The sequence below is a fragment of the Sinocyclocheilus grahami genome, unplaced genomic scaffold, assembly GCF_001515645.1.
Source record: "Sinocyclocheilus grahami isolate Dianchi unplaced genomic scaffold, SAMN03320097.WGS_v1.1 scaffold145.1, whole genome shotgun sequence".
NCBI classification, from domain to species: Eukaryota; Metazoa; Chordata; class Actinopteri; order Cypriniformes; family Cyprinidae; genus Sinocyclocheilus; species Sinocyclocheilus grahami.
The window spans coordinates 551,281-617,999 of NW_015505324.1; the positions used below are offsets into that span (position 1 = coordinate 551,281).

General features: G+C 36.5%; 6 protein-coding genes and 2 long non-coding RNA genes across 10 annotated transcripts; 2 read left to right on the top strand and 6 right to left on the bottom strand.

The window, feature by feature from the left end:
* Window positions 1-16,451: 16,451 nt before the first annotated feature.
* LOC107591741 (intracellular hyaluronan-binding protein 4-like) lies at window positions 16,452-29,643 on the bottom strand. Its single transcript, XM_016280975.1, has 5 exons — window positions 29,551-29,643; window positions 29,385-29,468; window positions 29,069-29,234; window positions 28,805-28,993; window positions 16,452-16,619 (listed from the first exon to the last, which is right to left on the bottom strand). Exons 1-5 carry the CDS (start codon window positions 29,565-29,567, stop codon window positions 16,575-16,577), a joined length of 501 nt encoding a protein of 166 aa, XP_016136461.1. The 5' UTR covers window positions 29,568-29,643; the 3' UTR covers window positions 16,452-16,574.
* Window positions 29,644-30,032: 389 nt separating this feature from the next.
* Window positions 30,033-31,053, bottom strand: LOC107591742 (intracellular hyaluronan-binding protein 4-like). 2 transcript variants are annotated; one of them, XM_016280977.1, is made up of 5 exons: window positions 30,961-31,053; window positions 30,795-30,878; window positions 30,479-30,644; window positions 30,215-30,403; window positions 30,033-30,053 (listed from the first exon to the last, which is right to left on the bottom strand). In XM_016280977.1, exons 1-5 carry the CDS (start codon window positions 30,975-30,977, stop codon window positions 30,048-30,050), a joined length of 462 nt encoding a protein of 153 aa, XP_016136463.1. In that variant the 5' UTR covers window positions 30,978-31,053; the 3' UTR covers window positions 30,033-30,047. The 2 variants fall into 2 exon arrangements, with proteins under 2 accessions (XP_016136463.1, XP_016136462.1); XM_016280976.1 differs by lacking the exon at window positions 30,033-30,053 and having other exon boundaries at window positions 30,088-30,403.
* A 2,065-nt stretch (window positions 31,054-33,118) lies between these two features.
* On the bottom strand, window positions 33,119-34,145 carry LOC107591743 (plasminogen activator inhibitor 1 RNA-binding protein-like). Its single transcript, XM_016280979.1, has 2 exons — window positions 33,715-34,145; window positions 33,119-33,231 (listed from the first exon to the last, which is right to left on the bottom strand). Exons 1-2 carry the CDS (start codon window positions 33,956-33,958, stop codon window positions 33,119-33,121), a joined length of 357 nt encoding a protein of 118 aa, XP_016136465.1. The 5' UTR covers window positions 33,959-34,145.
* Window positions 34,146-34,618: 473 nt separating this feature from the next.
* LOC107591696 (zinc finger protein 708-like) lies at window positions 34,619-45,951 on the bottom strand. Of its 2 annotated transcripts, none has more exons than XM_016280926.1 (4): window positions 45,650-45,951; window positions 44,463-44,598; window positions 40,827-41,324; window positions 34,619-36,369 (listed from the first exon to the last, which is right to left on the bottom strand). In XM_016280926.1, the coding sequence occupies exons 1-4, from the start codon at window positions 45,827-45,829 to the stop codon at window positions 34,913-34,915; spliced, it is 2,271 nt and encodes a 756-aa protein (XP_016136412.1). In that variant the 5' UTR covers window positions 45,830-45,951; the 3' UTR covers window positions 34,619-34,912. The 2 variants fall into 2 exon arrangements, with proteins under 2 accessions (XP_016136412.1, XP_016136411.1); XM_016280925.1 differs by having other exon boundaries at window positions 44,463-44,601.
* LOC107591700 (uncharacterized) lies at window positions 45,466-50,067 on the top strand. The gene is made up of 3 exons (XR_001609897.1): window positions 45,466-45,476; window positions 47,697-47,700; window positions 49,976-50,067. It is a non-coding gene; the product is annotated as an uncharacterized lncRNA (long non-coding RNA).
* Window positions 47,370-48,706, bottom strand: LOC107591699 (heat shock protein beta-11-like). The gene is made up of 2 exons (XM_016280928.1): window positions 48,578-48,706; window positions 47,370-48,332 (listed from the first exon to the last, which is right to left on the bottom strand). The coding sequence occupies exon 2, from the start codon at window positions 48,286-48,288 to the stop codon at window positions 47,494-47,496; it is 795 nt and encodes a 264-aa protein (XP_016136414.1). The 5' UTR covers window positions 48,289-48,332; window positions 48,578-48,706; the 3' UTR covers window positions 47,370-47,493.
* A 925-nt stretch (window positions 50,068-50,992) lies between the features above and the next one.
* Window positions 50,993-52,099, top strand: LOC107591701 (uncharacterized). The gene is made up of 2 exons (XR_001609898.1): window positions 50,993-51,763; window positions 51,881-52,099. It is a non-coding gene; the product is annotated as an uncharacterized lncRNA (long non-coding RNA).
* A 408-nt stretch (window positions 52,100-52,507) lies between these two features.
* LOC107591729 (rod cGMP-specific 3',5'-cyclic phosphodiesterase subunit beta-like) lies at window positions 52,508-59,675 on the bottom strand. Its single transcript, XM_016280964.1, has 17 exons — window positions 58,684-59,675; window positions 57,565-57,621; window positions 57,413-57,460; window positions 56,971-57,120; window positions 56,736-56,879; window positions 56,591-56,656; window positions 56,153-56,299; window positions 55,953-56,060; window positions 55,584-55,693; window positions 55,402-55,489; window positions 55,227-55,327; window positions 54,545-54,652; window positions 54,374-54,437; window positions 54,224-54,298; window positions 54,029-54,112; window positions 53,746-53,899; window positions 52,508-52,916 (listed from the first exon to the last, which is right to left on the bottom strand). The coding sequence occupies exons 1-17, from the start codon at window positions 59,203-59,205 to the stop codon at window positions 52,855-52,857; spliced, it is 2,088 nt and encodes a 695-aa protein (XP_016136450.1). The 5' UTR covers window positions 59,206-59,675; the 3' UTR covers window positions 52,508-52,854.
* Window positions 59,676-66,719: the final 7,044 nt, after the last annotated feature.

A 66,719-nucleotide genomic window follows, 5' to 3' on the forward strand; every position in this document is an offset into this window, starting at 1 on the left:
TACTCATCTCATGACCTGCATACTGCTTGCTTATTAAAGTACCGTCAGTGCAGCCACTCAGCAGGCAGAGCTGATGAATCACCAGTTAATCACCTCCTTTTGCCCTGCTCCTTCATCTTCATACAGACTCCATCTCCTTCCCTAAACAATCCAGCTGTTTCTGTCTTTTACCCTCAAGCATCCTGTTCTCCACACGATACTGTGCAGCATCAGGCGGAAAACAGCTCTACAACATACGACAAACCATTGTTTCTCCACAGGTCTAATGACCACCAATGGCAGTTTCTTTGCAAACTGAAATCTACTCACTTTAATATTTAAAAATGTCATTCAAATTCAAAATGTACCTATGGCTTGCAAGTATTCTGATTGGTTTTGTTGGAAAACAACCCAATATTTAAACCAATTTACAGTAAATCATGGAGGCGGTTATTGCTCTCATGTGTGCCATCACAGTCCAATCCAGCAGGTAGAAAAAAATGTGCAATTACTTCTTCTGGCGTTGTAATAGCAATTGCCAAACCAATTTAAAAGGTTTGATTTGCCATCTATTGGACTAAAGTGTCAAACACCAGATGGTTTCTGCAAATTTACAGTAAAATTGTTTAAATAATGGGTTGTTGTTCTTCGAAAAGCTTTAGAAAAATGATCAACAGCATTTACTTCTTTGTTGATAGTCTTGGGTGCGTTTTTGAAGTTGCGATGAAATAGAAGCAACAGATATTTTCTTCCATATTGCAATGTACATCTGAGTGCAACAGATTAACGAAAAAGAAAAAAAGTAGAGCGGGACTTGGTTCTACCCATTGGGTGTTAAGCTGTGGATGTTGCACTCAAAAAGTAATGCACCAGAGAATCGGAGTTGACATCTTGATTAAACATTAATAGGTTAAAAAACATGTACATGGATTAACTGTTCCCAACAAGAACTATAAATTGCATTTACAAATTAGATAGGGTGATAAAGTGAGCCACTGTGTGCTTGTATTGTATTAAATTCACCAAAAACGACATTCAATAAAGTATCAACTTTTGTGTTCATGCAGAAAAAAAAAACTATAAATCAAAGTGAATAAACGGTAACAGAATTTACATTTTAAGTGAACTATTCCTTTAGAAACACTCCAAAAATAATCCATTACTAGTGGAAAAAGATCTACTATAGTAAAATATAAGAAATATATGCTACTTACAAAGAGAAAAAGACATTCAGAAGACATGGCTATTTTTAATGGCTGTCAATGGAGAAAAATGCTTGTTTGGAACCAACATCTGGTGTAGTTCCAACATCTGCCAGCAGGGGCAACTGGAAGCAGCGCTAACCAGCCAAATCTTGAGCCCTGGTGACAGCAACTTATTCCGAGTACAATGTTGAGTTACATTGTATCTTGTGACATATAATACTTCTAATCCAGTACTAAGGGATCAACCAAATGGCGTCCCCACAAGGGGGCGTGTGCACGAGAAACCCAGTCTGAACAGTGACTCATAACTTTATGAAAATAGGCAGCAGGGAGACCTGGGGAGAGGAAATGAGATTTCCTCAATCTGTCACCGGATAGACAGGGTCGCTCAGAGGAGAGCGGGGTTATGTTTTATGAGGCTTACTTTTTCTCCAGCTTTCATCGCTCATGTGTCACTGTTGAAAGAGTTCATAAGAGCTGCGGCTTCGGAGTCTAATGTCCCATATACTGCCCTCCACTTCCAGTAATCCTTGGGTCATCTGTTCAAATCCAACCAAATGCAGAATCAATCATGGGTTTGTTTAACGTCTTTTTGAGCGATATAAACAATGGTACTGAAAGTCCCCTCCTTCTCTCGCTGTTTTGTTTGTGCTGGCACAATTCAGTGCAACAATGTGTTATTCATATTGAGAGATTGAATAAGTGCACGGGGGAAAAGCAAAATTCATCCCCCACAAAAACTGCCTGAATTCCCACCATATAAAACTGAGCTTTCATTTTGATTTCCATCCTGTCAGAGGAAAGAGCTATGATGTTATTTCTACAGTCAACTTTTCCTTTGGATTTCTATTTTGGATGAATGGAAAACTTTTTTTCCGGTGAAATTATCTCAACGTGCAATGGCTGCAGGTGCTGGCACCCGCTGACAATGACAGACCATTTCATCTTACGCACTCCCGCACGTTCCTTGCAGTGGATGAAAGCATCATTTTTGACCACCATCCATTTGCTCCAAGCCCTGCATGGTAAGCACAGCACTAAAAGGCTCTTGAAAACATGGGAGCAAATCTGAATCAATCTGTTAGTTTACCCTGGGTATGGCAAACATAAATTCTCGTTTCCAAGCAGTGGGATATTTTTAGGTGTATTTGTCCTCAACAAATAACAATGTCAAGGTTACCTGGAGGGAAGATTTCCCCAAAAACATTATGAATAACCAAACTAAATTTCATATGGCAATTAACTACACTGGCTTGACTATGAAGCCGAAATGAATATAAAATGACATATAGGCTACTCTTCGAAATTAAAAATGTGTCTAGACGCTATAAGGTCACAGATATGTTTTTATAATCATATAACACTCTAAAAATACAGGGTTAAATACAACCCAGATTGGGTTGTTTTGACCCAGCAGTTGGGTTACTACCCAGAAGGTTGGGTTAAACATTTAACCCAACTGCTGGGTCAAAAGAACCCAATCGCTGGGTTGGTCCATATTTTACCCAATGCTGGGTTGTATTTAACCCAGCATTTTTTTTAGAGTGAAATAATAAGGTAATTACATAATACATAATCCACCCACTACCTAAGCAAAATATTTTTATATAATGTTTACTTACAGAAAAGGTCAAAAATAGCATTTAAGAAAATAAATGCATGGTCTTTTACAATCTAAGTGCCATATCTGTTACTATGGAATTGAACACTGAAATATGAAATTGGATTGAAAAAGAGCCATACTGTTTATACAGGCATATAAAGTGACCATAAGCTTGCAAACACGCGATTAAGAACATTCTTTACACATTTTAGATCTTGATCTTGCATTTGACCTTGTGTGAACATGCCACATGCCAATAAAGCAGTACATAACAAAATGTAGACATAATTAGTCATGTCTACTTTAATGAACCTACAGTTTATAGTTTGTGCACAGTAATGTCAAACAAAAGAAAAAAATTTATTTGACATAGATTACTACAGGATTTAACAAAAATCAACCACAGCATAAACAGACCTACATCTGTTTTGCTTTGCTAAATACTATAATTGACAGGCTGAAGTTACATAAAATCATCAGTCATTAAAAGAAAATGACCAATTATGGGACCGCATAGCTTCACACACAGACATTAACGAAACGATTCATGCGAAAGTTCATCTCTTCCTCATTATTGAGTCGAACCTGTCCTGTGATTTTTCTCATTTCAGCAAATGAATCATTTGTGCAGATGTTTCATGCCTATATTAATCTGCAGAATCTTTCTTCACAACAACAATGCAAGACAACAGACCTGAAACATCACTTTCAAACATATACATTTGTTATGTAAATTGAAACAAGCTGTTTCTGATGGTCTCATAAGAGAAGTTGTCTTCACTATGCACATATTCTCCATTCGGCAGTTAAGTGTCTCATAAATACTCTCATTCGCTCTAAAAATTGACAACTACAGGTCTCCAATCAAATACTGATTCAAATATTGATTGTTCAAAGATTTTGCTAATAGAAAGACGCATATTGTAGCTAGTAGTTAACTATACTCTTTTCACTCCTTTGTTTACAATGTCCTTATTTCAGGTTAAATATGAATAGCCCAGATTAGCATTTAATCAGTTTCTCTGATTCATTCTACAAAACCACTTTATTCAGACAATTTAATTTACTGAACCGATTCAGAACAATGACCGAATCAACCACCATCTGAAACTAAATAGCTTTTTTTTTTCTTTATGCAGCTTTTCATTACCATTTTTGACTTTGTAACATAAATTAAGTTAACATTTAATGATATCTAATAACTGAATACATTAAAAACTCACAAATATGGTTCAGATAATTAAATATTTTAAAATATACTTCCAATGTATTTAGCAACTTTTCAAACCTGGCTCATTGGAAAAACATGCTTGTGGTCATTTTTCTGTCATATTACATTACTCATTACAACAAATGAACTTCTGGGAACAGTATATTACATTGGTTGTTGACATATCATGACAGTTCAGAAATGAAATATCTGGTGAATGGCATAGATTAATGGTGTTTGAAAATAACTTGCCAGCTACACTAAACCTAACCGATAGTGTTAGCAAAAGCAAATGTGAGATTAAAAACAAATTTGCTGAAGCAACCATGTAATTTTAGCTTGACTTTGAGCTCTTTTATTGTGACTCGTGTGACTCGAAACAGGTGAGCTACCAAGCAGGTTTACTATGTCAGAAAAGCCATACATTTGGAGCTAGTTACCGGTATGTGATGTGAACACCAAAAATGTATTAGTTTAATAGAAAATATGTGAACCTGGACCACAAAACCAGTCCTAAGGGTCAATTTTTTGAAATTGAGATTTATACACCATCTCAAAGCTGAATAAATAAGCGTTCCATTGATGTATGGTAGGACAATATTTAGCCGAGATACAACTATTTGAAAATCTGGAATCTGAGGTTGCAAAAATAAAAAATCTAAATATTGAGAAAATCACCTTTAAAGTTGTCCAAATTAAGTTCTTAGCAATGGATATTACTAATCAAAAATTAAGTTTTCATACATTTACCGTAGGAAATTTACAAAATATCTTTATGGAACATGATCTTTACTTAATGTCCTAATGATTTTTGGCATAAAAGAAAAATCTGTAATTTTGACCCATACAGTGTATTTTTGGCTATTGCTACAAATATACCCCAGCAACTTAAGACTGGATTTGTGGTCCGGTGTCACATATTTTGAGGTCATAACATAGCATTGTGCAAGGAACCACAAAAAAATAAGTCTCTCTTAATCAATAATCTGCCAGTATAATAATTTATGTGAAAACAAAAGTTGCTGGTGTTTTACTGCCACTAGCTGAATTGTATGCATATGTACATTTTTTTAATTTTGCAAAAATGTAGGTAGAGGCACATTTTTCCTCTAAGCCTAGGGTTGCAACTTTTGATTTGTAACTTGTAGTGTAGCTAACTACTTTTTTTTTTTTTTTTTTTTTTTTTTTAAAGAGTAGCTTGACTGTATTGAACTACTTTAAATTAGCATGGATAGCTTCAACACAGAAATATTCTGACTGATATTAAAATTAGTATCAACGTCTTTTTTTTAAATTCCTTCTGCCCTGAATTGAATCATTAATCACAAACAGAATTCACATCCTGAGACAGTAGCTCTTTTTCTTATTCATTGTATTACAACTTCATGATTAAGTCAAATAACTTTCAAAATGGTGAAAAAACTAGTTTTGCTGCATAAATGCTGGAACAAATTCTCTGTGCATGTGTACCATTGTAAAACGGGCAAATTATTTCCACCGCAACTCAAACACTAAAGGCTCAACTGAAAGAAATCAATGAATATAATTTTCATAGTTCCCTGTTAAAATGTTTGTGGCGATGCCAAGCATGCATGTGCAAATAGCCTCTGAGCCTCCATTTGATGGGGAATAATGATGGTGTTAAGCAGCTGTGATTTTGCATAGGCTTGTTTGACTTGAAAACTTCCCAAGGAGTCAAAGACGGTCATCAAAAGCAGCAGTGAAACGCTCTTTCCCCTCGGACTGAACGGTAATTACTATTTCAGCCCAAGCCACATCCCAGACAGAAAAGAGAGAGAGAAGGAGGTGAGGAGAGAGGCCGGGAGCTGTAATACGAACTGCTGTCTTTTTACTAATTTCAATTAAACGGTCATCATTAGCATGAGCCACACTCTCCTGTGGATTCCCATTTAAGACATGCACATAAAGGTACACACGCTCACAGAGACACTGTACGCATCAGTATCAACATTTCATGTTATCTTTTAACTAGTCAGTGTCCAAGCATAAGCATGATCATTGCCAAGCTTTCATGTTCCTCAGCATCTCTACCCTATTTTCAGGTCAACAGGCTCATATAAGTCAATAGGTGGCACGTCTTTTTTTTGTGAGGCGAAAACATGTTACATCTTTCATTTTGCAAACACTATAGGGAGATACAAAATACAAATCTCCAAAGTCATTGTGGCCCACTGCGATGTGGAGATCTGCGTGACCACCCTTGATGGTCAGCACATCAAACATTCCCAGCTGGACAAATCGTTCTCACCACTAGCCATTCACCATGTCAATAACCAACATAAAAAACAGTGATCATATGAGATTCATACCATTTAAAGGGGTATTGGTGGGGTTGCTGATGAATGCGGTGTACATATGGATACACAACATTTTATCAGAGCGGACAGACAAATATATAATTATACATTCCCTGTAGAGTTGACATTTCAAATGATCCATGGACAACAAACTTTCAGCTTCAAGCTGCCCACAGCTGGAACTACTTTTTTGCAATTTTCATCTAAGCAGCTCTAAAACACAGTATAAATCATTTTTATAGGTTTATAAAAGTGTATTTGGGTAAAGTAAAAAGAAGGTTTGGAAGGTGAATTTTTGCACTCTGAACACTGTCACTTATTTTTATAAAAAAAAAAAAAGAAGTGCCGCTTTAAAGGAATAGTTCATCTGATGAGAAGTTTCAGTCTGTTCCTGACACATCAAATATGATAATCCAATTTGCAAGAGATCTTTACAATATTAAGGCGGCATTTTTACAGTTTTACTGTGTGAGAAAAAAAACATGATATTATGCAAAATTAAATAAACAATATTAAATAAACAATGAAAATTGTTACTGTAAAATTTTACTTGTCACTCTGAAACTTGGGTAAGACTTCATTATTAGTTAATGTTAGCTCAAGACCATTAAATAATATATCGAAAAAAAACGTGTTAACAAGTGGAACCTTACTGTAAAGTGTTATCGAAACTTGTATGTAAAACGCTACACAAAGATTGTACAAAAAATTACTGTAGTGTTACTTTGGAGAAAAAAAAAGAGTGTATATGTTAAAATTGAGTAAAATCCTTTAAAAAGACGACAGAAATCTAAAAAAAAAACTAGCTTTCCTATTCATATGCATGTGATAATTTGCTACAATATTAGGCTGATCCATTGCAATTTAACAACACAAGATTGAATTCTACTACATGCAACCTAAATGCTTGGTAATGGTCCACTAAGAGAACTTACATCCACAGCTTCCACAACTTATGTCCACAACAAGACCTATTGAACCCCCACAGGTCTTATGTTTTCAGTTACTAAAGTTTAGCAGTGCTTTCCTCAGCCAGAAACATTCTCCACATTGGAGAACCAAATTCCGGTATCGCACACCCGAGCTCTAACAGTTTTCACAAACAATTGAAATCCCAGGAGGGGTTCACAGGGCAGGTGCCCCCCTCACTAGAACTAGCGGTCAACCGATATGGGTTTTTTGACAGCCGATGCCGATATCTTGGAAAGCAGGGTGGCTGATGGTCGATATAATTTTATTTTAATTTATATTTAAGAAATTTGAAATCATTTGAAAATGGATAAAAAATTATTGTGTAAAATAAACATACTTATACTTTAGAAGACAAAGCATTTTTCACAAATAAATAAATAATAAAAATCTAATTAAAAAGGAAGTAAACTAACACTGTAACCAACAGGGCACTCAGTATTCCGTTTGTGAGCATTGGGAATAATTTTATATGATATTTTCGTCAAATAAAGCCAAGGTAACACTCATTTTACATACAGCATGCAATGAAAATGACATGAATATGACAGTGGGCAAATGCATAAAGTGCAGCATAATTTGAAATCACTAGTTTAAAGTTTGTCGATCGTGCATCTCCAGTCAAACAGAACTCTCCTCCTGTCAGCATTCAATTTGCACGGACCAACCGTCACCCAGAGAACACGCACGATCATGCAGGATACAAATGCACATTTCATCTCAACTAGATTCGACTAAGTCTGCAAAGTTTGTGAAATTAAATGTTCATTAGTCATTTAAAGATTTGTTTAAATTATATAAATGCGTATTTGCTGAATGCTGACGGCAAACGAGAAAGTATTATAATGTTTGCCTTTAAATTACTAATATTATTAAAGCAATCGTTATAATACTTTTTTGTATACAATTTAATTCCTTTGTTTAACAGTTCTATTTGATTATTAGATAGACTTCCATCCATATTAGACAGAACTGAACGACGACAGCGAACAAGAGGGAGAATGTGAGCGGTGTGCGCTCAGGCGCTGTCGCTTTCAGTACTGTCAAAATAAAGGTCCCGCCTCGAACACATCGGCCAAACAGAAAAACTTATTGGCCGATATTTGAAAAAAATCCAATTATCGGCCGATATATCGGTCGACCACTAACTAGCACCATTACAATGACCTTAACATGGTCATGGAAAGTTCTGGCATAGTCTCAGGATGTTAATAACAACACAATTTAAGGCAGATATTCTCATCCCTCAGGCCACAGCGGTCATACATATGCATGCAAAACAAATAGTCCTTGACCTACAGCTCACAGATTGTTGGTTGCTAAAAATCACATCTCAAATGAAATATTCATAGCTGTCACATGCCTACACATCTTATTATTTCACAACACCTCTTATGCATAGTTAAATAAAGTAAAGATGTATGCGGTTGCAAAAAGAGCCACTGGAGTTGCAGCTTGGTGAAGATCAAGCTCCATGCCAGTAAGAACAACCATCTCAACTCTCAAAGGAACAGAGAGGTCGGTGTCTGGTGATAAATGTGGCATAGGTTATTTCTGACAGTAAACACATTAAGATAAAGCAAGCATGCTAAAGGGCCTTCTGGTTGTCTACCGTGGAGAATGTGAACTAATTAAACAGCTCTATAGTGCTGTGTTTGGACTGCGCTTCCATAACCTGTCATGTTGTATCACACCACAGGGAGATCAGAAGTGGACTAAAAGAGAATCACCTGAGGGCATTTATCCACATTCAGTAGGCTGGATGACATGGTTGGGCTAGGGTAGGTCAGACCACACACTGTCTGTGCCCTAAAAAGACAGAAACCGAATGGAATACAGACAATCTCCAGCGACCTGCCTGTGTTTTAATGAAAAAGAATACATAATTAGCGCATTTCAAACAGTCCTGAGCTGGTGGCCAGCTTTGTGGTGCTGGAATATTAATATTTTGATTAGTCATCTCTGGAAATGCTCCAGACAAAGTTAGTCATTTTCATCAGAATGACAGAGAAATGATAAGAATAATATATATATATATATATATATATTGTAGCGAATCAGCTCATGGGGAACAAAATATATATTGTGTGTTGGAGTGGTCCAGACGCTACATATGTATTTCACATTTAAATGCAGAAATAAATAAAAACAGGAATATTTAAGACTAGAAAAAAAAAGAACTCTTGCGGTCATAAACATCCTGATTTATATACAGTATCTCACAGAAGTGAGTACACCCCTCCCATTTTTGTAAATATTTTATTATATCTTTTCATCTGACAACACTGAAGAAATTACACTTTGCTACACTGTAAAGTAGTGAGTGTACAGCTTGTATAACAGTGTAAAATTGCTGTCCCCTCAAAATAACTCAACACACAGCCATTAATGTCTAAACCACTGGCCACAAAGGTAAGTACACCCCTAAATGAAAATGTCCAAATTGGGCCCAAAGTGTCAATATTTTGTGGCCACCATTATTTTCTAGCACTGCCTTAACCCTCTTGGGCATGGAGTTCACCAGAGCTTCTTACGTCACAGTACATGTTGGCATTCATGGTTCCATCAATGAATTGTAGCTCCCCAGTGCCAGCAGCACTCATGCAGCCCCAGACCATGACACTCCCACCACCATGCTTGACTGTAGGCAAGACACACTTGTCTTTGGCCTCCTCACCTGGTTGCCGCCACACACGCTTGACACCATCTGAATCAAATGAGTTTACTTTGATTTCATCAGACCACAGGACATGGTTCCAGTAATCCATGTCCATAGCCTGCTTGTCTTCAGCAAACTGTTTGCAGGCTTTCTTGTGCATCATCTTTAGAAGAGGCTTCCTTCTGGGATGACAGCCATGGAGACCAATTTGATGCAATGTGCGGCGTATGGTCTGAGCACTGACAGGCTGACCCCCCACCCCTTCAACCTCTGCAGCAATGCTGGCAGCACTCATACGTCTATTTCCCAAACACAACCTCTGGATATGATGCAGAGCACATGCACTCAACTTCTTTGGTCGACCATGGCGAGGCTGGTTCTGAGTGGAACCTGTCCTTTTAAACCGCTGTATGGTCTTGGCCTGTAGTCACATGACACCAGGGAGAGAAAATGTCTAATTGGGTCCAATTTGGACATTTTCACTTAGGGGTGTACTCACTTTTGTGGCCAGCTGTTTAGACATTAATGGCTGTGTGTGGAGTTATTTTGAGGGGACAGCAAATTTACACTGTTATACAAGCTGTACACTCACTACTTTACATTGTAGCAAAGTGTCATTTCTTCAGTGTTGTCACATGAAAAGATATAAAAATATTTACAAAAATGTGAGGGGTGTACTCACTTCTGTGAGATACTGTATATGTATTGCTTGAAGATGACCGCTAATTCAAGCGCAACGTCTTGTTTTCATTGTTCTTTTTTCATGTATTTTCACATATGCTGGTAAGACACTACCGGTGAACATCGGGTAAAAACCAAATAAAAATTCCTGTGAAAATTCCTATGAAAAAAATTCACAATAATTTTCTATTACAAATCACTTATATTTGAGCAATATCACACAAGCAAAAATATGTTCACAGCCTTACTTATAATTGGAAAACAGCACAATCGCAACTACTGTATGTTGAATGAATGATTTAATGAATCACTCATAAAGACAGTCACACGTTTAGTTTCTGAATGAATCAGTGTTTTGAACAAATTGGTTGAATGAATGATTTACTAACTCACTGACAAGGTTGGTTTCTGTATGAATCAGGCTTCAAATAAATAGGTTTAATTGTTTAATGGACTGTAACATGTAACTCTGTTACTTGCAGAAAGAGTCACTTAAAAAAAAAATCCCACCACTGATGCACAGACTGACAAAAATCTAAATGTACCTTTGCTGTCATAAACATCTTAATTTTTCATATTTCCTAATTATAAGTTTGCTTAATGACAGTTGATTCAACCACTAGTTTTATACATCACTGCCTGTGACTTCACCATTCAACTCTAAACCAGAAAAAAAAATAAACCAGCACTTAAACTGAATTTAACGCCTATAATTCTATATACCTATATCTCATGCATGTTAATTACCCACAGTGATGATGACATATTGTTTCTTGAATATATTTAACATAGTAGACCAAATCAATACCAAAAAGGCCAAACTGTGATGGATGCACTTTGTGCTGACACAGAGCTCTAAACTCAGGGGGATAGAGAGCCAAGAGCTCCCATAGCTACTGAATTAATAATGAGCATGGGTATTGCTGATTGGCCCCCTTTTCCTGCAGGCCAAAAGCAGCCCGCGTCTCTAAAGACCTGATTGATTAGCTGCTTATTATTATTATATGGGTTAAGACTTTGATATGACCGGCCTATTTGAAAACACACAACAATTGTGCATTAAAAAAAAATAGTACAAGTATATTACAATATGCATAATCAATTCAGAGCAAACAGTGTCAAGAATAGAGTTCGTGCAGTTTGCCTCATAGTAAACAATTGTTCTGTGAAGTAGAATATATTTGTGTGAGATGAATGAAATTAAGTCCCAAAAGTAGCATGTAGTTTATCAGACTCCATTTCCTTAGTCAAAAAGTCTCTGCAGTACATGCTTTTCAGGATTCAAGGTTGCTAAAGGCTCTAGCCTTCAAGCCCTAATCAATTTTGGGTTTGACTCTTTGAGCTCCACACTTACTTACCACAACCTTGAGGCACCACAAAGAAGAGAGTGAGAGGGGAATTAAGGCTTCTAGTACAGCTGTCCAATCACAGCGTAGGACCCAAGGGAGGATATGAATTGTAATGAGCTAGAGAGAGAGAGAGAGAGAGAGAGAGAGAGAGAGAGAGAGGGATGAAGGCAAATCTTGGTGAATGTGATTTTGTACCCTTCTGATGTTTTATCAACATATAAGGGCCATTATTATTATTATATATATCAGGCCTTCCGGCATGTACTATCAAGCCTCTGCAACTGATCCAGAATGCTGCGCCAAGAGTGGTCTTCAATAAGCCGAAGAGAGCACACGTCACACCTCTCTTCATCAGTTTGCACTGGCGATAGCCACTCGCATCAAATTCAAGGCACTGATGCTTGCCTATTAAACAACCACTGGCTCTGCACCAAAGAACCTAAACTCAATAGTTCAGACTTATGCGCCCTCCAGAAGCTTGCGTTCTGCCTCGTGGTACCATCCCAAAAGAGGCACGAAATCACTCTCACGGACCTTCACCTGGACTGTTCCAAGCTGGTGGAACGACCTGCCTATCTCAATTCGAGATGGTCTTTGGCCATCTTCAAAAAACATCTAAAGACACATCTTTTTCGTCAGCACTGGACTAACTAATGCTAACATTTTCTTATTCTATTTGTCTCTTTTTTTGAAAGAAAAAAAAACTGGTATGTGTACTGTGCTAGACTAACTGAGACTTGTTACAGCACTTGTATACTGTTGCCTTCCTATTGGTCTGAATTGCTTCTATTTGCTCTTCTCACTTGTAAGTTGCTTTGGATAAAAACATCTGCTAAATGATTAAATGTAAATGTAAAAATATATACACATAAATAGGAGACTGAACTGAAGATTCGAGCGAGACTGTGATATATTAACTATTATTTACAGTGGTGTGAAAAAGTGTTGGCCCCCTTCCTGTTTTTTAAATTTTTTTGCAACACCAGACTCTCTTCAAAGACTAAAACAGGGTGTATCATATGACTACACTCTTAGAAGACTCTTATAGCTCAAAGATAAGAGTGTCAGAGCAATCAGGAGGGACAGCCATGCTGAAAAAAATAAGTGACTTCAGCAGATGTGAAGTTCTCTCACTACTGTTCTCATTGAGGAATCTGATTCCAGAGTTCACTGCTGCCAGGCTTGCAGGACAGAGCTCTGTGGTTCTCCTTCTAAATGAGACACAGCTATAGTAGAAGTACAATGGACATCCTACTGGCAGCCACAATAATCCGATTTCACTTATTCTCTGGGGTATTACGCACCCTGGTGGTGAAGAGAAGCACTGCACTAAAAAAAAGCTGAGATCAAATGGTTTAGAGTAGACAACAGCGAAGAGTTTTTTTTTTTAATTCTATTTATGACCTATATTCATTAACTCTATTTGAGGAATTCAAAATGACCAATGTTCTCTCAGAGGATGCGACCTCCGGAGGACGCAGCCTTCTAAATGAGACACAGCTATAGTAGAAGTACAATGGACATCCTACTGGCAGCCACAATAATCCGATTTCACTTATTCTCTGGGGTATTACGCACCCTGGTGGTGAAGAGAAGCACTGCACTAAAAAAAAAGCTGAGATCAAATGGTTTAGAGTAGACAACAGCGAAGAGTTTTTTTTTTTTAATTCTATTTATGACCTATATTCATTAACTCTATTTGAGGAATTCAAAATGACCAATGTTCTCTCTCAAAATTATTTTTACCATTCAGTTCATATATATATATATATACACACACACACACCCAACCACTCAGAAGTTTGGGGTATGTAAGTTTTTTTTTATATATATATATATATATATTTTGAAAGTTTTAGGCTCACCAAGTCTGCATTTATTTTGCTCAATATGGTAAAAACACCACAATTGTGAAATACTACTATTTGAAATAATATATTTGATTTTAACATCTTAAAAATATTTTGATGCAAGTTTATATTTGATATAATTTATTTTCATGGCAAAGCTGAATTTCCAGCAGCCATTACTCACATTTTCAGTGTCACAAGATCCTTCCAAAAATCATTCTAATATGACTTGCTGCACAAGAAACGTGTACAGTTGTGTTGCTTCAGATTTGTGTACATTTATTTTAATATGCTTAAATGCTTAACATAGTGTTCACTCAGCATTAATATGCCTTTAACAGAACATACAAACTGATTTGGGATTTACAATTATGTACACGTATAATTATTTAATTGACAAGCATATAGTGGTGAACTACAGTTCATTTGAGTTATTGCAATAAGTTGACTTTGTTTTATTTTATTTGTATTTTGCAAAGTTAATATAACCCAAAGCATTGTGTTGTATGAAAAACTCAAATATAACAATTTTGGAAGATTTACCATGCTAATAACTGTAATGACAGGTTTTCACTATCTATAAAAAGATTTTTGTGGAAACTGGTACCTTCAGGATTCTTAGATAAAATGTTCAAAAGAACAGCTTTTTTTCCCCTCCCAGAAACCAAACCTTGTAACAGTGTTAAAGGGTTAGTTCACCCAAAAGTGAAAACAGGCTTGTTTTACACTCACCCTCAAATCATCCAGTTATATTAAACATTCCGGGGGGTGAATAAAGACCTTCTGTAGTGAATCCACGCGTTTTTGTAAGAAAAATATCCATATTTCAAATGTAATAAACACTTTTATATCACTTCCGCCAACTGTCATACTCTGAAGCAGTTCCGGCGGATGATGTAGGACGTCGGCGGTGCGTGATTAGTGTCGAATGCGGAGAGACAACAAAAAGGTCACGAATTAGAAGTACAAACCGAAGATTTGCAAAGAAAAATGTCGGAGGATTTCAATATAAGCCAAGAGGAGACTGGTTTTCCTTTGCTAAAGTAAGGAAATGTTGCTTCCTTTGCTCCTATAAACAAACTCGCGAGACTAGCATCTCTCTTATCATATGCCTTCCGCTTATGAAAGATAACAGAAGTGAGAGAAAGTGTTTATTACGTTTGAAAACGTAACGTTTTCTTACAAAAACACATGGATTCACTTCAGAAGGCCTTTATTCAGCCCCCCGCGTGAAGCACATTTTATAATGATTGCACGCTTTTTGACGACTTGTGGGCTGTTCAACTGCAACACCCACTGACTGCAATGATAGAGTTTGGAATAGCCAGGACAAGTTTTAAGATAACTCCGACTGGATTCGTCTGAAAGTGGTCAGTAATTTACACCTAGGACGCTTCGAGGGCAAGTAAAACACAAGCCAATTTTCATCTTTGGGTAAACTAACCCTTTAAGTGCTCCGTTAATGTGTCCTTTGCAGAACATTTACTGACCCCTAACTTTCAAAGGAGAGTGTACCTTTTTTTTTTTTTTTTTAAATTGCCTCAAATCTAAGCAAATTGTGAGATACACCCAGCCCAGAGTTTGATTCTTTCTAAGTCACTGTCACCTTGCTTAAAGGGTTAGTTCACCCAAAAATGAAAATTTGTCAATTACTCACCCTCATGTCGTTTCAAACCCGCAAGACCTGCGTTGATGAAATCTGAGGGCTGTCTGACCCTGCACAGACAGCAATACAACTGAAATGTTCCCAAGTCAAGAAACGTAGCAAGGAGATCTGTAAAATAATCCATGTGACATCAGGGGTTCAACCTTAATTTTACACAGCTACGAGAATACTTTGTGCGCAAAAGAAAAAAAATAATAATTTACGACTTGAACAATTCATCTCCTCCGCATCACCCTGGTGCCATTTTGGAGAATATCTGCTGGACGTAAAACAACACATGCTGTTCTGTGTCATGCCGGATCGGTTTCCTACATAATGATTTTATCTGAACGAAAACCGTGTATCCGTGTGACACAGCTGACACAGAACAGCATACACCTTTTAAGTCCAACTGATATTCTCCAAAATGGCGCTACAGGGTGATGCAGAGAAGACAAATTGTTGAATAAACAATTTTTTTTCTTTTTCTTTTGCACACAAAAAGTATTCTCATAGCTTCGTAAAATTACGGTTGAACCCCTGATGTCACATGGATTATTTTACCGATCTCCTTGCCACGTTTCTGGACTTGGGAACATTTCAGTTGTATTGCGGTCTATGCAGGGTCAGACAGCTCTCAGATTCCATCAAAAATATCTTAATTTGTGTTCCGAAGATGAACAAAGGTCTTACGGGTTTGAAATTGACATGAGGGTGAGTAATTGACAGAATTTTCAGTTTTGGGTGAACTATCCCTTTAATACACCTTAACTCTTCTGGTTAATCAAGTAATTGAAGAAACGCAAGTCTACATTGATTTTACATATGCTTAACAGTGTTCTCTCAGCATCAATATGCCTGTAACAGCATGCTTTATTTTAGATCAAACTATTGCTCCATCCTCTTAAAAATAGTACATCCAAACAAGTGCAGAAGTTTCAGAATTATACACAAGATGACAATTACAGTAACTGCAAAGAAACAACTTTGTGCATTCTTTATTTTTGATCACTTGTTATTTTTGATATATTTGATGCACATTGCCCATTTCAGAGTTACCAACATGGGTTGCAGAAGAGTTTTCACACTCTACCTCCAGAGGAGCTCTAGGCCAGTGCAGGGAAATCTTCTGGATCATCTGGGTTTGGAGCCTTAGGAAACACCAAGACATGATTTAGCCCCAAACCAGCACAGGTACACAAAGTGCGCTTTTCCACTGCATGGTACAGCTCAGTACGGTTCACTTTTGGGGGTTTTCCTCTGGGTACAGTACCTGGTACTTTTTTTTAGCACCACCTCGGTTGAGGTTCCAAGTGAACCGTACCGTTACCAAAACGTGACGTGTAAACTCTGCAGATCATGGATTGGCCGGAGAGAATAGTCACTACCTGCGTCACTGAACTTGCTACACAAACACAACAGAACCACTAGATTTAAATCAGCACAGACAGCAAAGGATCGAATGCAACTGTTTTGAACAAGCGCACCTTTAACAACCAAAAGGTGGCTGTTTTGTTGTCTGTTGCGGAAGTACAGACGTTCCTCTCGTTGATAGCAGAGGAGCGGATCTAGCGAGAGCTTCATGGGGCGACGCAGAATAAAACAGTTTTTCAGGAGTCGCAGCAATAGAGGCGGCGCAACTATAACGACATGTGAATAATCCCGCCCACTCTGAAGCAGTACTGAACTGCAGTGGAAACGCAAACCGAGACGTACCGAGTCGTGCCGAGCCGTACCACGCAGTGGAAATACAGCATGAACACCTATCAGGCTTGTTAAGTGCCTTACTATGCTGGCAAATCAATGCCAAAAAGAACCGAGTGCACCAGTTATGTTTACGTGCACGGTAAATTGCTTCTGCGAGAGGATAACCGATCCACGCATGAGGAAACGGGAGCCTGCAAGCTCTTTTTAAACACTCAAGCGCACATCAACTGTGCACACAATACAAGCCCTCGTGAGCGAGGATGTCTCATCGCGCACGCGTGATCATTCCCCTTTTTTTTTCACCTGCTGCTTTTGTCAGTCGTGGGGCGGGACTTGCTGTTTTAATTGTAATCTCAAACGCCATTGGTTATTTCACCTTTTCCGGAAGTCAGCTGTGATTGGACGCCTGTGAAAAGGCGATCCATAATTCACATGTGACCTGAGACATGGCTATCATCAATGGACAAGACGCACGTAAGGTGTAATTTATTTTTGTAAATATAACATGGCTGTTTTAATGAAAATTAATTGCATGCTTTGTCTATAGAACAGATCTTAAGCAGAAAGTTTAACAAAACACGACAAACCCTTTTTATGGATTGTAATGACACATTTCCACGGTTATTAGCATGGTAAATCTTCCAAAATTGTTATATTTGAATTTCATACAAAATGCTTTGGGTTATTATCTTTGCAAAATACAAACTTCTTGCTATAACTCAAATTAACTTTAGTTCACCACTATATGCTTGTCCATTAAATAATTGTAAGTGTACATAATTGTAAATCCCAAATTGGTTTTTCAGGTCATGTACTTGAATGCAGCAAATAACACTCCTTGGTCTCCCCTCACCCTTACGTTAAAAATAAAAAAAATAAATTTAATATATTTACAAGCATACAATTTGTGTTTTTAGTTTCTTTCTTGTTACTATGCACACCTTGACAGTAAACCAAATGTTTTAACTGCTTCTGAAAAGAAATGGTAAGTTGTGGATGCCTGTTTGTTATTTGCTGCATTCAAGTTCATGGCCAAAAGTATTGGCAGTGACATAAATTTTGTGTTTTGCAAAGTTTGCTGCTTCAGTATTTGTAGATTATTTTTCCACATGTTATATATACTGAAAAACAATGATTAGCATATCATAAGTTTTAAAGGCTTTTCTTAAAGGCTTTAGTTCTTACTAACCTCTGCGATTCGCTCTGGCATGCTGGATATTAGCTACTGGGCCAAATCTTTACTGATGGTGATCCATTCTCGCCTTATTAGTTCTCGGAGTTGATCACAATTTGTGGGCTTCGGCTTGTCCACTTGCCTTTTGAGGACTGACCACAGGTTCTCTGTGGGATTGAGATCTACTGAACTGCAGTGGAAACGCAAACCGAGACGTACCGAGTCGTGCCGAGCCGTACCACGCAGTGGAAATACAGCATGAACACCTATCAGGCTTGTTAAGTGCCTTACTATGCTGGCAAATCAATGCCAAAAAGAACCGAGTGCACCAGTTATGTTTACGTGCACGGTAAATTGCTTCTGCGAGAGGATAACCGATCCACGCATGAGGAAACGGGAGCCTGCAAGCTCTTTTTAAACACTCAAGCGCACATCAACTGTGCACACAATACAAGCCCTCGTGAGCGAGGATGTCTCATCGCGCACGCGTGATCATTCCCCTTTTTTTTTCACCTGCTGCTTTTGTCAGTCGTGGGGCGGGACTTGCTGTTTTAATTGTAATCTCAAACGCCATTGGTTATTTCACCTTTTCCGGAAGTCAGCTGTGATTGGACGCCTGTGAAAAGGCGATCCATAATTCACATGTGACCTGAGACATGGCTATCATCAATGGACAAGACGCACGTAAGGTGTAATTTATTTTTGTAAATATAACATGGCTGTTTTAATGAAAATTAATTGCATGCTTTGTCTATAGAACAGATCTTAAGCAGAAAGTTTAACAAAACACGACAAACCCTTTTTATGGATTGTAATGACACATTTCCACGGTTATTAGCATGGTAAATCTTCCAAAATTGTTATATTTGAATTTCATACAAAATGCTTTGGGTTATTATCTTTGCAAAATACAAACTTCTTGCTATAACTCAAATTAACTTTAGTTCACCACTATATGCTTGTCCATTAAATAATTGTAAGTGTACATAACTGTAAATCCCAAATTGGTTTGTATGTTCGTTGTATTTTCAGGTTATGTACTTGAATCAGGGTTTCTGCAGGATTTTTAGGGTGCTTTTACACCTGTAGATCGATTGCTTTGTTCCGAAACCGGGATTAAAATTACTACAACGTTGATTTTTATTCTTTGTGCAGTTCGCTTTCACACAGCAAAGTTTCTAAACAGACCAAATTTGTTAATACAAGTCACGCGCGAGTAAACTGTCCTCTCATTGGTCAGTTCCAGTTTATTTTCCGGGATTCCACTTAGCAGTCACGGCTCTCATCCGTCAGGAAGGAACAACAACAGGTTTTTTTGGTAGCTGTCCTTATTTATTATTTTGAGCAGGAGTCCAGGATTCATCGGGAAAACATTTTTAAAATGCACCTACTAAGAAGAGCAATAAGACGGTATTATAAAATGAAAGTGCACTTTTTTATTTTGAATGGCGAAGACGTGCTCACCCACAGCCATTCACAGGTTCATTTTGAAGTATTAGCAAAACAACAAAGCTAATGCTTTTCACAGAATTTACGTAATTACCCATTATACAATGTGATATAGCCTGGTTCATTGGTCTGTTAGATCGGATTGCTTTCTCACTACAACCGAACCACTCCAGATTATTTTTTTTGGCGTGGATCCGAGCGCGATTGTAGAGTTCACATATGCCCAAACGAACCTAGCTATGGGGGGGGATCCGAAACAGGATCCGAAACAACGAGCCAGGTGTGAAAGCACCCTTAAGCTCAAATTTAAGACCTGCACAAATAAAATTAATACCATATGAGCGGGGTAGGGCAATGCCTTTAGTACCATATTAAACTGTAAAAAGCATAACTTCGTTCAGATACAAGTTTCCACTAAGTTTTCTAAAATTGTACACTTCACATTTCAGCCTTTATTACCCTTTAAAACCATTTAAGAAAACAGATGAGTCAAAAGTATTAGTTATATTAATTTAAACAATTATAAATAAATTATTGTATAAATTAAACAAATTAGGGGTGTGTGATTGACAAAAAAAAGGATCTCGATAACGATTAGACAATATTTTGCTGAGTGTTTTATTGTGCTGATATCTTCTCTAAATTGTGCTGACAGCAGACTCCTGAATTTTTTGATATTCTTCATATTCTGTGTGGTCAGTTCACAGCAGTGATAATTTCCAACAAGTTTTATGGGCAGTTTTATCAATTTTTTCTAAAAGTGTGCACCATCTTTTGAGTCAAATTCTTGCATTTGGGCTGTTACCAAGCAAATTAAATCAGTATTCAATTCAAGTTTATTTGTATAGCGCTTTTCACAATACAAATCATTACAAAGCTACAAAGCAACAAATTAAGTTTCTACAATATTTAGTGGTAGCTTATCAGTGATGATTGTCAGTTAATGTACATATGGCAATATGGCAAAGAAAAATCAATTAAAGACATAAAATTGATCTTTGCAATGCAGAGGAAACACAGAAGCTGCATTAGAAGTGGCATTTAGATGCATTTACATGGTTTAACGCAGCTCTGAGGGACAGGGAATACTTTAACCTGCAGTTACAAAAGCATAAATAATGTTTTGATATAGTAAACAAAACATTAACTGATGTTCGAAATTTAAAAAATTATTAAAAGGTACCTTAAATGTGAAATTAAAGCCGCCAGTAGGTGGCAGCAAGTCACTATTAAGTGAGTCACTGCGATTGAACCGAATCATTTAAACGGCTGATTCATTTGATTCATTCTGGAACAAAACACCTTCATGATGCTTAGTGACCCAAAACAGCCCTGTGGCTGTGTTTGGAATGATTTTTGATGGAGAAAATATGGAAATATGGCGTTTAAAATGCAAATCTCTTAATATTAACTTGTTTATTGAACTGTTGTATAAAATCAGTATCACATTTGTAACCATGCTGACTTTAAGAAAAAAAAAAAAATGAAAGTGCACTTTTTTATTTTGAATGGCGAAGACGTGCTCACCCACAGCCATTCACAGGTTCATTTTGAAGTATTAGCAAAACAACAAAGCTAATGCTTTTCACAGAATTTACGTAATTACCCATTATACAATGTGATATAGCCTGGTTCATTGGTCTGTTAGATCGGATTGCTTTCTCACTACAACCGAACCACTCCAGATTATTTTTTTTGGCGTGGATCCGAGCGCGATTGTAGAGTTCACATATGCCCAAACGAACCTAGCTATGGGGGGGGATCCGAAACAGGATCCGAAACAACGAGCCAGGTGTGAAAGCACCCTTAAGCTCAAATTTAAGACCTGCACAAATAAAATTAATACCATATGAGCGGGGTAGGGCAATGCCTTTAGTACCATATTAAACTGTAAAAAGCATAACTTCGTTCAGATACAAGTTTCCACTAAGTTTTCTAAAATTATACACTTTACATTTCAGCCTTTATTACCCTTTAAAACCATTTAAGAAAACAGATGAGTCAAAAGTATTAGTTATATTAATTTAAACAATTATAAATAAATTATTGTATAAATTAAACAAATTAGGGGTGTGCGATTGACAAAAAAAAAGGATCTCGATAACGATTAGACAATATTTTGCTGAGTGTGTTATTGTGCTGATATCTTCTCTAAATTGTGCTGACAGCAGACTCCTGAATTTTTTGATATTCTTCATATTCTGTGTGGTCAGTTCACAGCAGTGATAATTTCCAACAAGTTTTATGGGCAGTTTTATCAATTTTTTCTAAAAGTGTGCACCATCTTTTGAGTCAAATTCTTGCATTTGGGCTGTTACCAAGCAAATTAAATCAGTATTCAATTCAAGTTTATTTGTATAGCGCTTTTCACAATACAAATCATTACAAAGCAACTTTACAGCAAATTAAGTTTCTACAATATTTAGTGGTAGCTTATCAGTGGTGATTGTCAGTTAATGTACATATGGCAAAAATGTACGGAAAAATCAATTAAAGACATAAAATTGATCTTTGCAATGCAGAGGAAACACAGAAGCTGCATTAGAAGTGGCATTTAGATGCATTTACATGGTTTAACGCAGCTCTGAGGGACAGGGAATACTTTAACCTGCAGTTACAAAAGCATAAATAATGTTTTGATATAGTAAACAAAACATTAACTGATGTTCGAAATTTAAAAAATTATTAAAAGGTACCTTAAATGTGAAATTAAAGCCGCCAGTAGGTGGCAGCAAGTCACTATTAAGTGAGTCACTGCGATTGAACCGAATCATTTAAACGGCTGATTCATTTGATTCATTCTGGAACAAAACACCTTCATGATGCTTAGTGACCCAAAACAGCCCTGTGGCTGTGTTTGGAATGATTTTTGATGGAGAAAATATGGAAATATGGCGTTTAAAATGCAAATCTCTTAATATTAACTTGTTTATTGAACTGTTGTATAAAATCAGTATCACATTTGTAACCATGCTGACTTTAAGAAAAAAAAAAAACGTTGATTTTTATTCTTTGTGCAGTTCGCTTTCACACAGCAAAGTTTCTAAACAGACCAAATTTGTTAATACAAGTCACGCGTGAGTAAACTGTCCTCTCATTGGTCAGTTCCAGTTTATTTTCCGGGATTCCACTTAGCAGTCACGGCTCTCATCCGTCAGGAAGGAACAACAACAGGTTTTTTTGGTAGCTGTCCTTATTTATTATTTTGAGCAGGAGTCCAGGATTCATCGGGAAAACATTTTTAAAATGCACCTACTAAGAAGAGCAATAAGACGGCATTATAAAATGAAAGTGCACTTTTTTATTTTGAATGGCGAAGACGTGCTCACCCACAGCCATTCACAGGTTCATTTTGAAGTATTAGCAAAACAACAAAGCTAATGCTTTTCACAGAATTTACGTAATTACCCATTATACAATGTGATATAGCCTGGTTCATTGGTCTGTTAGATCGGATTGCTTTCTCACTACAACCGAACCACTCCAGATTATTTTTTTTGGCGTGGATCCGAGCGCGATTGTAGAGTTCACATATGCCCAAACGAACCTAGCTATGGGGGGGGATCCGAAACAGGATCCGAAACAACGAGCCAGGTGTGAAAGCACCCTTAAGCTCAAATTTAAGACCTGCACAAATAAAATTAATACCATATGAGCGGGGTAGGGCAATGCCTTTAGTACCATATTAAACTGTAAAAAGCATAACTTCGTTCAGATACAAGTTTCCACTAAGTTTTCTAAAATTGTACACTTCACATTTCAGCCTTTATTACCCTTTAAAACCATTTAAGAAAACAGATGAGTCAAAAGTATTAGTTATATTAATTTAAACAATTATAAATAAATTATTGTATAAATTAAACAAATTAGGGGTGTGTGATTGACAAAAAAAAGGATCTCGATAACGATTAGACAATATTTTGCTGAGTGTTTTATTGTGCTGATATCTTCTCTAAATTGTGCTGACAGCAGACTCCTGAATTTTTTGATATTCTTCATATTCTGTGTGGTCAGTTCACAGCAGTGATAATTTCCAACAAGTTTTATGGGCAGTTTTATCAATTTTTTCTAAAAGTGTGCACCATCTTTTGAGTCAAATTCTTGCATTTGGGCTGTTACCAAGCAAATTAAATCAGTATTCAATTCAAGTTTATTTGTATAGCGCTTTTCACAATACAAATCATTACAAAGCAACTTTACAGCAAATTAAGTTTCTACAATATTTAGTGGTAGCTTATCAGTGATGATTGTCAGTTAATGTACATATGGCAAAAATGTACGGAAAAATCAATTAAAGACATAAAATTGATCTTTGCAATGCAGAGGAAACACAGAAGCTGCATTAGAAGTGGCATTTAGATGCATTTACATGGTTTAACGCAGCTCTGAGGGACAGGGAATACTTTAACCTGCAGTTACAAAAGCATAAATAATGTTTTGATATAGTAAACAAAACATTAACTGATGTTCGAAATTTAAAAAATTATTAAAAGGTACCTTAAATGTGAAATTAAAGCCGCCAGTAGGTGGCAGCAAGTCACTATTAAGTGAGTCACTGCGATTGAACCGAATCATTTAAATGGCTGATTCATTTGATTCATTCTGGAACAAAACACCTTCATGATGCTTAGTGACCCAAAACAGCCCTGTGGCTGTGTTTGGAATGATTTTTGATGGAGAAAATATGGAAATATGGCGTTTAAAATGCAAATCTCTTAATATTAACTTGTTTATTGAACTGTTGTATAAAATCAGTATCACATTTGTAACCATGCTGACTTTAAGAAAAAAAAAAAAGGCACTCTTCGTGTGATATTAACTATGTGAAATGATATAAACAAATTCTGCCCCATATCTTGAATTATATAATTCTAAATGCATTTTAATAGACTGATTCATGCAGTGAAAGAATGCAATATAAATGCACACGCGCACTAGTCTAACCTACTGGACTTCATGTAATGTATACGTGCACTCTGTAGGCGTTTTGTTTGCAATATACTCCAGCAAATCGCACATCGTTAAAACAACAAATTAAAAAAATTAAAATAAAAAATAAAAAGACCATAAGACACCCTTATTCGATTTTTATAATGCAATTAAAGCTCGGTGTGTTTGCAAGGAAAAAACATGGGTCGATTTTTGCATTTGTCTGAACAAAACAACAGTTTTACTGAAAATGCTCATTCATTCTCTGACAGCAGGTGGAGCATTTGGTAGAAATATAACCGTTTCCCCGGTAACGCTGTACACAAAGCAGTGCAGCACCGGAATTTGAACGTGCAGCGCTCGTTCATTTCATGAAATCATTGCCTTTTGAAGTTTAATCGTCACATTCAGCCATATCGCAATTCTGGTCTTTCTGTCCCCAAATTGAAGACCTCTTGAAAATCATAATTAAGACTCTCGTACAATTTAAGTACAACTAAAATTTGATACAACAATTTAAGACCTGCGGAAACCCTATTGAATGCAGCAAATAACAACCAGGCATCACCAGCTTACCACTTCTCCGAAGCAGTTCAAAAATTTGGTTTACCGCCAAGGTGTGCACAGTAACAAGAAACGAAAAACACAAATGTAAATATATTTCATTTATTTATTACATAACGGTGAGGGGATACCAAGGAGTGTTATTTGCTGCATTCAAGTACATGACCGCAAAATACAAAGAACATACAAACTGATTTGGGATTTACAATTATGTACACGTATAATTATTTAATTGACAAGCATATAGTGGTGAACTACAGTTCATTTGAGTTATCGCAAAGTTCACGGTTTTATTTTATTTGTATTTTGCAAAGTTAATAACCCAAAGTATTGTGTTGTATGAAAAAAAATCTAATATAAAAATTTGGAAGATTTACCATGCTAATAACAGTGAAAACTTCATTACAATCTATAAAAAAAAGGGTGTGGTCAGTTCACAGCAGTGATAATTTCCAACAAGTTTTATGGGCAGTTTTATCAATTTTTTCTAAAAGTGTGCACCATCTTTTGAGTCAAATTCTTGCATTTGGGCTGTTACCAAGCAAATTAAATCAGTATTCAATTCAAGTTTATTTGTATAGCGCTTTTCACAATACAAATCATTACAAAGCAACTTTACAGCAAATTAAGTTTCTACAATATTTAGTGGTAGCTTATCAGTGATGATTGTCAGTTAATGTACATATGGCAAAAATGTACGGAAAAATCAATTAAAGACATAAAATTGATCTTTGCAATGCAGAGGAAACACAGAAGCTGCATTAGAAGTGGCATTTAGATGCATTTACATGGTTTAACGCAGCTCTGAGGGACAGGGAATACTTTAACCTGCAGTTACAAAAGCATAAATAATGTTTTGATATAGTAAACAAAACATTAACTGATGTTCGAAATTTAAAAAATTATTAAAAGGTACCTTAAATGTGAAATTAAAGCCGCCAGTAGGTGGCAGCAAGTCACTATTAAGTGAGTCACTGCGATTGAACCGAATCATTTAAATGGCTGATTCATTTGATTCATTCTGGAACAAAACACCTTCATGATGCTTAGTGACCCAAAACAGCCCTGTGGCTGTGTTTGGAATGATTTTTGATGGAGAAAATATGGAAATATGGCGTTTAAAATGCAAATCTCTTAATATTAACTTGTTTATTGAACTGTTGTATAAAATCAGTATCACATTTGTAACCATGCTGACTTTAAGAAAAAAAAAAAAGGCACTCTTCGTGTGATATTAACTATGTGAAATGATATAAACAAATTCTGCCCCATATCTTGAATTATATAATTCTAAATGCATTTTAATAGACTGATTCATGCAGTGAAAGAATGCAATATAAATGCACACGCGCACTAGTCTAACCTACTAGACTTCATGTAATGTATACGTGCACTCTGTAGGCGTTTTGTTTGCAATATACTCCAGCAAATCGCACATCGTTAAAACAACAAATTAAAAAAATTAAAATAAAAAATAAAAAGACCATAAGACACCCTTATTCGATTTTTATAATGCAATTAAAGCTCGGTGTGTTTGCAAGGAAAAAACATGGGTCGATTTTTGCATTTGTCTGAACAAAACAACAGTTTTACTGAAAATGCTCATTCATTCTCTGACAGCAGGTGGAGCATTTGGTAGAAATATAACCGTTTCCCCGGTAACGCTGTACACAAAGCAGTGCAGCACCGGAATTTGAACGTGCAGCGCTCGTTCATTTCATGAAATCATTGCCTTTTGAAGTTTAATCGTCACATTCAGCCATATCGCAATTCTGGTCTTTCTGTCCCCAAATTGAAGACCTCTTGAAAATCATAATTAAGACTCTCGTACAATTTAAGTACAACTAAAATTTGATACAACAATTTAAGACCTGCGGAAACCCTATTGAATGCAGCAAATAACAACCAGGCATCACCAGCTTACCACTTCTCCGAAGCAGTTCAAAAATTTGGTTTACCGCCAAGGTGTGCACAGTAACAAGAAACGAAAAACACAAATGTAAATATATTTCATTTATTTATTACATAACGGTGAGGGGATACCAAGGAGTGTTATTTGCTGCATTCAAGTACATGACCGCAAAATACAAAGAACATACAAACTGATTTGGGATTTACAATTATGTACACGTATAATTATTTAATTGACAAGCATATAGTGGTGAACTACAGTTCATTTGAGTTATCGCAAAGTTCACGGTTTTATTTTATTTGTATTTTGCAAAGTTAATAACCCAAAGTATTGTGTTGTATGAAAAAAAATCTAATATAAAAATTTGGAAGATTTACCATGCTAATAACAGTGAAAACTTCATTACAATCTATAAAAAAAAGGTTGTTTTTTTTGCGTTTTATCTTCGTAACATCACAAGATTGCAATCACTAATAAACAGAAGAATTGGTTAATAAACTTTCTGCTAAAGATCTATTCAATTGACAAAGCATGCAACTCATTAAAACAGTCATGTTATATTTATAAAAAAAATATTATAATAAATGACACCTTACATGCATCTGGTCCATTGATAAAGCAGTGTCTCAGGTCACATGTGAATTATGGATCGCCTTTTCACAGGCGTCCAATCATAGCTAACTTCTGGAAAAGGGGAAATAACCAATGGCGTTTGAGATTACAACTTAAACATCAAGTCCCGCCCCACGACTGACAAAAATAGTGTTCGCGAGAGCAAAACACAATCAGGTGAAAAAATATGGAGCGCGAGAATGAGGGCAATGATCACGCACGCATGATGCGAGGGCTCGTATTGCGCACACGGTTGATGTGATGCGTGCGATTGTTTAAAAAGAGCTCACAGGCTCCCGTTTCCTCACGCGGAAGCAATTTACCGTGCGCGTAAACATAACTGGTGCACGCTGGGTTTTTTATTGATTTGCCAGCATACCTTACACCATGTCCTAACCAGACGTGAAAAGCAATTTGGCCGTCCACACCAGACGAGACGCGACAATCACTCAAATATCACAGCCATTCAGAAGTGAGAAACGCACTGCAATCGCAGCGAAATGGACAAGTTTATAATCCAATTCATAAATATTAAACCTTTTTAACATTATTAAAACTACATACCGAGTGACTGACTGGTACCATCTTTGTCATGGAAAACACTTGTTGGTTCACAGAGTTCAGTTTTAACGTACGTTTGCTTTAATTTATAAAAGATCTGAGGTAAACTATCTGTTGCTGCTTTCAGTATGGCTATAAATGCAATATGACACTTTTAACATGGAATAAAGCACAGTCAGTACCCGAGATTATCATGGTCATAGATTGTATGTTGTTCCTCCAGCCACTATGTTACAGAAATAGAAAGTTTACATGTCTCCATCATGGCTGGTTAGGACAAAAACTCCAATTAACATGGAAAGCATACTTTTTATTGTGTGTCATGGCGTCACATGAAGTTAGGACACGGTGTTAAACTAAAAGTCTTGCATTTCTCAGGATTGTGTAGGCATGAGCAATTTATGACGCAACCAATACTACTAACTTACACATTCAAGCTTTTGTGGAGATCTTTGGGATGGCATGAATGGAGCCCCACGGCCACGACCACCTCGTCCTCCTCTCCCACCACGAGAGGGCCGAGCCAGGCTACCGAAGTTGATCTCTAGTTGACAAGTGATGTCATTGGTCGGGCGGCGGAAAACCACATCGTCTTCATCCAAGCCATTAGGATTTTTCTAAAACAAGAACAACTGTTATAAGAGTGAATCCATATCCAACAGACTCTAAGTGCTAAGAAAAAGACTCCTCACCTGAAGGAATTTGGACTTATGGATAACTACAGCCTTAGACAGCACAGAAGTGTCTGCCTTACGGATATTCAGCTCTACTTTGGGCCTGCTTTGCTCCTGTTGGGCTTTCCACTCATCCAGTGTCATCTCTAGGGCAAGCTCAATCACTTCTTCAGTCTCAGATGGTCTGAAAGAGTATTAAGTGGCGCAATCGTACATTCACATCCATTATGAATTATAAAAGGAAGCTCAAGTTCATAAAGTCAGCAAATAATCAAATTCACTGTCAAGCACCATCTGTGTTACAAGATATTTCCTGCAGCTGTGAGAAACAGACCTGTTTTCTCCATCAGTCTCAACTGCCTCTTGGGTCTCCTCACTTTCAACGACCTCTTCACTAGGCGACCCCTCTTCAATTTCACTACAGGATAGAAAAATGACAACCATTTTAAATGGGGGGGTGGAGCAAAGTGAGAATTTTCAATCTGACATATGTGAAACACCTCATATGGTCTCTCATCGAGCCCCAATTGCGAGATCCACTGCCGCTGCGCTTCTCTTCAGATCGGACACTCCTGATTTAAAAGCAATGTCTCATTTATCAGCTGATTGTGCGCACAAAATGTTCCAAGCACAAATATGACAAGCGGTGGTTTCAACCAGTAATTTACAACCCAAAAATGGGTGACAGATCAGTTCTGAAAGGGGGGGGATGAAAGAAGGCAGACAATGAACTACATACCGAGTGACTGACTGGTACCATCTTTGTCATGGAAAACACTTGTTGGTTCACAGAGTTCAGTTTTAACGTACGTTTGCTTTAATTTATAAAAGATCTGAGGTAAACTATCTGTTGCTGCTTTCAGTATGGCTATAAATGCAATATGACACTTTTAACATGGAATAAAGCACAGTCAGTACCCGAGATTATCATGGTCATAGATTGTATGTTGTTCCTCCAGCCACTATGTTACAGAAATAGAAAGTTTACATGTCTCCATCATGGCTGGTTAGGACAAAAACTCCAATTAACATGGAAAGCATACTTTTTATTGTGTGTCATGGCGTCACATGAAGTTAGGACACGGTGTTAAACTAAAAGTCTTGCATTTCTCAGGATTGTGTAGGCATGAGCAATTTATGACGCAACCAATACTACTAACTTACACATTCAAGCTTTTGTGGAGATCTTTGGGATGGCATGAATGGAGCCCCACGGCCACGACCACCTCGTCCTCCTCTCCCACCACGAGAGGGCCGAGCCAGGCTACCGAAGTTGATCTCTAGTTGACAAGTGATGTCATTGGTCGGGCGGCGGAAAACCACATCGTCTTCATCCAAGCCATTAGGATTTTTCTAAAACAAGAACAACTGTTATAAGAGTGAATCCATATCCAACAGACTCTAAGTGCTAAGAAAAAGACTCCTCACCTGAAGGAATTTGGACTTATGGATAACTACAGCCTTAGACAGCACAGAAGTGTCTGCCTTACGGATATTCAGCTCTACTTTGGGCCTGCTTTGCTCCTGTTGGGCTTTCCACTCATCCAGTGTCATCTCTAGGGCAAGCTCAATCACTTCTTCAGTCTCAGATGGTCTGAAAGAGTATTAAGTGGCGCAATCGTACATTCACATCCATTATGAATTATAAAAGGAAGCTCAAGTTCATAAAGTCAGCAAATAATCAAATTCACTGTCAAGCACCATCTGTGTTACAAGATATTTCCTGCAGCTGTGAGAAACAGACCTGTTTTCTCCATCAGTCTCAACTGCCTCTTGGGTCTCCTCACTTTCAACGACCTCTTCACTAGGCGACCCCTCTTCAATTTCACTACAGGATAGAAAAATGACAACCATTTTAAATGGGGGGGTGGAGCAAAGTGAGAATTTTCAATCTGACATATGTGAAACACCTCATATGGTCTCTCATCGAGCCCCAATTGCGAGATCCACTGCCGCTGCGCTTCTCTTCAGATCGGACACTCCTGATTTAAAAGCAATGTCTCATTTATCAGCTGATTGTGCGCACAAAATGTTCCAAGCACAAATATGACAAGCGGTGGTTTCAACCAGTAATTTACAACCCAAAAATGGGTGACAGATCAGTTCTGAAAGGGGGGGGATGAAAGAAGGCAGACAATGCAAAAACAACTACAATTAAGCACATAATCGTTAATGTCATCCATCACTTAAAATATCCTAAAGTATTATTTCTAAAAATAACACATTACTAAATTACATTTATACAGCATTGTATTGTAAATATTAGAATGCAATTTAATATATTGTACACTTTTGGCCACTCTCATTTATTCATTGCATTTAATCTTTTCAAATTAATATTAAAATAAAAAGTTTTAATATTTCAGAGCTGCATTTACATCTGCATATTTGTTTAATTACATTTGTACATAATTTATAAATTATACCCAGCATAATGTTTGGGCTAGGGCTGTGCAATATATCAAAATATCGCAAATGTACATAACGCAATATGCATATCGCTACAGTTTGCAATATTTGGGGCCATGAACAAAAGACAGAAAATCACTCACTGCTCTTACCTAAATAACTTTTGTATCTTAAATAAGAACCAGAGCATATTGAATTCAAAGAGTAAATACTAAGCACGGTTTTATTTTTTTATTATTCCAGTGTTTCCCCTGCCATTATTTTAGTGGGGCGGCCTATAACATGTCTATACCTTGTTCTTTCATTAAGCAAACTAATAGCCTTATGTTATTGATCTTATTTACACGACGGCATGTCATTTCAGTCTCTAGTTATGGTCGTGCTCTCTGTATCACGCACAGCGGAGTTCCGCCCTGATGCGCGCGCTCACGCACACACACACACACACATAAGCCCACTCCCACTAGTATTTGTAAATATTAAGCCGCAAAACGATTCATATTTAAATATGAATTCTGCGTGTCTCTGTGTTAATGAATGGCGCAGACGCGCGGTTTTGTGTAGTACTCGTACTGAAACGCTCGTGACGCTTCCGGTGATATTAACGTCTGCCGTCTCACTAAATGATGACATAAATACAAGAACAAAATCTCCAGAACTGCTCTGAGAGTCACTTCATCAGCATTTGACCGTTTCATTTCAGTAAAACTATCCTCATATCATATACACACAGAAATGTAATGGTATTCACGGCAACCTGTCATAAAAGTTCGGTTTAACTTGAGGGCATTGGCAGAAATATATTACTGTTGTTGAGTAGAATGTACGTAACACACTGCTACTACTACTACTAAAATGATTAAAACCTAATTTAAGGAATAAGCATTCAATATTTCTTCAATGTTTTAATTGTAACATTAAATTACCTTTATTTTCCAAAATTTAATTTGTTTAATTTTCATTATTTAAAAGATAGATTAAATGAATGTTTTATGCCTTAAAACAAAATGTAAATACACAACAAAGAATTTCTGAGCAAAAAAAATCATAAGGCTATTGGAAGAATAAATGAAACTTGTTTTATGCTTTCAAATTAGACATGCTAAAACAGAATTTGGTTACAATAAAACATTTCATAGGGCCCTAAACGTAATATTTGTTAAACTTAATACATTTGTTAAATTGTTTAAGTTTCATGATTTTAATTAATTAGATATGCTTTGATGAATAAAATGTAATTTAACCATTAAAAAGGCCCCCCCCCAAAAAAAGCCGTAAACCTAGGGGAAACACTGTATTCAGTTCCTAAACTCATGGTAAAATGATTACACTAATGTTAAAATTACATTTATGTAATGCTCGTGTAAAACACTACCGTTCACTTTCAGAAATTGTAGGGGTGCTTTCTTATTAGAATCAGAATGAGCTTTATTCACCACTTAAAGGGGTCATATGATGCGATTTCAAGTTTTCCTTTCTCTTTGGAGTGTTACAAGCTGATTGTGCATAGATAAGATCCCTGAAGTCGCAAAGACTAAAGTCTCAAAACCAAAGAGATATTCTTTATCAAAGTTAAGACTCTGCCACGCCCCCCTAAAACGGCTCGTTCTAACACGCCCCTAATAAAAAATAAAGACATTAACACGTAATTAGAGACATTTACCTCTCAACAGAGAAGCTGAGGGGGGCGACGGCATCGGTGAATTTGCGCTCAAAAGTCACGCGTCTCTCTAGTCGCTCCTCAACTTCTCCACGAGCAAGACGGACTTGGCCTAGAAATTCGGACCAAATACAAGCCACGAACAAATGTAAACACTTTAAATGCCTCAGCAACCACATTTAAACTCAGTATATCTTCTAGGGATTAATTAAATTAGTGGATAATTAAAAGGCACGTTGCGTCGAATAAAATGAGGCCGTCCTTCACATACCTTGTCCAGAATAAAAAATAAAGACATTAACACGTAATTAGAGACATTTACCTCTCAACAGAGAAGCTGAGGGGGGCGACGGCATCGGTGAATTTGCGCTCAAAAGTCACGCGTCTCTCTAGTTGCTCCTCAACTTCTCCACGAGCAAGACGGACTTGGCCTAGAAATTCGGACCAAATACAAGCCACGAACAAATGTAAACACTTTAAATGCCTCAGCAACCACATTTAAACTCAGTATATCTTCTAGGGATTAATTAAATTAGTGGATAATTAAAAGGCACGTTACGTTGCGTCGAATAAAATGAGGCCGTCCTTCACATACCTTGTCCACCCCCACCTGCCGTAAGAACCGTTTTCCTGTCTCTTTGAGACTCTTTCTTTCCAGAATTAACGTTAGTTGTGGTTGAAGTTTTCTTCGGATCATCTTTCTTCTTCTTCGGTTTCTTGTCCACCCCTGCCGCGTATAAGATGTCGAACGGGTCGGATTCATCGTCCAGCAGCCGGCCGAAACGATTCGCAACGGCGCATCCATATCCCTCATCAGGCATCTCCTCTCCTAACTCCATCTTTATCGACTATTGCAGGGGAAATGAAATAATCGAGCTGCTATCATCGAAGGACTACAAACTGAGCAGAACGAAGTTCTGTTTATCTCCCAAAGAGGAAAAATAGAGGCGCTAAACAGTGCCTGAAGATTGAAGTCTAGTCTGAGCACCAAGTAACGTAGCCATCAGATGTGACGTTCAGGTGATTGAATTCAGGTTCATATATAAGCAATTAGTCTCCGCCCCGGAAGTCAACCTACTTTTAGAACGCACTCATTAATATTAATTACGCACTCGAAAGTTCTGTTGGATTATTTTCGGCCTATTTTATTGTCGATTTTTGTGACTGGAAATGTGAACAAGGCTAAAACTATGAATCTATTATCATTCTGTTATAAAGCGGGTACAATTTCTGTTTATACATTTTCCACATCACTATACATTTCGTAATATATCTGTCCCATATGCAAAACTATAATAACTCAAAAGTTATGTGAAATGAAGTTCAAGCCAACTTTAGAGATAATTTCCAGGTAGAAATTAAATGTAAATAAGAAATATTCACATAGTTGAATTTACTTAAGAGTAATCACGCTTGTGAAGCACGCACAGGATTGTGGGACACCATAGGCACCAAAAAAAATACAATTCAAACATGACTATGAATAATTCCATCCTGATTCTTTAATAATATATTTAATGCAAAAAAAAAAAAAAAAAGACCGAGGTGGTTCATGTTTTATTGCCATCACACTCAAGCATTGATTCCAGTCCTGGTTTGAAAATATAATTGTTTACACAATTAAAAATACAGAAGCATACAAACAAATTTCATTCAGCTTGCCAAATAAGACTACAGATCATCAGTTAGGAACATAATACTATGCATTACATAAAACTATTTCAAACAGCCCTGGAAAAAAAGATGCAGTGTTTAATTCAGTGTAACCTTTGGCCTTGCAAATATGTAAGAATTTACATGGAGTATTTACATTTATGTTGTTTAAGATTTCTATGATCCACAAACTTCTTCCCACAGCACTCACAACTGAATGACTTCAGACCGGTGTGCACTCGCTGATGGGTCCTCAGATGCACAGCCTGATTAAACGTCTTACCACAAACATCACAACCAAAAGGTCTCTCCCCCGTATGGATTCTCATGTGCATCTGAATACTGCTCGAATATCCAAACCGCTTTCCACAAACCTCACAACTATACGGCTTTTCTTTGGTGTGAACCCTTTGGTGTACCGTAAGGGCGGCTTGTGAATAGAACTTCTTTTGACAATGATCGCAACTGAACTTCTTCAACAAAGGACTGACCAATCGCTCGTGATGCTTCTCTCCTGTATGTACAAGCATGTGCTGATTAAGAGAACTGGGGAATATGAAGGCCTTATTACAGATCGAGCACACACAATCCCTCCTTCCTGCGTGAATGATTCGCTTGTGCCTTTTCATGTAGTCTGAACTGGTAAATCCCTTACCGCAAACGTCGCAAAGAAATGGTTTGCTTGAAGTATGTTTGTGCATGTGCATCTTCAAGGCGTACGCTGTGGTGTACCTTTTCAAACATATCGGACAACCGTACAGCTTCACACCCGTGTGACCGGCTTTGTGTCTGTTGAGGTTTCCAGAGGTGGCAAACTTCTTATCGCATACGTCACAAGCGTATCGCTTTTCCCTCGTGTGCACGAGCATATGCGCTTGCAAATGTTTGCGAGCGCTGAACCGCTTGTCGCAGAGCTCGCACAGATACTCGTAGGTTTTCTCGATGTGGCTCTTCTGGTGATTTTTCAGATATCGCTCGCAGCTATAAAAAGCGCCACAAATTTCGCAACAGTAGGGCTTCTCGCCGGTGTGCAGTGTTTGGTGATCGAGCATGTTTTGCTTAATTTTGAACTGCTTGTCACATACTGGACAGTTGTAGAGCGTTTCGACTGCTTTGCATCGGTGTCTGCCGAACGAACGCTTGCCGGGAAAAACCTTCTGACAGTTTGAGCAGGTAACCGTCTTTTCTGCCGTATGAAGGTGCTTGTGCTTTTCCAGGGAGGCCTGAAATACAAAAGACTTGGAACATACATCACATTTGAATAGCTTAGCTCCAGTGTGCATCGCTGCGTGTCTGATGAGGCAGCTTCTCATAGTAAAGCGCTTATCGCAATGCGAACATTTGTAATGTTTCACATGAGCCCGAACGTGGTTAATGAACTTCCACCTAAGTTCAAAACACTTCCCGCAAGTTTTACATCGGAACAAGCCATCATTTGATTGCTTGATCATATCCATGTTAGGTGTGGTGTTGGGCTGGTTGTCTGTGTTTTCGATGGTAATATTTAAACCTTGCACAAGCGATTCGGTCACATACTGACTGCTTCCCAAGACAGCACAAGATACGTCTTCATTGTCCAAGTTATTTTGGAGAATTTCTGTGAAAAGAAGAACACAAGAGTATGTTTAAGAGAAACAACCTGAAAAATTTTATTTAAATATTTATACTTTTTTTTAAATATAAAATATTGGTATTTTAAGGTGCATCCAGTAATTTTTTACTAACTCAGTTTACATAAATGAATAAAAAAAAGATGAATTAATGTCTTTAAAGAAATAATAAAATCATGTACACTCACGTGACATGGATCTATGAGAGTTTTACATTCACTACCGTTTACAGTTTCAGTATGTTTTTTAGTTTTTAATTTATACTTTTATTCAACAAGCACACAATAAATTTGACCAGATAAAGTGGCAATGAATACATTCATATTGTTACAATAAATTCTATTTCAAATAAATGCTGTTCTTTTGAACACCAAAAAATCCTGAAAAAATGTATCCACAAACTACTTTTGTGATTTCCACAAAAGTATTAAGCAGCACAACCGTTTTAACATAATAATACAAATAAAAACATTCTTAAACACCAAATCAGCACAAAAATTAAACCATATGCTGCATTTACAATACACAGTCCAAGATGACTCCCATACTGTGCAGAGAAACATATATTTCTAAACAGAACTTTAAAGGGATAGTTCACCCAAAATTTTTAATTACCCCATAATTTACTCACCCTCAAGCCATCCTAGGTGTATATGAATTTCTTCTTTCAGACGAATACAATCGGACTTATATTTAAAAATGTCTTGGCTCTTCCAAGCTTTATAATGGCAGTGAATGGGTGATATTATTCAATAGTCAAATAGAAGTCCCTGGACCACAGTCAAGATATGTGACCCTGGGCCACAAAACCAGTTATAAGGGTAAATTTTTTGAAATTGAGATTTATACTAGAGATCAAGGATCAATCGGCCAAGGATCGGAATCGGACGATTTTCCTCATGATCGGCCCGGATCGGTGACCGGCCGGTCAGTCTCACTTCTTTCCGATTCCGAGCCGATCCCTTTTGTTACCAGCAATAACGTCAGCTGCGCATTCAAAATGAGTGGCTAACTGCGCTAAAACGTTCAAAAACATACAAAATTATGTCAAAATGCCCGTCTTGGCGAGTATCCAGTTAAACACAGTCAGTTTGGGAACGTTAAATAGTTGAGAAAGAGAACGCATCCGCGTGGATAAACTCTTAAAGGGACCGCAGCCCAATATTCCTGCTGCTGTCTGTCATGTTAATCAAAGAACAAAAGACAAAGAAAATCACTTTCTGCTCTTGACTGTATACGTTTTATAACTTTAACGGTAAGCATTAATCTATATTTAATTTTTACAATGAAGTAAAAATTTGTATGAAGTAAAAAATAATACATCCAATAACACTGAATGTGTTATTTTACATTTGATTACTTTAATTTCAGTAGTATTTCTTATCTGAATAAAAACTTACTTAACCTGAAAAACTTAGTTTCATAGCTCTCTTTATTCTATTGCATTTATTTGTGCTGTTTATTGCAATGTTTTTATTTGTTCTTATTTTATTACTGACTTTTTACTTGTGTTTTTTTTTTATGAAAATAAAACTGTTGAAGAAAAGTAGATTTATGTTTGTATATGCTGTCAATTATAGATTGCAATGTTTTTATTTGTTCTTATTTTATTACTGACTTTTTACTTGTGTTTTTTTTTTATGAAAATAAAACTGTTGAAGAAAAGTAGATTTATGTTTGTATATGCTGTCAATTATAGTTCTTAGAAAGAAAATCGGAATCGGCAGATCACAATAACAAAAAATCAGAATCGGCCAAGAAAATTGCAATCGGTGCATCTCTATTTATACATCAGCTGAATAAATAAGCTTTCCATTGATATACTGTTTGTTAGGATAGGGCATTATTTGGCCGAGATACAACTATTTGAAAATCTGGAATCTGAGGGTGAAAAAAAATTAAATACTGAGAAAATCGCCTTTAAAGCTGTCCAAATGAAGTTCTTAGCAATGCATATAACTAATAAAAAATTGAGCTTTGATATATTTACGGTTGGAAATTCACAAAATATCTTCATGGAACATGATCTTTACTTAATATCCTAATGATTTTTGGCATAAACGAAAAATCGATCATTTTTACCCATACAATGTTTTTTTTGGCTATTGATAAAAATATACCCAAGAGACTTAAAGGAACACTTCATTATTTTTGAAAATAGGCTCATTTTCCAACTCCCCTAGAGTTAAACAGTTGAGTTTTACCGTTTTCGAATCGATTCAGCCGATCTCCAGGTCTGGTGGTAGCACTTTTAGCTGTAGCTTAGCATAGATCATTGAATCGGATGAGACCGTTAGCATCTCGCTCAAAAATGACCAAAGAGTTTCTATATTTTTCCTATTTAAAATTTGACTCTTCTGTAGTTACATCGTGTACTAAAACCAACAGAAAATGAAAAGTTGTGATTTTCTAGGCCGATATGGCTAGGAACTATACTTTCATTCCAGCGTAATAATCAAGGAACTTTGCTACCGTACCATGGGTGCAGCAGGCGCAATGATATTACGCAGCGCCTGAAAATAGGCTTATTGGAAGTTACCTAGCTGGGGACTATTTTCAGGCACTGCGTAATATCATTATGTAATGCATAATATCAGATTCAATGATCTATGCTAAGCTACAGCTAAAAAAGCTACCGGACCCGGAGATCGGCTGAATGGATTCGAAAACGGTAAAACTAAACTATTTAACTCTAGGGGAGTTGGAAAATGAGCCTATTTTCAAAAATAGTGGAGTGTTCCTTTAAGACTGGTTTTGTGGTCCAGGGTCACATATACACCTAGGATGCCTTGAGGGTGAGTAGATCATGGGGTAATGGGGTAATTTGGGTGAACTATCCCTTTAAGCTGCATTTGAAATAATGTCTTACCTTGAGTGGTGACCTCTAGTGTTTCAGTGTTTCCATTGACAGTATCACAGGTTTCAAGCTGCACAATGAATTCTTCTTCATTCAGAGTGGCTTCAAACTCAATACTCAAATCCGGACTCATGTGAAATCTCTGGTGTTTCATCAAGCATTTCATCATTTTGAAAGTATTCCCACATGTTAAACAATTGAAAGGTCTTTCTTTGTGTAAAGCATTGTGAATGTTTAACAGGGCCATGTCATTGAACGATACTCCACAGGACTCACAAATTAAAGGCTCATGTCTCTCCTCAGCAGCTACGTTCGTGCTTGTGGAAGGCTGGCTTTCACTCAAACTTAAACTGCCTGCCAGAATATCTGTGGGTGCAGATGACAGCTGTTGGTACTGATTTGCTGCTTGTCCAGAGTTTTCATGACGTTCTGATTCCATTTCATAATCCTTGTTCTGTTCAGACTCAAGAAGCACATTATTTTCAGACTCAGATGTGGCTCCTTGACCCTCTGTGTGAATACAATGAGAAAAAAAAAATAATAATAATAATAATGCTTTGTTTTTTGAAATACCACACTGAAAATCTTGAATTCACAATACAAATACATAATATTTAAAAAGTATTATTATTGACTGTATAAGCAGGAATCTTCAAATATCGATTAGACATCTTAAACAGATTTACAGAGCAAGGGTTTCTGGTCATTTTTTATTTATTTTTTTAATTTCTACCAAGACAAGTAGAAATAAATGCACATGGTTAAACTGTGTGTACTTTGGAAACCTTCTGCTAGAGTACACTAGAATATGGAAATAACTTTAAAGTGTATTATGCTCTTCTATCTTATATTTTACATTATTACAACAAGTAGATTTATGTTTGTATATGCTGTCAATTATAGTTCTTAGAAAGAAAATCGGAATCGGCAGATCACAATAACAAAAAATCAGAATCGGCCAAGAAAATTGCAATCGGTGCATCTCTATTTATACATCAGCTGAATAAATAAGCTTTCCATTGATATACTGTTTGTTAGGATAGGGCATTATTTGGCCGAGATACAACTATTTGAAAATCTGGAATCTGAGGGTGAAAAAAAATTAAATACTGAGAAAATCGCCTTTAAAGCTGTCCAAATGAAGTTCTTAGCAATGCATATAACTAATAAAAAATTGAGCTTTGATATATTTACGGTTGGAAATTCACAAAATATCTTCATGGAACATGATCTGAAAATAGGCTTATTGGAAGTTACCTAGCTGGGGACTATTTTCAGGCACTGCGTAATATCATTATGTAATGCATAATATCAGATTCAATGATCTATGCTAAGCTACAGCTAAAAAAGCTACCGGACCCGGAGATCGGCTGAATGGATTCGAAAACGGTAAAACTAAACTATTTAACTCTAGGGGAGTTGGAAAATGAGCCTATTTTCAAAAATAGTGGAGTGTTCCTTTAAGACTGGTTTTGTGGTCCAGGGTCACATATACACCTAGGATGCCTTGAGGGTGAGTAGATCATGGGGTAATTTTCATTTTTGGGTGAACTATCCCTTTAAGCTGCATTTGAAATAATGTCTTACCTTGAGTGGTGACCTCTAGTGTTTCCAGTGATGTATTGACAGTATCACAGGTTTCAAGCTGCACAATGAATTCTTCTTCATTCAGAGTGGCTTCGAACTCAATACTCAAATCCGGACTCATGTGAAATCTCTGGTGTTTCATCAAGCATTTCATCATTTTGAAAGTATTCCCACATGTTAAACAATTGAAAGGTCTTTCTTTGTGTAAAGCATTGTGAATGTTTAACAGGGCCATGTCATTGAACGATACTCCACAGGACTCACAAATTAAAGGCTCATGTCTCTCCTCAGCAGCTACGTTCGTGCTTGTGGAAGGCTGGCTTTCACTCAAACTTAAACTGCCTGCCAGAATATCTGTGGGTGCAGATGACAGCTGTTGGTACTGATTTGCTGCTTGTCCAGAGTTTTCATGACGTTCTGATTCCATTTCATAATCCTTGTTCTGTTCAGACTCAAGAAGCACATTATTTTCAGACTCAGATGTGGCTCCTTGACCCTCTGTGTGAATACAATGAGAAAAAAAAAATAATAATAATAATAATGCTTTGTTTTTTGAAATACCACACTGAAAATCTTGAATTCACAATACAAATACATAATATTTAAAAAGTATTATTATTGACTGTATAAGCAGGAATCTTCAAATATCGATTAGACATCTTAAACAGATTTACAGAGCAAGGGTTTCTGGTCATTTTTTATTTATTTTTTTAATTTCTACCAAGACAAGTAGAAATAAATGCACATGGTTAAACTGTGTGTACTTTGGAAACCTTCTGCTAGAGTACACTAGAATATGGAAATAACTTTAAAGTGTATTATGCTCTTCTATCTTATATTTTACATTATTACAACACCTCTCTCCCCAGTCTGGCATGAACGGCTCGAATAGTTCCTGTATCAAATGAAGGCCTGCCTTCTGAGATACAAAATGTGCTGTGATTGGTTAGCTGGGCCAGTGAGTGTTGTGATTGGCTCCACTCGGCGCCTGGTCAGGAAATATCATGCCCCTTACCATAGCCGCCTGCGAGCTTCAGTGTAAATATTGCGTCAAAATCAAATCAATTTGAGCGCGATTTAAACCCGGATGATTGTAACCCGGATGATTGTAACCACTCTAAGTTCGTTTGCCTTGGGAAAGCTAGCGTGTCTCCGACATAGTGATAACACTCGTTGCCTTCTCTAGTGCAGCTCAACCAGGTCTCGTCCCATTCATCAGTATTTGTGATATCACAAATCCCAGAAAATATGCGTTGTAGTCCAAATGAGTCGTGAGTCACATGAAAAGTGATTTCTGTTAAATAAAATATCTCCTTTTGAATTGGACTTTGAGCTTTGTAACTTTTCAGATCTTTTTTATGCTCAAACAGCAACATTAAAGACTAACTAAAGTTGAAAAAGTGAAAAAGCATAATAGGACCCCTTTAACTTTACTGCACTTTCTGATCAGGCTGCAAAAATGTTAAATTCTTCCTCAGTATTTTTGACTAGTTTTCCAGTGCAAATGTCTAAAGATACATTTACTTGTGCTGAAAAATGACAAGATAAGAAGTCTTGTTTTCTGTGAAATTTATCAAAATGAAATGAGTTTAATTTTAAAAGCAGAAAAAATATCTGCCACATTATTCAAAATATCTTCTTTTGTGTTCAGCCAAAGAAACAAACTCATACAGGTTTAGAACTTAAAGGGCTAGTTCACCCAAAAATGAAAATTTTGTCATTAATTACTCACCCTCATGTCATTCTAAACCTGTAAGACCTCCGTTTGTCTTCGGAACACAAATATTTATATAGATATAAAGCAAATATTTAAAGATATAATAAAGATATTTTTAATTAATTCTGACAGCTCTCTGACTCTCCCATTGACAGCAATGTAATTACCACGATCAAGCTCCAGAAACGTGGCAAGGAGATCGGTAAAATACGAATTTGTTTGAATTCGTTCATAACGAAAATAAAGCAAATATTTAAAGATATAATAAAGAAATTTTTGATTAATTCTGACAGCTCTCTGACTCTCCCATTGACAGCAATCTAATTACCACGATCAAGCTCCAGAAACGTGGCAAGGAGATCGGTAAAATACGAATTTGTTTGAATTCGTTCATAACGAAAATAAAGCAAATATTTAAAGATATAATAAAGAAATTTTTGATTAATTCTGACAGCTCTCTGACTCTCCCATTGACAGCAATCTAATTACCACGATCAAGCTCCAGAAACGTGGCAAGGAGATCGGTAAAATACGAATTTGTTTGAATTCGTTCATAACGAAAATAAAGCAAATATTTAAAGATATAATAAAGAAATTTTTGATTAATTCTGACAGCTCTCTGACTCTCCCATTGACAGCAATCTAATTACCACGATCAAGCTCCAGAAACGTGGCAAGGAGATCGGTAAAATACGAATTTGTTTGAATTTGTTCATAACGAAAACAACGCATCCGCGTGACGCAGCTGACACAGAATAGCATACGCCGTTTACATTCAGTGGATATTCTCCAAAATGGCACCAGGGTGACGCGGAGGAGACGAATTGTTGAATAAAGTCGTCATGTTTGTTTTCTTTGCGTACAAAAAGTATTCTCGTAGCTTCGTAAAATTACAGTTGAACCCCTGATGTCACATGGATTATTTTACCGATCTCCTTACCACGTTTCTGGACCTTGATTGTGGTAATTACATTGCCGTCTATGGGAGGGTCAGAGAGCTCTCAGAATTCATAAAAAATATCTTAATTTGTGTTCCGAAGATGAACGGAGGTCATGCGGGTTTAGAACGACATGAGGGTGAGTAATTAAAGGGATAGTTCACCCAAAAATGAAAATTTGATGTTTATCTGCTTACCGTCAGGACATACAAGATTGTAGGTGACTTTGTTTCTTCAGTAGAACACAAACGAAGATTTTTAACTCAAACCGTTGCAGTATGTCAGTCATATAATGGAAGTGAATGGGAATCACGGCTTTGAGAGTCAAAAAAACATACACAAACAAAACCAAATTAAACCCTGCGGCTCGGTGCGATACATTGATATTGATTGTAAAGACCCGAAACGATCGGTCTGTGCAAGAAACTGAATAGTATTTATATAGTTTTTTTACATCTGATTCACCACAATGTCTGAACTGTCCTGAACGCGTTCTCAACAGCAAACGCATGACGCGTCTTCTTCCTTACGGTGGATCGCACACTCTCAATTAGGAGTGTCAAAGGTCCATTTGAGAGATAGGTGGCGGTAATGCAGTTGTAAGTCTATGATCCGTTTTGTGTCTTTACACATCAATGTATCGTCACGAGCCACAGGGTTTAATTTGGTTTTGTCTGTGAATGTTTTTTTGACTCTCAAAGCCGTGATTCCCATTCACTTCCATTATATGACTGACATACTGCATACTGCAAAATCTTCGTTTGTGTTCTACTGAAGAAACAAAGTCACCTACATCTTGGATGCACTGGCGGTAAGCAGATAAACATTAAAAAAAAATTTGGGGGTGAACTATCCCTTTAATGACAGAATTTTCATTTTTGGGTGAACTAACCCTTTTAAGGGCAAGTAAATGATATAGCCAAGACATACATAGAATATCTGAGTGTTTGCCCAGGTTTGTGATTAAGTATAAAGATGTACCATTTAGTTTGTCTTGTTTTGAGAGCTGAGACTTTGCTGTCGCTTCCGGTACTTGAGCGGAGATGTGATCATGAATCAGTTTCACCATCGTCTCTACTGTGGCTTTACTCAACAGCTCCATGAAATCAGCAAACTCCTTCTGAAACATAAAAGAGATCATTGGAGATTTAGTTCATTGCATGCAATTATTACAATTTCCTGCATGTAAAAAAACAGGTTTGATTATAATCAAATTCACTTACATTGTCCTAATAATCTTGTGCTCTATCAGAATTTAAGATTTACGATCATTACTTTGTACACACAAAATATTTGACTTCTTCAGACAACATATGACTAGAACAAGATGACCAAAGGACAAGTGTGTTTAGAGGTATTAAATGTTTTGAGTGCAATCTCCTGCTCTCATTTCCTCACAAAATGTGAATTACCAATCACTTAATATGAATATAAAAATAATGTCACACATTTTATAAATTGCCAACTCTATCATTCGCTTGAATTAATGAGATTACAGGATGTTTTCTGCAAGCTCTATTAAACAGTCAAGCTGTCATCACATTCTTGCACTGGTGACAAAACAACCATATTTTGTATAAATGCAGTATTGATTTTGTTTTTCTGTTGTTGCTAGCTACCATTAGGAGAAAAATAATGTAAAAATACCAAACAATTTCTTTCTTTTTTTTACAATTTGTGTGATGGTGGTGACGATCGTCATGATTCTTGTGACACAAAAATGTAAACCTTGCCTAACACATACTGCTAGATCATGTTTTTTTTTAATTGAACTTAAATCAGGTGTGTACACCCTCACACATTTACATATTTATATACATACATACACACACACATATATATATATATATATATACCTGATTTATTAACATAATTTTTTAATTTCCGCATGGATTAACATAAATTTTGCGAATTTACGTTTAAAACAAATGGGAATTTAAAATAGCATATTACAAAAAACACGGATACACATTATTTAACCAACAACAGCTTACTGTGAAACAGACGGAAGTTACAAGGTTAACAGGTTTATTATATTTATAATATAATTACATTCAATATGGACTTCTAAATAAATAGAAGTTGTAAATACAGCTGTCAACCAACATTTCGAAGCCTATTATGAACAGGAATGGACACTGCAATCGTTCCTCTACTCTAGAACTTACACTTTTGGCTTGATTCGCCTGTTTAAGTCGGTTTTTGTTCACTACCGTCCCCTTGTTGCGCTTCCACTCCTCAGATAAGACAGTCGTGAAGTCAGAGAGATGTTTGCTCAACTCCGACACGACACTTTCAACTAATACCCCCATAACGGAGGACAGTAACTCGTGAATTACTGCCGTCATGCTCAAAGATTATTATTCGGCACCTTCCTCCCAAAAAATATGCTCACTACCTCATCACATACAAAATTGTACCTTAAAAAGTACCCCGGCTAGCCATTTGCTTGTTAGTGGCGAGTGAACAAACGGAAGGACTTTTTTATGGAACAAAAATTTGGTGTGGAGTGTGTTTTGTTAAAGCAGTACTGCCGTCTAGAGGGTTGGAGGGATTAGTACAAGTATCAACGTCCCTTGTGAACGGAGAGGATTTGCTTATTATTTTAGGTCAAAGGTCTGTTTTTATTGCTTCTATACTGGAATCGAAATGGATGAGATTCTTGTTAAAGAGATCAATTTTGATATTTGCTTATTTTTCACTCCTAGAAAACAAATGTTTTTGTGAATTTGTGAGATAATTGCATGCAACTATTTTTGATTATTTTATGCATGTTTGTTGTGACACAAAAACTAAAACCTTGTCGAAGAAGAGGTCTTAGGTTTTTTTATGTACAAATATTTCTTTAAGTTTTCAAAAATACCTGACGTGTGGACAGAAACTAGGTATATTTGAAAGTCATTGTTATTGTTTATTTATTTGATAGGGACAATGCATGTTAATGAACATTTGTAGTAATACAGAATGTAAACAAGACGGATTATAGCAACATTGCTAATTTACACCCGCAGTTCCTAGGCAGATACACACAAGGACACAGACTCAAATACACATACAACAGCACATAAAAGACATTTGAATATTTCTAAGTAAAATGTTTACACAACTGATTCTTCATAAGACAGTTTTTGAAATGATCTTTAAAGGTATGATAAGTAGAACATTGTCTTATTGACTGCGGTAAGCTATTCCAATATTTACTCCCAATTACAGATAATACATTCTGTCCAAAAGATGTTCGCCTATATGGCACCTCACAATCTCCTCTAATAATAGACTTAGTACCAATACTACAATCTGCCCTCGGTTTTATTAATTCAATTAACGGAGGGGGAGCAAGCCCATTCAAGACCTTATAAATAAAACATGCATATTTAAAATTTGTAAAATTTTCAAAACTCAATAGATTGTTTTTTTTTAGAATATTACAGTAATGAAAGTTTAGGTATATTTTAAGCATGTTTTGTTAAAGCATCAATATGGATGAGATCCATATTAAAGAACTTAGTTTCTGATCATTGCTGATTTTTCACACCAAGAAAACAAATGGTTTTATGAATTTGTGAGATGCATGCAATTCTTAATAATTTAATGCAAGCAAAAATTCTTTAGAAATTGTAAAGACAAAAATTGAAGATGCATTAATTAAATAAATAAATAAATAAATAAATACAAATGAATACATTTACCAATTGAATAATATTTTGTGTAAATCTGGCAAATTACACAAACATGATAGCCATTCCAGGACCCAAACTTGATTAGTTTTGTAGTTTATTGGATGTACACAAAATATTTTATTTTACATCTTTTGCAATTTAACAATCTAATAAAACAAATATTGAATTCTGAATCGTAATACAATCAACAAAATTATAATACAGTTACACAAATGTATAGGACCAATAATGATCTTTGACAAATTTGATTCTTTTTACAATTTTGTAAGTTCAAGATGTAAATGAATGTCATTTTGTTCCATTGTGCGATATATAGATAGTAGAGGCAAAGCTTAATTATCTGTAGCCTCTGCCTCAGCTCCTTGGCTCTCAGGTTGAGGTTGAGGGCTCTGAGGAACAGGACTTTTCACAGCAGGAGTGTATGTAATGGGAATCACTCTCTCGTTGCTCACAGCATTGGCTTCTTTGGGTGCTTCTATCTGTAGCTGTCCATTATTTAAAGAGCAGGTCACCATCTCAGGATTCACACCTTGAGGAAGGTCAAACTCCTGCCTGAATTCTTGGCATCTGTACGAGAACGATCCTTTCCCATCGTCTTGCTTCTTCTCTGTCTTGCCGCTCACCCGCAACTTCCTGTCCACTTGTTTAACGGACAGCTCCTCTGGAGTGAAATCCTTTGTATCTAGTGTCAGTGCATAGAGGCTTCCTTCTTTTCCGAGCTGGAATGAGATGGGTTTGAAAGTCGTCATGGGTGAAACGTGGTCAATCTCATCGAAAATCCTTTGGTGCAGGCATTCCATGAACTCCAGGTTGTGTCTCATCTCCTGCAAGTGTCTCATCATTTCTTTCTCGATCTGAAAGAACAGAGGTCTGGTCTCCGGCCACAGACTGCGCACTGGCCAGTGGAAGTCCATGAATGGGCTGAGGTGAGGCTGAAATGTGCTTGGGCAAAGCATTTTTGGTGGCTTTTCTGTGCTGTTTTGAGCTGGTTGAGTTCTTCTGTGCTTCTGTCCCAATGAACAAGACCTGAGGCTTTTATATGCTGTCTTGGAACATTCCAGTAACGCTCCTCTATTAGCACTACAGTGTGTGTCAGCCTGTCGAAGATCTGCTATGACTGAGCACATGCTGTCATGTTCCAAAACAAGTCGGCTGTATTTTTGTGATCCATCTGTTAAATACCAGAGAAGTACATCATTGGTCTATTTCCAGTGACCACTCTGGCGCTCTGCATAACTTTCTATTAAGGGAAGAGGTTAATGCAAGAGGCTGATACAAGGTTTTCCTATCGTATAGCAATATAACATACCTAATATTAACACATATATTAAATATAATAACTAATCAAGGTTACTGTGAGAAATAGTTCAATGTCACATCAGGGCATATTTTGTGTGTGTGTGTGTCAGAACTTACTTCATATTCTGTCAGCTGTGTTTACATTTAACTTACAAGCGTTCCAACATGCTTTCTAATCCTGCAGGTTTCTGAAACTGACACCTGTGTTGGCATCGGTGACGTCACCTCCAGAAATAGATTCAAATAGAAGGAACAACTTTAACTCAGGTGGAGACATAATGTACTCTAATATTTAATCTGTGGCTGATAAAAAAATGTATCATCACTAAGAGACTGATTTCAAATATCTATTTAGGAAGTAGGCTTTGATGGAATTCATCTTTATAACTATAACCTGTCTTATCAAAGATTTTGTAATTATAGTTTTTCAAAGGTTTACACAGTTTGTACAATTTGTATTTTAATGACAAGGCATGCATGACACACCAGAATGGCAATGGGCAGTTGACAAAACTGATTTATTTCTAAATCGTTTGCACTGCTACTACTAAATAAATACATACCCTACATTAATTGAGAGACTGTATAAAATATTTATACATATTAAAAAAAACGAAATTTTCACACTGTAAGACTAAGTCAACAGGTTGTTAAAATTATAAGCAACAATACTACTACTACTACTAATAATAATAACAACATTAATAAAAGGCCTAACAAATTAATAAATGAATACCCTATATTAACTGAGAGACTGGGTTGAATATTTATACACACTACACTGTAGGAATATTTAAGTGAACTTCTAAAAAGGTTTAAAATTATTACCATATTATTGTTTTTTATTTAAAAATGGTGAAAAACGGGCAAAAAGTTGATGGACATGTACTGTGTACAGTGTAGCCTACTGACAGACAGCAGGGAGAATCAAATCAGAGCAGAGCAGAGACTTCCTCTTCTCCTGCCTGAAGAGAAGATCCGTTCAAACATGGTTCCTCCCGTACAGGTCTCCCCGCTGTCTGAAGGTCTGTAACACTCTCTCTCTCTGTATGCACACACACACACACACAATTTTATTCTACAATATAACAATAATAAAATATAGCAAAATATATCAGATGGTGTTACAAAAAGTGTATTTTTGTGGTGGTATTTTAACCTTGGCCCACCTGTTAGTTTCTTATCTTTGTGTTTCAGTGAATGCGGATATTTTACATTAACCAGCCTTATGTAGAGGGGAGATACAGTAATGTTGAAATGGTGTTTGACGAAAGAAATTAGTCCTCTTTTTGTTTTGTCATACATTAGCAGTGTCTCATTATGTAGCATGTCAGTTTTCACCTACTTGAAAATTAAGTTATTCATTGAAAATATTCAGTGAATCAAATGCAAAGCAGTGCTGTTTATGGAAAGGAATTTCAGGGGATATATTTCTTCTCACAGGCTACAGGGTGTTAACTTGACCACAAATAATTCAAAATATTAAAATATCTTAATATTTTTTTATCTCCACAGCAAACTCTGACACCATTCTGAAGTAAATCTCCATGATGTATTCATTCCAGCACCAAATGAAATGAATCACAATAAACCTAATTTTATTTTCAATAAAGACAGAAGGTAAAAATATTCTTGTATGTTTTCTTTTTCCTCATTGCCATTATTCAGGTAATTCTGATTATATGCATCATAAGGGCGTCTGCATACCTTTTCAGCAAGAAAAGAACATTTTCATTTGGTTGGGTTATAGTTATATGCACTATATGCATGACAAACCAAGATCATTCTCTGAGAATGTGTTAAGAACTGTTTTGTCTTTCCTGCACTGCTGTGGTGACGTTTATAGAGGGAGGACGGTTGTATAACCTGACCATGGTTTAGCATAAATCCCAGGATTTAGGTCAAGCCAATACAGCACAAGTGCTGATTTTGCACAAATGCTTCACAGCTACTTAGCTGCGGTGCTGCACTTCATTAACTGTTTAAAAAAGCTCTGCTTTCCTTCATTTATAAACAACATTTCTTCTGAGTTAATCTAAAAACCCAAAACTGCCATGACTTTAACAGAGACAAAAATATTGGAAGTCTTGTAAGAATATTGTCAGAGGATTTATTGGGAAATGGAATGTGTAGGGATGTTCAGATAACCTTTGCAGATGACACTCAGTTACAGTATCTAGGAAGGGAAGGGTGGAAACTGCTGATAGTTCTCATGGGATAAGAGGATTTCTTATCGAGTGACTCATTGAGTAGATGTGTGAAGAGAATCAAATCCTTTGTAGTTTGAAATAGTCTCAAATTGATATTGTTATTGCTTTAATATACTACCCATCAAAAAAATTGGGGTCTGTAAGTTATGTTTTATGTTTTTGAAATAAGTCTCTTCTGCTCACCAAGGCTGCATTTAATTGGTAAAAACAGTAATATTGTGAAATACTGCAGTGTAAAATAGCTGTTTATTTATTTTTATATATTTTAAAATGTAATTTATTCCTGTGATGACAAAGCTAAATTTTCAGCAGCCATTATTCCAGTCTCACATGATCCTTCAGAAATCATTCTAATATGCTGATTTGGTGCTCAAGAAGCATTTCCTGCTGTAACGTGATACATTTCCCCCCCAGTATTCTTTTATAAATAGAAAGAACATCATTTATTTGAAATAGTCAACCTAAGTACTAAGAAAAACACAAAGTTCATAAAAATATATGCTTTAATTGTCATTGTATTGAGCATACAGAAGTGAAGCTTAATGTTTAATAATTTAATTGGAATCATCCATATTTGATGCTGTATTTTTGATGGTTTGCGAGCATCATATTTGAAGATGAATCAAAATAATCAAATTCATGTTAAAAATGATTAAACTTGCTCTGCAAGTAAATCACATTTGTGTCAAATTCAAAAAGACTCAATAAGTCTTCTTATCGGGCCCTCGCTGTCAGATCTGACACATTGATTTAAACATTAATTTTCATTGCTACTGCCTGATTCTTTGCTACTTAAATTAAACCTTTATGATATGTGAAACAGAAGCAGCAGCTTTGTATTATAAGCTTGTAAAATACATTAAGTACACTAAAACACACCTTTGTAATTTTTACTTTTAACAGTATGTAAAGTCGTACCTCATAATGTTTAAAAATAAATTTTGTGTATTTACACAATTAGATTCACAACTGATGTTTTTACGATGTTTTATAGACAACTAGTGAAAGAAAAACTTGATTCCTACAAAAAAAGTCAGACATAAGAAGAAAAAAATTGCCTGAATCTGAATACCTTCATGAATTTAAAGGGATAGTTCACCTTCAGTTGCTGGTCCCCATTGACTTCCATAGTATGAAATAAAACACTATGCAAGTCAATGGGGACCAGCAACTGAAGGTGAACTATCCCTTTAATCACAGACTTCTCAAGGTTCAGTGTGATGACGGGTCAGCTGAGAACAGATGAATGATATCAAGGCCACTGGAATTAGTTTTCTCTGTGAACGCATGTCCCAACAGCGGAGACACTGAGTAACGGGACATTGCTCAGTAAAACACACCCATGACAGCACTTGATGTAAATAAGTCTGAAGGACAATTGCGCATTACCTGTCGGCTTAAGTGAAACAAAAAAAAAATCAAACTATAACTTTAACCCAATCTTTATACATGCTGACCACCACTGTATTCTGCCATCTAGCTTACCAGAAACTATTTTGTGGCGCACTAAGGTCTGTCACCTACCTTCTCACATTTAGCAACCTGCAATGTTAGCTTCCATCTGTACAATGTGATTACATTTAGAGGGAATAAATGACAGAAAAAAATACGTATCACTCATATAATGGCCTTTGTTTTCTGATATTCAGTGAAAGTAGCAGGTGACAACAAATGAGACATTAAAATTACAAAATGGAGGAAAAGTTAACTAGACCTGCTTGATACTAAATAGCAGCTGATAAATAAAAATAAATGAAAACCTATCCATACAAGTAATTTATAGATAATGCTAATATCTTTGATTGCATGGAGAGAAAAACAAAATAAACTTTTTTTTTTTTTTTTTAAATAAGAACCATATTTTCAATATTCACCTCTGAATTTTCCTGTAGTGCATCTAAGTCTGCATTGTGATTAACTGAAACCGAGTACCATCCTATAAAAATGCTTGAACACTGTGACCCAAAGGAAACACAATGGAACAGTAATGCTAACTGTAGTAGGCAAGATCCAATGTGTGTTTTGGTTAGCAGGTGGTCTTGTGGCCTGCTGGTAGCATATAATGCATTGACAGTGTTTTCCCACTCACTCTTGATCAGATCCTTGGGGATCCTAAGGGTGATGTTGATCTGTGTGATGTACTATATCTCAAACTGCCTTGCCCTCTGTAACGTCGTCTTTTCTCTAGCAGATAGAGCAGGTCTTGGATCCTGATCCTGATCCACTGGTGCTGTTGGAATTTGCAGCTGTAGAGAAACCGTACAGAAACAAACACAAAGAGTCCGAATGAAAGAAATGCATCATATCATACGATATATGGCCGACAGGTTGTGGACACTCTTTTGTTATTGGCTATTCTAGTTCAGGTCTGGGCTTTTTGATGGCCAATCAAGTTTCTTGGAGATTAATGAAGTTCTTGATGTTTAATTACATGTTCTTCAGGTTAGCTTTTTGTGTCTGGGTTCTTTTGTAGAAGTCAAAGTGTTTTTTTTTTCATGTTAACAGACTGCAAAACCCTTTTTATAGCAGTAAAGTGAGGACCATTTTTCCTATTAATCTGTAAATCTGTACAAGCAAATATAGGTGTGGATTTCGGGTGTCTACATACCATTGGCCATGTAGCATGTCAGTGTACACTTCAGTACCTTTCAAATATTTGGGGTCATTAAGGTTTTTAAATTAAATTGATCAAAGATAAAATTATACTTTACTTGAAGTATAATAATAAAAAATGTTTACTGAACAGCAAATTAGAATGATTTCTGAAGGATAATGTGACACTGAAGACTGGAGTAATGAATGCTAAAAATTCAGCTTTGCCGGCACAGAAATAAATGACATTTTATTTTAAAATATATTAAAATAGATACGTTTTGTTGTTGTAATAATATTTCACAATATTACTGTTTTTACTGATTTTTTAAATAAAAATGTATATTGTTATGTCAAACGTCAACTTGATAATGAGCTACATTTTAAGAGGGTCTGAATGTAGGTTCTTCCTAATTTAGTAGAAATACAGTGAACAAAGGATATAGATTAATAAAATCTTAAGCAAACGATTAAAATTCAAACCATTTTTGGTAGCTGCTTCCTGTCTGGCCTTAGCTGCCTCCTCCATTGCCTTTAGTTTTGCCTCATATTCCTCCTGCCTCTCTTTCCAATGCATCCGGTTGTTCAGAATGCCATCATGCATGGGCTGGATCTCGTGGTGAAAACGAGAGAATTCCTATGGGAAACAAAGAGGGAGGGGTTGCTAATTAATCTTAATGTTAAAAACAAAATGAGAATGATTTGGTCATTTTTTTTCTTGAAACAAACAAACAAAAAGATCAGTTCCCTTCATTCATAAAGGTACCTTGTAGACAAAAGTACAGACAAAATCGATAAAACCACACTGAAGCTTTGGCAGCTCTGCGGCTTTGTTCCTGTCCATCATGGGCTAGATTAAAAGACAAACACCACATGATTGTTTTTTTTTTTTCCACCAATGGTTTCCAAGATGGGAGCTTTCCTAGCAGCTCAACCACCAATATTAGATTCATGTACTCACGATAGGTTGTTGCTCAAGAACAGTCCTCTCAAGATCACCCTGCTCCCAGAATTCAGCTGCTACAGAGAGGGCGACCTAGGATGGGAGAAATTACACTTATATATTGCTGAGAAGCAAAACTGTAGTTATTCTTCATTTGACATCTCTTACCTTGCTCTGTACCTCCCATGGTTTTGCGATAGCTGAGAGGTCACATGCTGTCATCATCATGGCCCTGGTCAATTATTAAAAATATAAAAACACGCAAAGCCCAAATGGATTATTTCTAAGAGATGTATTATGCTAAAATGCCTAGCGGAAGTTGTAAATGGACACACTTACATTACAATTTCTTTCCTTGTTGTTTCAAGAGACATGAAGTCCACCCATTTCTTCTGATCTTCATATGTCTCAGAGAGATCCACAATTTTCTGGAACATTGTTCTCTTTCTTTAAGGTAGAAAAAGTTCATATTTTAAAACTTTTGTCTCATTTTAGGTTTACATTTAAAGTGAAGTGATGTGACATGTGGCCAAGTATGGTGACCCATACTAGGAATTAGTACTCTGCATTTATCCCATCCAAAGTGCACACACACAGCAGTAAACACACACCCGGAGCAGTGGGCCGCCATTTTTTTGCTGCGGCACCCAGGGAGCAGCTGGGGGTTCGGTGCCTTGCTCAAGAGCACCTCAGTCGTGGTATTGAAGGTGGGAGAGCGCTGTACATTCACTCCCCCCACCTACAATCCCTGCCGGTACGAGACTCAAACCTGCAACCTTTGGGTTACGAGTCCGACTCTCTAACCATTAGGCCACGACTTCCCCTTTAGTTTCACTTCTTTAAATGAACAGCAACGGTCACTATAAACTGGCACTATACAAACAGCTGAAGAAAAAAGTAACTGTATATGAGTTTGAAACCACATAGTGACAAGTAAATAATGCATTTTCATTGTTGCGTGAAAAATTCCTTTAAAGAGACTAAAACATACTACTACGTATGATATATTGTCAAACCTTACTTGAAGTACAATGCAAGATCAGTTGCAATAATGGCAATGTCAATGAGGTGGAAGACATGCTCCGTTTGTCTTCTGTTGAGGTTCTGGAAGATGTTTAATGTCTAAGAAAAAAAACATATGTTAGGGTCAAATCAAATTAATACGAAGGCTCACATTCTGGACAGTTTGCTCATACCTCGTCGCCTAACAAGAATTTGCCAAAGTCCAAGTGATGCCTCTCTAGAATGGAGGATCCATGTAGCTTGGCTAGAGGATTTTGGGACCTTATCACAAAACATACAAATGTGATGAAGATTATTATTAGGAGAAGCAATAATAGTACAAGTACTAGTAGAACTAGTAGTAGTATCTACTGACTTCACTTGGTAGAGATTATTTGTGCCTCTGTGGTCGATATCATGCAGGAAGCCTGCAGTGATCATGGCCATCACCTCCAAATCTGTGTAATACTGCTTCAGTTTGCCTGTCTGGCTCCATAAAAAACAAAAAATTATTTTCATTATGATTTTTTCATTTTTTGAATGTGTATCTAAAATTTGTCATGAACAACAAAGATGCAAAAATATGTTTGTCTGAAACCGGATCAAACAAACTTGTTTGGAAACAATCATTATGTTTGAAATTCTGTTTCATACTTCATTTTTTAAATGTGTAAATCAACAACATACATTTAGTTTGGACCCTAAACAAGTAATCCTAAGTAAAGGTAAGCTGAGCAGGTCATACCGTGAGTAAAGTGAACATGGTTTGCCCAACATTGAAGCCATGGCGCCAGTTGTGGTAGGTGATTTTCCTGTAGCCTTTGCTCACTGAGTACATGAATCTTACCAAAACCTAATTGGAAAATAGCAGCCAATTTTATGGAATTCCATGATGCTTCACGACACAAATCAGGTGTCTCCATCATTATAAACAAGCAAATTTACCTCCTGAGGGACCTGAAACTTTTTAACCACTCCAACTTCATAGTACATCTGAATCCCACACATTACAAGTTCCAGTTCGGTGCAGTCAAAGTCTGAAAAATGGAATGCGTAGATCTCAAACTTTTTTGGACCTGGCAGCTCTTTTTTCTGCATAAAAATAATAATAATAAAAAAGTCAGTCAGTGCATAACTTTTGCAAAACATAAACCAATGCAAAAGGAAAATATGCAAAGTATTTTGAATAATGCAATAATAGCTGAAACAGCATATCTTAAACTTAATTAGTATATGGAGAGAATCACAATAGACATATCTGAAAGCACCTGTAATGTTTTAAATAATGGATTCCTATTAAAGGCGACTTTATCTTATCTATCTGAGAAGATTAAGATCAGCCAGTAATTTCAAAATCTTTAATTAATAAGCAGTTCAGTGTACCAGAATTTCCAAAAGCTCGTCCTCCTCACAGTCTCTTGGTTCTCTGTCAAAATATTCTCTTGTTTTCTAGAATAGAAATACCAAAGAGAACAAAAATAAATAGTAATAAAATAAAATAATAAAATAATAATAAGTATAAACTTACAAGGATGTTTTGAATCTCATCATCTCGACATTTGACATGGTACAGCACCATGTCCTGGGCAATGTCCTTCCTGTTCTCCAGCTTATTCATTTTGTCATAGGTGTCTGTGTTGAGGACTGACCAGCCCAGAAACTGTGTCAAAGCCTGTCGAGACAGCAACGCATTGTTCCGCAAGTCAACAAGTTGTTGAATTCAGTCGGTAAATGACCATTCTCAGTAATGCAACCAATTTTACCTCCATGAGTTGTTCATCATGGTCATCAAATGGTTTGCCGTCCTTCCTGTTGTAGAAAGTTGCAACGCCAACAATTTCTTCTTTTTTGTTGACAATTGGCAGGGACAGCACATTCTTGATGGTCCATCCACTGTCATCCAGAGCTTCCGTCTACAGAAACCCAAAGTGTTATTACTGCAAGTCAAGGGAACTTCAACCATTAAACATGTTTTAGACCAGGGCTCCTCAAATCTTGCCCTGGAGGGCCAATGCCCTGCAGAGTTTAGCTTCAACCCTAATCAAACACACCTGAGCGAGCTCATCAAGGTCTTCAGGATCCATTAAAAATCACAGGTAAGTGAGTTTGATCAGGGTTTGAGCTAAACTCTGCAGCACAGTGTCCCTCCAGGACCGGATTTGAGGAACCCTGTTTTAGACAGTAAAAAAAATTAAATAAAAATACCTGAAAGTTGAACATTTCATCTGCTGCTGCATTCATGATGTTGCAAATCTTAAATACACAACAGAAATGAATAAGTGAATACTATATGTAATTACTTAACTTTTCAAAAATCAACCATACTTTATTCCCAAAGTAATAAAGGAGTCACTTACAAATCCACTCTCTGCAACATATGTAGGTAATCCACTAAGGGCCCACGACCGATCTAAAGTATCCAGATAGAAATTTGTTACCCATTCTCAATGGCAAAGTGGCAAAATTGCTCAAAAAATTGCCCCGTGTATCATCAGCCTTAGTTAATGCATTAACTACATTGAAAAAACAAAATGATACTAAATTTTTTAAGGTAAGTGGTTGCAATCAATTTATTTTAGCTACATTTAAATAAGCAAATTTAGTTGACTAACTTTCAGCTAAATTTGATTATTTAAATGTAGCTAAAATAAATTGATTGCAACCACTTACCTTAACATTTTTTTGTCAATTCAATGAATCCTTTTTTTTCAGTGTACCATTAAATAACAATGATAAACACATTTGTTACTGTATTTATTAATCTTTGTTAATGTTAGTTAATAAAAACTATTCATTGTTAATCCAAGTCGAATAAATAATATTAACAGATCCAACTTTTGATTTTAATAATGTATTAGTAAAGGTTAACTAAGAATAATAAATGCATTAGATTTTTTTGTTACACTTTATTTTAGTGTCCTTGTTACAGTGTAATTATACATTTAAGTACTGAGTAGTATTAATGAACTCCATGTACTTACTTTATGGCTAGGATGAGGGTTTGGTTTAGGGTTAGTTGCATGCAATTATGCATAATTTATTGTTATTACTATATGTAATGTGTAACAAGGATACCGTAAAATAAAGTGTTACCATATTTTTCATTGTTCATGTAAACTAATGCAATTAACTAATGTTAATGGAACCTTATTGTAAGGTGTTACCAAAAATTCAGTGTTTGTCCCTTGTTTAACAAAATAACTAATACAGCAGAGATAACAAATTGAAATAATTATGTAATGTTGTAAAACCCACAACCTATTGTACAAATTATTAAACAAACAATCTGTTCTAAGTTTTTGTGTGATTCAACTACTGAGAAGAGATTTGGTCACTGTATAAATGCCACATGTGAAATCCTTCATGCTGGACATGGGTCATAAATGGATTATGTCAAGAGGATTTGCCAAGCCTCAAAATATGACCATACCTGCAGTCTAATAATGCATAATAGTGTCATGAGTCTCTTTCAATCAAGTTTTACAGTTTGTCTGATCTGTGTACAGATGCAATGTTTTCTTTTGTACCTGTGTAACATCCTTCACATTGATGGGCTTCTTGGTTTGAGCCACATGTCCTACTATACCGATGTCCAGAGGGAAGACGATCTCAGAGTCTGGAGGCACCACACAGTCATCAAGCTCAGAATTTTCATTAACGTTGAAGAGACGAGTAGCCAGCTCAGCGATACCGTTCCGCTGTCGATACATGAACAAGCTACATCGGTCGGCATGAATCAGAGCACTGACCCGCTTCAGAATCTTAAAAATCACCTTCTCCATATTGACGTTCTCTTGCATGTCTGTAATGAGATCGTAGAATATCGCTCCTTCCTCTACCGAGCATATGTCCTTAAAACTGTTCATATCCACTTTAGACTCGGGTATTCGCACGATCGAGGCCACAGCACCAGGTTTGAGCTTTTTGTCAAAATAGCTCCTGGCAAAATCTGGATTTCCATCCAGGAACTTCTCCACGTCTTCTTTTTTGACACTCATCTTGGGATCTTCTGCCCCAATCCCAGTACTGGCAGGTGATGGCCAAGTAATGAGAGTTCAAATGAGCTTTCAGGACAAAAACAGAATATTTAGAGCATATAATCCTCAAATGGTTGAGAAAACGAAGAATCACGAGATGAGATGCCTGCCACAGCAGGGGCAACCCGTGTCCAATCGAACTGTCATCAGCAAGGTGTTTTTCTAATAGTGTTGAAGGTGAATCAGGATCTGCTCAAGTAAAACTGATCAGGTGACCTGCATCAAAGCCTGAGCCCAGAGCTGAAACCGACCGCCGTCCTCCTCTGAATGCTCTCTTTGTCCTGGAAAGAGAAGAGATGCTCTTAATGACCGTTTTAGAGGAAAAGCTATACGACAAAGTATGTGAGTGGTAATGCACAATCATATGCTTTGTTCCTCTTTGTCTCCTCTCCCAGAAGCCTGGCCTTTGCGCTACAAGCTCTTTAAGTTCTTATTAAAAACACACTCCTCATTACTAAGCCCTATTTAACCAGGCCACTAGCTGATTATCTCAGCACCCCAGTTGTCTTCTTACTCGGTGTGACTGCAACCATGGGAGCAATGAAAGGGCTTTCCTTAAAAAATGGAAAAGAACAAATGTACAGTGCATGTGAATATTAGTCATTAAAAAAGACCAAAAGATGACCAGACATAGTAATATTGTACCTGAACTACTATACTATTTTCAGAGAAAAATTATAAAATAAAATAACACATTCTCAGCATCCAATAACTCCGTATTTCATTCTATGAAAGTATAGTACTGCCATTTTGTATAGCAGTAACATGGATTAGCATAAAAGTGGGACCACTGCAGATACAGTATATATAATTTGCAATATGTAACTGGTAGACTGTGATTCATATGCCATTGTGTGCCAATATTATGAACACTGTACACCAATATACAGTATTACATAATGAGTGTTTATTATTTGCAAACAGAATACATTATAGTGGCATAACCAAAAAGCTAGCGGAAGAATTATGAACAAGATCAAATTTAAACAATGCAAAAATAAAAATAAAATAATGCAAAAATGAAATAAATGTATGGTGCTTATTTGGAAACCTTTTTTTTAAACCTGTTGGTCTTGGTTCTGTTGGTTTTGGTGCATTCTAAATACTCCTAATAAAAACTACTGAGGGATATGGACCTAGATGGAATAACGATACAGAGTCTTATCATAAAATGCAGATAATCCTTTTGTTGAGGTAAAGTTAATTTCTATATAAAGGCCTCGTATCCATCTTAAGCAAAAGGTCATGAGGATAATCAGCATATTAATAGCTCCATACGTGCACAAAACAAGTCAGAGCTTTGGCTCCTGAGGGTAGGTCCTGTGTGCATCTGTGAGTGCTGATACATCTCTAATGTTTTGGTGTACATTTAGAAGCTGTAGGCCTAAATGATTAATAGTCAAATGTATCCAGTTGTCAGTTAGATGCCAATACACAAAGATTGCAACTAAATCAACCTGTTAGACAAAGTGCAATATCTTTGGAGTAGCCTGAGGAAATGGGAATGGGAATCCACTCTACTAGAGTGTGAACCTCAACCTCTTTATTAGCACATCAGATCTATAACCAATACGATATCACCAACCAATGTATTGATAAGAATAACGGATTCCTATGTACAATTTTCGATAATGTGTTCATGTTTGTTTAAACATTTAAATTGTAATATGTAAGACACTTTTATTCTTTGACATGTCAACAAACATTTTATTTTGTGGGTGTCTGTGTGACCCACATAACAGCAGAACTCAGAATCTGAATCCAGCCCAAGTGTTTTTGTGCCACCTAGTGATAAGAATCAGTCATTATTCTGCACTCTTAGAAAAATGGTAAAAAAAAAGAAAAAGAAAAGCTGTCACTGGGGCAGGTACCTTTTCTAAAGGCACAAATATGTACACTTTAGGAACTAAGATGTACCTTTGAGGTACCAACATGCACCCTTTAGGGGTAAGTAAGTTACAGAGATTGAATTTGAAAAGGTACCGCTGCAGTGACAACTTTTTTTCTGAGTGTGCTGATCAGGATGATGCTACACATTAACCAAATGAAACTGAAAATAAATACATTTTTAATCCCTTGTAAATAAAAGACCTCAAGGTGATAAATCAAACAACAAATTATACACATAACAGCAGAACTCAGAATCTGAATCCAGCCCAAGTGTTTTTGTGCCACCTAGTGATAAGAATCAGTCATTATTCTGCACTCTTAGAAAAATGGTAAAAAAAAAAAGAAAAAGAAAAGCTGTCACTGGGGCAGGTACCTTTTCTAAAGGCACAAATATGTACACTTTAGGAACTAAGATGTACCTTTGAGGTACCAACATGCACCCTTTAGGGGTAAGTAAGTTACAGAGATTGAATTTGAAAAGGTACCGCTGCAGTGACAACTTTTTTTCTGAGTGTGCTGATCAGGATGATGCTACACATTAACCAAATGAAACTGAAAATAAATACATTTTTAATCCCTTGTAAATAAAAGACCTCAAGGTGATAAATCAAACAACAAATTATGTTTTTTTTGTAATTGTCTAAATGCTTTTGTCTCTTCCTACAAAACCCACAAGGGTGCAGTTTGACTCATTTCACTGAACTCATGTGAACTTATTGATCTCACATGCAAATGATCTTGCAATTCGCACAGTGTGACTGAACTCAATTGATCTCAGCTTTTTTATACTGCAGTCCTTGCACTGGCCGATGGGGAGGGAAGCTGAAAACTCCTGGGGAAAATTTAGATTTGCAAAATTGACTGTGTTGGGGACTGTTCTAGACCACTATCCTGACAGGCATTTATAAATCTTGCGCAGTTAGAATGTGCTAGCCAAGTACTTGTTAATCTGTAGCTAACACCTTTAGACAAAGTTTTCACAGGACACGTGCCATGATCTAAAGGTGGACATTTTTAAATTTTTTATCAATTAGAGGGCAGAACAGATTTTTCAGCTTTTTTTTTTGGTCATGCTTATAATTTAGAGGCCTTACAGTTTCATGCATCAAATACATAAGCTTAATAGGGTTAAAGACCCCCTGTTCTTTTACAGTGTGTTTTTGGTCCAACTCATGAGCATGGTCATACTCGTGATCTTGTTTTATCTTTGGGGTTTTCTGTTGGTAATCTGAAGATTGTTGATACCGTTTTTTCTGATCATAAGACTGTTCTTTTTAGCTCTAATTTTCCATGTGACGTCTTAAGTAATGTTTCTGTTCCTGTCGCATCTCGTGTACTCACTCCTTACACAGCTAATAGTTTTTCAGCAGCTTTTGAGGTTTCCCCTTTACTTACTTTGTTTGAATCTCCCTGTCATAGTATGGATTTAGAAGAGTTGGTTAATCAATTCAACGCTTCTTGTTCTGATATTTTAGATGTTGTGGCTCCTTTCAAGGCTAAGAAAAACAAAGTTAAATTACAGCCCTGGTTAAATAATACTACCCGTGCTCTCAGGCAGGAGTGCAGGAGGGCTGAACGTAAATATAAATTACAGGTCTCTTATGAGATTTTGAAGAACTGTCTGAATGAATATCAAAGGGCTGTCAAATTAGCTAGAGCAAATTATTTTTCTGCCATTATTTCCAGAAACTGTCATAATTCTAGAGTACTTTTTTCTAGTCTCTGCATCAATGTCTGACAGAGGTTAAGTGCTGGTTGGCAAATAATTTTCTTAAATTGAATGAAGATAAGACAGAGACGATTTTATTTGGTAATAAGGGTTATGTTAATGATATACTGTATATGACTGCCTGGGGCAGTTTCCTGGGAAGAAACTGTCCTGTGTAAAAAACCTTGGTGTCATCTTTGACTCTGAGCTCAAATTTGACCGGCAAATTAATGCTGTTGTTAAAAATTGCTTTTTCCATCTAAGGTCAATATCTAAGCTGAAGTCCATGCTCACTTTTGAAGATATGGAGAAGGTTGTTCATGCTTTTGTGTCATCTCGTTTGGACTATTGTAATGTGTTGTATCTGGGTTTGAATCAGCTCTCTCTCTCTCGTTTGCAGCTTGTCCAGAACTCAGCTGCCAGACTTTTAACAAGTACAAAGGGGAGAGAGCATATTACTCCTGTGTTAATCAAACTGCATTGGTTACCTGTACGATACAGAATTCATTTCAAAGCGTTGCTGTATGTTTATAAGGCTGTGCATGGTCTATCACCTGACTATGTTACTGATTTAATTAGTGTCTGTCAATCCAGCAGATCTCTGCGCTCAAATGAACAACTACTCCTAATGGTTCCGCGATCTTGTCTAAAATGTAGAGGGGATCGTGCTTTCTCTGTGGCAGCTCCTAGGCTCTGGAATGCCCTTCCTCTGTCTATTAGAACTTCTCCAACTTTGGGTGTTTTTCAGAGTTCGCTTAAAACTCATTTGTTTTCTCTAGCTTTTGACAATGTTTTTTAGCTGTGTATGATATTTGTTGTTACTATTATTTATGTATTTTTATTTTATTTTACTATTATTATTTTTCATTTGTTTTTATATTATTCTTATTATTCTTTTTTCCCCCCTTATCTTTCTCTGTACAGCACTTTGGTTCCAGTCGTGGTGTTGAAAGTGCTTTATAAATAAAGTTTGAGTTGAGTTGAGTTGAGTTCTCTGAACTGGAGCATGAAACAATGCATGTGATTCCAGAAAACAAGCTTAATCTAGTGCATCATTTAATGCAGCAACATGTGCATGGTCAGCACTGGTGTATGAACTCACACTAAGGAGTGCCTTTGTTTGAATATTTTCATAGGTTGGCCAGGAGAAAACCTTGAGAACACGGGGGATGTGAAGGATTAGGATCAGGCTTTATGGGGTGAAGTCCATGTGGACGACAAACAAAACAAGAGGGACACAGATGCATTTTTGCATGTGCTGAAGTTGAAGGAAACAGCAAGGTGTGAAAATATCCACTGAGAAAAAATGTATGGTGAAAATGTAATGAAAAAAAAAGTGGTGTTTGCCATTAAATTAATGACCTTTGCTTTTTCATAAAAGCTTTAACCAAGTAAGAGGCAATTGTTAAAGCTGAATATAAACAATAGTTTACACTTTCTAACCCGTTATAGTACAATGGATACACAACCCAACAAAATAAAAATGTTGTTATTATGTACTTAGCCTCATGTCGATCCATACCTGAATGACTTTCTTCTTCTGCGGAACACAAAATAAGATATTTTGAAAAATAACTTGTAATTGGTATCCCAACAAAATTTGTTGGAGCCCACTGGTCTAAAATGTATGGACCAAAAAACCCACTGAGACATTTCTCATAATATCTTCTTTTTGTCCAACAGAATAAAGAAAATCATACAGTTTTGGAACAACTTGAAGGTGAGTACATTCTAGCAGAATTTTCATTTTTGGGTGGAGTATCCTGTTAAACTTTTATCTATAGTTCTTACACCTGATTAAAGGTAAATGCACTCCACTGCATAAGAATAACAACAACCAGGGACAAAAAAAACAGAAAAAGACTGTGCTTTCTTTGTCATCTGTTTACATAGTGTGTGTATATATATATATATATATATATATATATATATATATGTCTGGCAATATTCTTGCGTAAAACGTAAAACATTAGTTATACATTGTTTATGGAACGTTTCTTTGTGTAAGTTAGTTAAAAGTAACATTCCCAAAATGTTTGCAAAATAATCAAATGGAACATTCCTCTTAATGTTGTCCTTAATGTTCACATAACCAAAAATTTTTTTTTTAAACATTTAATAAAAACCAGAACTGGACATTTTGATAGTTCAGAGAACATGAAAGCAAGTTTGATAGCAATGACATCACATGCTACTGCTAACCTTAGCCTACTGCTTAAGGCATCTGGGTTGATTCAGAAAACAAGTTTAAATATATGACAGTGATGATGTCTCATGCTAATGCTAATCCTGCTAACTCTTTACAGATTCTGGGTTGTGTGTGCTGACATGGCTGCCCAGTACAGTGTTCCTGACCCTAACACTCCTGGCAAGATGTTCATGAACTATCAGGGTTTGGCTAGCTATCTGTCCAGCGGAGGTCAGAAGACAGATCTGCACCCATTATATCATCTGTACCCATTACTGTCACATGAATCATTTGACTTAGTTTTTATTGTTTATTCTTCATAAAGGTGACAACTACTGGATCATTGACACCGACTATGACAACTATGCTATCACCTACGCTTGCCGCACTCTGAATGATGATGGCACATGTGAAGATGGCTATGCCCTGATCTTCTCACGCAACCCCCGTGGCCTGCCTCCTGCAATCCAGCGCATTGTCCGCCAGAAACAGGAAGAGGTCTGCATGGTTGGTCAGTTCCAGCCCGTCCTGCAGTCTGGTAAGTTCACAGACAGAAGTCAGACTTTCAATTTAGCTGCAATACACAACAAAAGTACTCTTATTAATTTAAGTTAATCATGCACATAAAGATGGAGTTTGGATTTGATTTGTCTGTCTGATCTGTTTTTTCCCATCTCTTATTTTACAGGGGCTTGCTAAGCTGTTAAAGGAAACGAAGAGCATGCTGGGAAAAGAAGCGGCAACCGGGGTCATTCCATTTCAGTGCTGTAGAGATGCATGTGTGCATCAGGGAGACATCAGATCATTGAACTTCTTATCGCAAGGGCAATCTCGTATTGTGTTAAGTGTCTGTGACAATAAATATTTTTTAAACAAAACTTACTTTTGGACATTTTTATGGAATTTATAGTGGTGGGTGGTTGTGCATTGTTTTGCATGTCATTGCATATCATTGACATCTTCAGTATCACCGACCATAGTGTGAAAGCCTCATCGATTATGTTTTTACAGATTATTTTAAATTCTAAATATATTAGAATGGATACACATCAGTTTGAATGCCCCATTTGTGTACAAACTGAAAAGGATCTATTATATTCCACAGCATATTTACACTGATAACCAATGCCAAGAAGAACAGAATCAATATACAGTATAAATCACAAGGGACAAATACATTTATGTTTTGGAAACATAATAGAGATTATGGGAAAAGTTAATGAGGGCTCGTGAGATCTAAAAATGTAAAAATTGGACAGTTTTGCCAGTGGTGTATAAAGTACCTGAAAGCCATACTCAAGTAAAAGTACAGATATCTTACCAGAAAATGACTTTGGTAGAAGTTGAAATCACAGTTTAGAATATTACTTGAGTAAAAGTCTTAAAGTATGTGATATTTATTGTACTTAAGTAAGAAAATTATTTTTTTAATCTTAAATGTACTTAAGTATTGAAAGTAAAAGTACAAGTAAATGCAAAATGGAAAAGAAGCAAATAAATATATATAAAAATGTTCATACAGAGCTTGAGTAGCAATATTGTGTTCAGTTTTAACTCTTTCTTCCATTTTGTATTTTTGAGTAAGAATAAGAAGCACTTCATCCGGTAGGCTACTTAGTGTCTTTCATTCCAACATAAGAAAACATTTCTGGAATCTGCATCTGAAATAGCATTTAGATGTATTTACAC

Coding starts and splice junctions, on each gene's coding strand:
- LOC107591729 (XM_016280964.1), bottom strand. CDS start 59,205: ATGAGTGTCAAAAAAGAAGACGTGGAGAAGTTCCTGGATGGAAATCCA. Junction 54,113..54,223: donor TTCTTGAGCAACAACCTATC/GTGAGTACATGA, acceptor CTTTTAATCTAG/CCCATGATGGACAGGAACAA. Junction 52,917..53,745: donor GGAAGCAGCTACCAAAAATG/GTTTGAATTTTA, acceptor GTTTCTCTACAG/CTGCAAATTCCAACAGCACC.
- LOC107591699 (XM_016280928.1), bottom strand. CDS start 48,288: ATGTGCTCAGTCATAGCAGATCTTCGACAGGCTGACACACACTGTAGT.
- LOC107591743 (XM_016280979.1), bottom strand. CDS start 33,958: ATGGAGTTAGGAGAGGAGATGCCTGATGAGGGATATGGATGCGCCGTT. Junction 33,232..33,714: donor GGCAGGTGGGGGTGGACAAG/GTATGTGAAGGA, acceptor CCGAATTTCTAG/GCCAAGTCCGTCTTGCTCGT.
- LOC107591741 (XM_016280975.1), bottom strand. Junction 28,994..29,068: donor ATAAGTCCAAATTCCTTCAG/GTGAGGAGTCTT, acceptor TTCTTGTTTTAG/AAAAATCCTAATGGCTTGGA. Junction 16,620..28,804: donor CTCCACAAAAGCTTGAATGT/GTAAGTTAGTAG, acceptor GTGTTTCCTAAG/GCTCCAAACCCAGATGATCC.
- LOC107591742 (XM_016280976.1), bottom strand. Junction 30,645..30,794: donor GAGACTGATGGAGAAAACAG/GTCTGTTTCTCA, acceptor ATACTCTTTCAG/ACCATCTGAGACTGAAGAAG. Junction 30,404..30,478: donor ATAAGTCCAAATTCCTTCAG/GTGAGGAGTCTT, acceptor TTCTTGTTTTAG/AAAAATCCTAATGGCTTGGA.
- LOC107591696 (XM_016280925.1), bottom strand. CDS start 45,829: ATGACGGCAGTAATTCACGAGTTACTGTCCTCCGTTATGGGGGTATTA. Junction 44,602..45,649: donor AGGCGAATCAAGCCAAAAGT/GTAAGTTCTAGA, acceptor TTTATGTTTCAG/AAGGAGTTTGCTGATTTCAT. Junction 36,370..40,826: donor ACTAGAGGTCACCACTCAAG/GTAAGACATTAT, acceptor TTCTTTTCACAG/AAATTCTCCAAAATAACTTG.